The sequence below is a fragment of the Numenius arquata genome, chromosome 11 (genome assembly GCF_964106895.1).
Source record: "Numenius arquata chromosome 11, bNumArq3.hap1.1, whole genome shotgun sequence".
Taxonomy (NCBI): Eukaryota; Metazoa; Chordata; class Aves; order Charadriiformes; family Scolopacidae; genus Numenius; species Numenius arquata.
The window spans coordinates 33,335,747-33,396,694 of NC_133586.1; the positions used below are offsets into that span (position 1 = coordinate 33,335,747).

Below are 60,948 nucleotides of genomic sequence, written 5' to 3' on the forward strand. Positions count from 1 at the left end.
ACCGAACTGAAAGGAACTGGAAAGACTCTGATTGCTGAAGTGAAAGAGTTCCCAGATGCCGGCAACTACACCTGTCTGACAGCTAATACCCATGAAATTGTCAGCTATAATTTCTTCCTCATAACTAAAATAGACTCCAATGGGCAGATGATAAGGTCAATTCTGAAAAGTTTTAAAGGTATGGTCATAAGATGATGTGATGCATCTTGCTTAGCTTTGTGCATTGGAGCTTTGTGAGGACGAGAAGGTCCTTCACCTCAGGAGACCTGCGTAAGAAATAACCACTTTAAAAAGGATCCTCTTCAAATGCTTTACTGATTACTTTTGTGGGTCTGTTTATGGTGCAGCTGATGAGCAGCATAGGAATCAGTTGCCATGGGATTAATTTAGGATTCTCTAGACCTATAGGATGCAGTGATGGCAGGAATGATTAGATACAGGATAATATCAATACCACACCCCTGCTTTTCTGGTGGGGGAGCAATTGACTTGCTTTGCTTCCATCTCACAGAGCCAGCATTCAGGAGAGGGTTTGCAAAACCAGGGCTACATGATTTGACAGAACCAGGGACTGACCTAGATTTTAAGTGCTGTCTTTTGGGCTTCTCCATTCACAATTAACCACTGGGACAAGCCTGTGATGTTCTGCATTTTCTGCATGAACCTCACTCATCTATCTCTCATATTGCAGTCTCTCACTGTAGTGCCAGGAACTTATGAATTTCTAAGGCTTTTTCCCTGGCTCCTGGACCCACCTATCCAATGCTGTAGGCCGGTCTGTCCATCGGCTACATCCAGGGTATGTTACAGAGTTGTTGAGAGTCTGCAGTGCTGGGCATCAGAAACAAAACATGCGCCCATACTGAGGCCTCATTCACTTCTCACACTGGAGACATTCTCATCAGGTGCCCCAATGTGTGAAGACATGAGATTATCCACTGTGTGCACTCTCATGCGCAGGGAAACAAACACAGAGGTTTGCCAATGGATAGCTGCAATGTTTCTTTGTGAAAGGAACAATGGATTTGTCTATATATACCTCTTACTGACAGCTATCTGCAGCAGCTTGGGTGTGCTCTAGCTCCTGTCAATAGCCGCGCAGATGTGGTTAAGTTGGTGCCATGTAAACCTGCCTTCAGCCACTAACTGTGGTTATACGGCTTTTTAACTTCAGGGGGCTGCCGCAGGGGCAGTATAAGAGTGTCTGCCTATGGACCCACCACCTGCCGAAGTAGATGGGAGTCAATTGAATTACTATTTTCTCTCTGCTTTGACTGTTTTGGCAAAAAAAGTCAATAAATCATGTTTTCTTTCTTTTTCCATGTAGAGCCAATAAGGACATTTTTAAAATGTGAAGCAAAGAACTACTCTGGAATTTTCACATGTTCATGGATGACAGAAAATGAGAGTCCAAATGTGAAGTTCACAATCAGAAGTCTAGAAGGGTAAGAGCTTGTACTTTCCTTAACAACCTCATAGTAAGGCCAGAAGAACCCTTTGTGTTACTCTGTGTAGGAGATCCTGGGTTTTAGGCTATTGAGGACATCTAGAAGGCAAGGAATACCGCTTCCAGGGACTAACTTAACTAATAAGGGCATGAAAATTGCTCAGAAATTAATAAAGACTTGAAAATGGAACAATCCACACTGGACTGTTACAGCTGCTACAGAACAGCAACAGAGTAACTTAAGCAATAGCAAAAAACATTCACGCAGGGGAGAGAGAGGAAGTTGAGCCAAAAGCAGAAACAATCATAGCACTGAGTCCCTTCGCAGCCAGTCCAGCGAAATTAAGGGAGTGGGAGGCTGCACCCACTGCAAAAGCCACATGTCCACTGACAAGTCTCTGTTGAGGAACGCTGCAGAAACCTGTGAGGGAAATATGTGAGGGGAACCTTGTGGGGATTTCCTACCTTCCACTACTCTTGGGGGTTTCTCCAAAACATGGAGTGCTTGAGCAAAGGTCACTTCAGTTTGTTAAAGAAGAAACAACTGCAAAGTGTTTTATTTTGCTGAATGCAAAAATAGAACCAGATAGTACTCTAGAGATGGCTTTTGTTATTTATTTCCCAGTGGATGCATTTTAACCTTCCCTTATTTGTTCCAGCAAGGTTTCGGAAAGGGCTAAGGAATAAAGTAAGATACCAGAGCTTGCCATGGGACAGTGGTAATAAGAAATGAGATATCCTGGCTGAGGTCTAAACACTAGTTCCTTCTGCTAAGGCAGGGGCACTTTTGTGTTTTTACAATAATACGTGTACAGCACTAAGAATGTAAGAACACCTGCTGAACTGTTTCTGAAACTGTAGAAGCGCAGCTCTAAAATGATACAGGCAACATTAAAACATTACCTTACCAACTACACGTTATCATTATGGCAACAAATTCTCAGAACAAACCAACATTTCCAGTACTTTTCTCTGTTCTGTATTCAGCTCTCAAGGAGACGTAACCTGCAGCAGCCCTGTAGCTCACACCGACAAATCAGTGACTGAATACACCGTCCAGTGCCAGAAAGAAAACTACTGTCCATTTGCTGAAGAGCACCAGCCAATTGAGATGTTCCTGGAGGTCATTGATGAGGTGGAATACGAGAACTACACTAGCAGCTTCTTCATCAGAGATATCAGTGAGTAGACCAGGAAACATGATTAATTCTTAGCTTTATTCTTGCTGCTGATAGTGGAACTAACAACGGTAGCTGATCAAACCAAGCTTGGGAATCCCTGCCCTATTCTACTGTAAATCTGTATCAAGCCCCCAGTTACTGGAACAGGGGAAAACAAATCATATCAGCAGTCTGGAAGAGGATGAGGAAGTGAAGAAGCAACATCTCCCTAGCTTGTGACCTCCAACCCTCTCACCCCCACATCTTCCAGAAGTTTCTGTAGCCTTCTCTATTAGATGGACATGTTTGGAAGGGGTATGTGGGAGAAGTCAGAGAATAACCAATAACCCAGCAGGCTCTTCTCTGAGAACTGCAGATTTAAATAGGTAATGGTCAACACTGTGTATGCTTCCCTTCTGATCCATTCTTACAGATGGGCACCCAGGGCAGGTTAACAGAAACTGACAGGAAATAAGAGGACCAGTTGTGACCATGATGCCACAGGAAAATGAAGCAGCATCATAAAGAAACAGATGTTTTGCTGAATACCCTAATGGTCAGCAAGGCTTAAAGATATTCGTCTGTCCAACAGAGCTCTCTGCAACCTCCCAGGCAAAAAAAAACCCACCCAAAACAGAAGGATCTTACCCAGAGAGACTCTGGGAGTGTGCATAATTTTCCATAAGAAGCATACAAAGCAGTTCTTACACATCGTGCCTACTCCTCTCTTAATCTCATGAAGGCTCCCAAAGCTGATACTTATAAATCTATCAACAGTAGTACACCAACATCTGATACTATGCTGCTAATGTGAATTAATTATTTCTATATTTTCTCTTGCAGTAAAACCTGACCCACCCCAATGTCAGTACGTGGCCACAAATGGAACAGTGACCTGGACATATCCCAGAACATGGAGCACACCAAAGTCCTACTTCCCTTTGACTTTCAGGGTCAAAGTTGAAAGTACAAAGAAACACAAAATCCAGGTAGAGATACAACATTTGAAACACAAAATTTTCTTGCTTGAAAAAAATAATAATATATAAAATAATATAAGCTTAGTATGCAAGAATCATGGACTAAAATAAAAAAATTTTTAAAAAAGGATGCTGATACCTAAATGTGGCAAGGTTCTGGCTTGGCAGAATAAGACCTCCTTCCCAGTCCTATTCCTATGAGCAGTAAGATCCAAGCAACACACTCTAGGGTGGATGCAACCCTGATGTAACTGGGGAGATGAAATCCTGCCCAGCATTGCATAGCTATGCTAGCGTGAGAAATGTATTTACTAATTCATTAGTAGGCTGTGTGGGTCCCAATGTGGGAAAATCCCAATTTCCAAATCAAGAAGTCTAGGATCTCTTGCACTGATTTCCTTGTATGTTGTTTGTACCTGGGGAGCTCAGACTTTATAGGTGAATTGGCAAATAAGGAATCAGTGACTCATTTGGTAGCATTTCTGTGGAGAGACTGGCGAAGGCTACAGTCTTTGCCACTCACTTTCCAGTTGCTAGTTAATTTGTTAACTGAACATTGCTACTCTGCATTACCTTTAAATCACAAACTGGTTTTGCTTCCTTTGCTAATGCTCATGGATGCACTAAAGGGTACACAACAGTAGTATTGTGATTTGCCCAGTTTGCCAAAGAAATAAACAGCAGAACTGGAAAGAAATACACAAACCAGTTGACTACAGTGTAGGTCCTTAGCTGCAGTGCTGTTCTTCCCGGGTCCAACAATCAGAAATCAAACAAATGTAATGATCATCCGTTTGTCGACTGATAAAACCAAAGACACTAGAGGATGTCTTTCGCTATGTGAAAAAAATAAGCAAGCCTGTACCAGCAGATGGGGCCATTCCCCTAGCGCTGACTCCTTGATTTAGCAGAGTTGTCTTGTGCAATCCATTAGGTAGAGAAACTGGCGAGTCTACTGAGCGCTTCTTGTATCAGCCACAAGTCCTCGCTGGAAATTTCAATGATACTGAAAAGCAGCAACTTCTGCCTTTTAGGGTTCCCGCTGTGGGAGAAAAAGAAAAAAGAGAAAAACCCCGACGAACAAATAACCCCTTTGTTTCAATGACTGTTTCAGTCTGGGGTTTGGATCACTTTACAACACCAACTTCAGTGGAAAGTGCGATTTTTAGTTTGTTTCTACTGAGGCTCAAGTTCTCATAAGTCCTCATGATTTTGGTATCCGTGGGTGAAGACTGGTGCCTGAAACAACAGACTAGCAGTGGGATTTTTGAGTTACTTGTGCTTGTTGCAGTCTCTCTGGTACTTTATTGTATGTTCTGCTTGACCTTTCCAATCCGTTGATGGAGCTGTGCCCTGTTCATAGGTCTATGATGCTGAGGAGCAGTCTATTCAGATTCCAATGACTGGCCCAAAAGACAAGATCTCTGTGCAGGCCAGGGATCGCTATTATAACTCAGCCTGGAGCGAGTGGTCTTCACGGTGCAGGTAAGGCTTAAAGAACTTTCTACTGGAGGAGCAGGGATGATTCCTTACTCAGGAGAGCAAGGAGTTTCTCGTGCTGCTTAAATACTCATTTATTTCACATTTCCTCATAACCGTTTTTGTATCCTGAACATTTTTTCATTAAATATCAGTAAGAGAATAAACATGTAAATGTATTGGGCTGTGTAAACAATGATTCTTTTAAAAAAAAAAAAAAAAATTGAAGAAATAATTAGAATCCATTTAAGTCAGAGAGGAAACAATGGATGTAGGTTCATGGACATAAGTAGGGTTCTACTTAACTGGGCAACTATAAAATATTCTTTAAGAAATATATGAGCTAGAGTACCCGTGCTGATTTTTATCCTTTCTGTTCATTGAGAGCTTATGAATCAATGCTGAGCATCCAAATACAGCAGACAATCCATGTACAGCCAAGTTTTACCAGTAAAATGAGAAAGGGAGTGAGAGAGAGAGAGAGAGAAAGGAGATTTTTGCTATTACAGAGAAAAGTTATTGGCAGCTTCTGCCAGTCCTAGGAATGGATGTTTTCTTACTCTGTGAATTGATTAGTGTTCTCTGACAGCTCTAAATTAGTCTCAGCCCAGCTTTCCAGGTCGGAACTGATTTTTAAATATGGAAACAGCTTCCTTCAGATCAACACCAAAAAGAATTATGCAGATTTTTTTATCTTCTTCCTCTCTTCTGTTTTGTAATGTTGGGTGTAGTTGCAAATCTCTCTGACCTCCAAGTTTCCCGAGTCACACTGTTGAAAAGTTGTAAACTTGTAGCCCAACTGAAACACTAGAAATGAAATCACACTGTTCTTTGGAGCCAGTCTGCATTGGTACAGGGACATGGATTATTTCCTAGTGGGAACTGAAGGAAATTTTCAAAAGGGCTGTAGCTGGAGAGGTGCCTCACTCTCATCAGTTGAAGCTGAATCCCTCATCTCCATCAGACACAGGAACTTCTGAGCTTTGCATTATCTGATCCCAAGTCCTCTAGAGAAATTGAGCGGTGGCATTTCACTAGATGGCTCAGACCAGCAAAGCTTCATTGAGAAATGGACTAAAAATCTAGTCTGAGAAAAATAAAGATAATTCTTACGTAAATTTGCTTTCTCTTATTTTACAGATAACCAGTAAGAGATTCTAGGCGAATGGCATGATGCTCCTAAAGAAAGCAAAGAATGAATTAGCACAAGAACATAAGCATAATGAGAAGAAAAATATGCGTTTGAGATTATTAAGAAGCCATACTGTATCTTTTTTTGTAATAGATTAATATGGTTCAGATTTTAGCAGCTCTTTTAAATACCCCCAATTTGAGTGACACCTTTAGCATACATCATGTTATATTAACATGTACAGTATTTTGATACATTGCTGTCAGCTATTATTGTAGGTTCTGCATGATATTGTATTGCATTTATTTATTTGCTTATTTATTTATTTATTTATTTATTAGTATTTATTAACTTGACCTGACTTGCAATGCCAGATGATGGCAATTGCTATTTAAACTTTTTCATGTAGTAATTTATTTGGAAAGTAACTTAATGAAAGAACTGGTTTAGTGTTCCATTATTGAACTGTTTTATTATTTATTTATTTATTTTTATTTATTTTGTTGAAATGTATCAGCATAGAAAGCCTTGGCTGCATGAGGCAGCTACATACCATGTATCAGGGCCATCCTCATTGTCCAATCTGATTGCAGATGTTTTAGTAAAAGAAGGAATTGCAGGTTCCGAGTCCTAGAAGTGTCAGCTGCTGCATTCTGGCAGCTCTCTGTGCTTACATCATGTTGATGCCCAGCTGGTGAACCCTGCAAATGGTTGTTGCATGAGAGATCAACCACTCTCAAAGCCCTACAGTTGCAGCTGGACGCCAGCTGCAGTGGGAGCAATGGGAGCGCTGGCACGGAGGCAGCTTTGAGGTGCTGTGGTTAAAAAATTCCTGTTGCCACCTCTCATGAACGTGAAAGGAAATGGGAGCCAATAGCGGAATATAACACCTCCTGAACACGACTCCCTCTCTTTCAGGCCTATGATCATTAGCGACCCTTCATTCAGTGACCCACTGCATCTCTTGCAGTGGAGTTTTCTGACAATAAAATCAATTCAGACCTGTCGTGCCACAGGCAAAACCACAGGGCACAACTAGTCAGGAATCTGCAACTGAAACCAAGGCAGCTTAAATTACTTAAAAATTTAAATAGTGTATCTGATATTTCAGAGAGCAATTGGTAACTGGTTTTATATATGGATGTTAAGCATCTAATTAGAGTTTTAGAATACAGATTTTTATAGTTAATTTTTAAATTATTTCCCTAGTATTGCAACATGTGCTAGGTGTCTTCACAGAACCTTAGGGAAAAACCCTCAAGTCCTGGTTCTGAACTGCTTACAGTGTAAGTCCCCGGGTCTGGAAAGAAGCAGAAGCATGTGTTGAACCCTGTACATTTTTGTCAAACCACCTAAGTCCTGACTTTCAAGAGGGCAAACTACATTGAAATATCTTTGAGGATTTAGGCCTTAATCCCTGATACAGGGTCACTGAAATTAAAGAATGACTTCCATTGTGACCATGCGTCCTTCTTTTCCAGTCTTAGAAATGGGTGGTGATTTAAGATATTTAAATATTGAAATGTGGGAAGTATCTGATATTTCAGAAAACTGTTGATAATCTAGCTATAAGTGCTGTTAGTATTTATTAATATTAAGTGTACACATTTTTGCTATAAATGCAATTTACTGTACTTGTTTTACAAAGGAGCTAATAATAAATATGTCTGGAAAAAGGAAATTTTGTCTACTTGTGATCTTTTAAGAAGAATGGTTAATATCACTCTTTACTTTCCTACCAGAATATTATATGATACTTCTGAGGCAATGTTTGTAGGGAGAAGTAATATTACTGATTAATGCTACCAAATTTGTGGCCTGTAAAACTGTACAGGAAACACAGAAAAGTGATGTCTGTTAGTCAGCAATCTCTTCTAAATCCTCTTCTGCAGGCTAAGAAGTTAGTGTTTCTTTTGAAGTCTTAAGAGTACATTGAAGTTCACTGGCCTTTGTGGTCAGGTTTGCAACTGAAACCAGGCTGACATCTATCTTGAGGTCTTTGAGGTTTCTCTCTAACATTGTTGGTACAGTGTTCAGGACTAGTAGGACCTTCCTGTTCTTCAGATATTTGGGTGGAAACCTTGGCACCATTGAAACCAATCATTGAAACCTCTCATTAACTTTGATTCAGCCTCGTTTTCACTCTCAGAAATACTGAGACTAAATTTACAAGTATCCTGACAAAGACTATATTGATCTATTAGCTTTAGAGGAATATGTCTTTCTGTGCCATGATTCCATAAGGTGAGTTAAACCTCCCTACAGGAAGCTTTCCTGGCATAGATCATGAGGTAATGAGGAGCCAGTAGCGAGTAAAGTCATCACCTAAGATTCTTCCGAAAAATAACAAAGCACAGTTTGATAATGCCCCTTTTTTTCTGAAGAAATCAAGTTGATTGTAAGATGGCTACTCTCTAAGACATAAAGTTGGCGTCAGTCCTTGATTATGCATTTCCTGGGCCTTATATGGATCCAATGCCTCTCAATATCTGCTCTAGAAATTGTCAGACAGTCTTCCATCTCTGAGGAACTCTCTTGATTTTACCAAAAGGTATTAATAACACAGCACAAATATTCACTAGGGTGGCTCCATACAGTGGAGATCCTTTCCTAACATACTCCATCCAGTCAAGAAAATAATAGTTGATGTGTCAGTTAATCCCTGCACTTCTCTTTCTTAATTCCTCTCCTTGATGCACCGCAAATAATCTGGAAACCTTCTTATAAATGTCACAATGTATAGACTCAATCAAGCTGCACAATGTACAAAACTGCCCCTAAAAAAAAGTTGGATTGCAAAATCAAAGCTTCTGAAATAAAATAATGATAGAACTAAGTTTATTCCTGAGGTTCTGATGGCATGACAGTCATTAATCATATAGTCACGTAACAGGTCTTCTACTGGTCCCCTGTCTTACTCATTGACCCACCATTCTCTGGGAAGGGGCAGATCCTCCAGCTTTCTATTCACACGCATCACTCAGCTTGTGGCTTTAGCTTTTGCCGACCACACCTCCCTAAATCTGCACTGAACAGAGACTGACTAATTCCCTCCAGGGCTTTTTGTGGGTGCTCCTCATCCTAAAGAATGCTTTACAAATAGTTGGTGTATTAATGAGGCACTAATAGGTTGCAGAGGGAACTTGCTATCCTCTAAGTGCTTCAGCTATTAGAGCTGGGTAAGCAGGCACTTGCTAACAGCAAAAGGAAAAAAAATGCTTAATTAGGGGTTCTGTGAGAGAATATGTATTAGATTTCAGGTCCAAATGCTTCATATCCACCCCTCCTTCCATGTTGACCTTCATCTTCTCACAACTTCTTCGTAAGTATTTTTAATAGAGGCAAACCCAATGTACATTCTCTAACCTTGTTCTGAGACATGAAAAAAAAATAAGAAACCTTTCATCAAATATTTCAGTTTGACTGACTTCAGTGTGACAGAACTTCAAAGTGCTAAACACCTGGAAATTACATCTTAAAATACAAAATAGAAGGCAATTTAAAGTCCTATTCAGTGCTCACTGTGCAATTCATTCACTGCTAAGTGCTAAGCTGTTAATGCCTGTTTTGCAGATATCTGTGAAGTAATTCAGAAACATCAATAGTATGACACTAAGTAACTCAAAGGATTCACAATCTAGTTGCAGGATAGTAGGTGTCACAGCCTTGTCATTTAGCTTAGAGAGATCAGAAGATACAAAGAAAAATAATAGAGAGCAGCTTCAGCCTCTGCAGAGAGTCATTGGTGTTGGTGGGTTTTTTTACTTTCTAAAATAAGCTATGCAACCTTCAGCTAGGATCTGTCCCAGCTTGATACCTGCAATTCTAAAGAAAGGCTCTTTTGATCTTCCTTAAGGTGTGGAAAATTGGAAACTCACCTTCCTTCAGGCAAACACCCAAATATTTTGGCACAGTTTGATGCCTTAAGAAATACGTCACTTGGTTCTCAAATCTATCATTGAGCAAGACTTTAAAAGTCTGATGTGTTAATTGCACATGGGTGGGCAACCCTAACCACCCCCACACAATAAAATTGATGGAGTCTGTGCGCTGGGTTCCAAATAAACACACACTGGAATCACTAAGTGGTCTGAATTCCCACTTGTGACCATATCAATATCCGCCTTGGCTTGTACATTCTTTCCAGGTGTCTGAGAATATGTTCTTTAGCTATTCCATGTGCCATTTTTTCAGCACTGTTGATGTCCTCAATGTGAGAAACTCCATCATATGAATGGGAACAAGCTACTGCGCACCAATGCTTTCTGAAATGCAGCCAGAGAGCATCTTCCCATGCAGAATAAAGCAGGCACTTAACAAATGACGTGTTGCAGCAGCATATTTGGGATCACATTTGTGCTCCATTCAGGGCTCCAAAAATAAAAGCAACGTATCAATAATTGTGACAAATGTTCTCACTCTCAGAAAAATATGCACTAATATTTTATCAGATGTAACAGGTCCATTGAAGTGAATAAGTATTTGTTCACCAAGTAATTGCTTTTTCTTCTTCAAAATAACAACTCGGAGAGGGAAGATGTCAGGAAAAGACAAGATACAATGACAAAAGTAGGAAACTATCAGAGGCCCACAATTAACATACATGTATTAAAACAGTACTTCCCAGCTCAGTGGAAACCAATACGAGTTTGCTGATGAGGCCAAAATTTCACTCATCATTTTTCAATCCAAAGAGTATTTACCATAAATTTCAGAATTAGTTTTAGGAATGGTAAAGAGGCCTTACTTAACCAACTCTGGGAAGCAGCTATTACTAAACAGATCTGAACACTTGTTTTCCAAGAAACAACTTTTTTTTTTCAAGTAGCTAAAATCAATCCAATGTGCTGCTGTATTGTCTGTTTGTCAAATCCAGAAATGTTAACTCATAAAGACAAATATAATATGCCACAAAATCCCTAAACAGCTGACTGCCAGCAACAGTTGACATCCACCTATGAGAATCACAGAATCAGTTCAGGGTGGAATGGACCACTGGAGGTCACCTGGTTCCCCACATCCTCACCCTACCACCAGACCGTGGCCAGTTTAGAAGACATTATTTTTTTAATATGTCCAAGGATGGAGTTTCCATAATCTCTCTGGGCAACCTCTTCCAACGCTTGACTACTCTCATTGTGAAATTGGTTTTCCTCACATCTAATTGGAATTTCTCTTGCTGCAATTTGCATTATTCTCTCTCTTCCTTTCACTGTGCACCTCCAAGAAGAGTCTGGCTCTTGTCTTCTCTGTATGCCCCTATAAAGTAGCTGAAGACAACAATGAGACTTTGCCTTCTTTCCTAGTATGACGTGCTCTGAACATCTTGGTGGTCCTTCACTGGATTTGCTCCAGTATTTCAGTATGTGTCTTGTGCTGGGGAGCCCAGAACTGTACACAGAAGCCAGATGCAGCCTCTTAAGTGCTGAACAGAGGAAAACAATGATTTTTTTTTACTTGATAATTACATTCTTACTGATACAGCCCACTACGCAGAGTTGGACTTGTTCACGATTGGGTCAAACCATTGACTCATGGTCAACTTGTCCACCATGAGAAGCTCTACCGTCCTCTCAATCTGCCACTGAATGCTCTTGAAGACAGCACTCTAACCTAGATGAACCTTTGGCCTACCTGAGGATGACAGGTCTCAGGTTGTCAGACCAGCTCCGTATGAAGACTACCAGGGCAAACAACAAGCCTCTGCAAGTCTGGACAGAAAGATGCCTCAGATTAAGCATTTTTTCAGACAAACAGTGACTATTTTCTCCAGTTGGCTAATGTGAATTCTGCTCATTCTTGAAATTAGGCATATAGATACCGAGATATTTCAGCATCCTTTTAAACCGGAGTTGCAATAAATGCTTTGTGGCATTACTTTTTACCAAATTTCATTTTGAGATTTTGCATATGAATATTACCCCACTGCAGAAAGTGAAATAGACTGTTGTTTTCTGCATATGGCACTTTTCTTCTCAAGACAGCTTTGATATTTCAAAACGCAAAAATCTCCAGAACTTCAGGAGACCCACTACTGTGCCCTATTCATAGTGAGCTGCTATTCGCACACCCTACAATATGTCACATCGCATCAGAACTGTATCCTTCCTATCTTAGTTGTCTGGGAAAGCCCTACAAAGCTTAAAGTCCACTGCTCAAAAATAATCTTAATTTGATTCAAAACCCCTAATTGAAACTCCTAAACATAATCAGAAAGAAAACATTCACACCATAGTTTTCCTGCTATGGAGCACAGAATAAGCATCAAGAATCCTTTCAATAGCAAGATTAATTTTCAAACGCTAAGAAAAATCTGATGCAAAATCTGCCTCCTTCATTAGCCCCCTCCCACCTTCAAACGCCCCTTTTTCCTTTCGATGCTAGTCCTCAGAAGATTTTCCAACATCAACTCAGAAGACTGCAAAGAGATGTTTATATTCTTCTGCTAGAGGGATGGGATGGATACTGAGGTTGCATCAGATAGTACAATCTGTGGCACCATATTACGCAAGACAGTGTAACCAAGTGACAGATTTCCTCATACCAGTGTCAAGGTACCTGCGTGTTGTGTCAAGCTGCAGTTTTATAGTTTCAAGATATCTTCAAGAATCTTGTTTGCTCAAAGCTATTCAGACTAGGAGTACCTTCTGGGTCGTTTTGGGTTTTGCTCTTATTGACTAATGTTGGTAATTGTCCACCAACCAACGAACATATCCTGAATATTCTCTATGAGTTTATACATGCTCAATGCCGGGTTCTTCAGAAAAGTTTTGAACTTTCCAGAATGAAAATTTCACTGATTCCACAGCAGCAGAATCCAGACCAACCCCAATTTAAATCATAGACAGTCTTTTATGATTTCCACCTTACAGGAATATGCATGGATGTCCAAGTTAGCACCAAAGAAAAATTTAAAATGAAATCACTAAAGTAAGGGCATTTAAAAAAAAAATAAATCTACAGGCCTCCACCTCAAACCAGATCTTTAACTATCCTGGAACTGGAACTTGATGGCCTCTATTTTTTTTTTTTTTTTGTCCCATTACGGGATGAGAAATTAACCATTTATTCATTACCTACATTCTTTAAACACAAGATGATCCATATCCCTCATTTCCACATGAGCTAGTGAAGCCCAAGGTCTACTTGACCCATTACAACCTTTTCTGTAAGAATTTCAGTCCCTCTGTCTTAGTGAAATTACCATATATGACCCTAACTCCTGCATTGGGAAAAAGCCCCAGGCTATCTTGCAAGGTCATCACTGAAATACTGTGAATTGCAATAGTGCACAGGGATCTTTTATACTGAGACAATTTGCACATCTAATACACTACTGTAGTGATTGCAAATCACTAAAGACAAGGATATTCTGGAAGGGTGGGTTCAAACTGAACTATAGGCTCAAAACTCCACATTACTTTGAACTTCATGATAATTAAGACTCAGATCTGAGTTTCCTATCGAGACTGTACATCTGGTCTGTATTATAAAAATCAGAAAATTATGCCTATTGGTTAAGTCACTAACACACTGCTATGTCGGATTTGTTTAAAGAATCCCACATGATATGACACCTATTGAGCTGGAAATAGCAACAAAGAAGAAGATGGGCAGGCAGAGGATCTTCTCCATATCTCCATGACAGCAAACTAGGCAGTAACTCAGGAGGATGCACAATGGCTGAGAACTGATCACTTCTCTTTGCTAGGCAGTGCAATGCGGTATCTTTGCACCTCATGTCACAAAGCATTGTATCTGATCTCTGAACTGGTCAAAGGTACCTTTAAAGGTAGAAGAATGCTGAAAAGACTGGGGGATCTTCTGGGCTGTGTGTGAAGGTGGGGATATTCACATGAAACATAGACTTTTCCAAGCAGCAACTACAATCACAGAGCAGTCTGAAGGAGCTCAGTGCATGGCCATACTCACCAGCATCTCCTCTATCCACAGCTAGTGACAAGGGTCTCCAGAATTTCAAGAGAATAGGAATTAAGCATTTCAGCTCTACTGGTATGAATCTTTTGGAACGCACCCAGTAAGAATTATTTTTTTTCCGTGGGAATTATGTTCATCTCTAAGGGTCAATATGGCAATAACAGAACAGCAATAAGTAACCACCTTACTGAGTCACTCCCTGAACTCGCTAATGGATATGGAACAGTTAATTAGGCAAGGGGATTAGAAAAGTACAATACATCTCCTTTATCAACACAATCCATGCTGTGACACTCATCTTTGCCCTGCACGTATGACCTTGATGTTGTACAGAAGACATTCTTATTGACACTACCCATGGGCAACACCTTCTTCTAATTACCTTCTTTACAAGGGGATTTCATCATCAGGGCGCCTGCTCTTTGTGTGTGCGTATATATATATATATACATCTCTGCTCTCACAGATACATGAATACACATTTAAGCTAAGTGTACCGGAATACTTAGAGGACAGATTGGCTGTGAAACAGGTCAAGAACCCATGTCTGCCATGAAGATAACAGGCGTTGTTGTGCTCCTTACCCTGGCAGTTCTTTGCTTAGCAAGTAAGTAACCTTTTTCAATTCCCAATATATTATAGTTCTAATGTTCAAACAGTGGAAGCTTCTCAGTCTACTGGGATAGTAAGCAATGGCTGCTGGGCTTGGGTGGCAGAAAGCAAGGGAAATTTTATGCCTGTGCACTATTTAGCACACAGCAGTGCACCAGCTTTACAGCTACCAACTTGAATAGATGAAAGCTACTCCTTGATGGTGGTGTGAATCAGAGCTGCATTCTGCCTGAGAACTACAGCAGGGTTTTACCTAGTTATTTTTTAATTTCCATCTGAGCAGGGAGGTTGGAGCTGATGACGTCCTTCTCCTGCCAAACTGAGCAAGCAAGAGACAGTTGATTATGCACAGGCCTCATAATATGGCTGTGAATAACCTCTTTTTATGATGTTAGTTTGCCAGGCTGGAGAGAGCTTTGAGGCACAAGTTGCTCTATGAAAAAATAGGGAGCTGGAAGGAATTTCTTGAGCCTTCACTAGGTAATATTTTTTTTTTAACAAAAACTGCAATAAAAAAAAAAGATATAGAAAAATAAGTACATTTAGAATAATTGAAAAAGGAGAGTCCAAATCTTCTCTGCTAGTAGTGTGGCAGTTCAATAGCATTATGAATGTTAAAGAAGTGAAACAATGAACATGTTAAAACATATCCAGAATTACGAAACAAAATAATCATTTTCCATTTTGACTAGCTGTGAAAAGTTTGCTTTGAAAATTGTCTCAAAATCAGAATTTTTATGAAAAATGTGAATCTCCATGAAATGGCACGCTTTTAATGCAAACTGTTCTTTCAAACAGTATTTCAGTAACTGCAGCAAAATAATAAATACCGCTTTCATAAGATTCCAGCAGATCCCTCCCTTGAACTTTCTAGTTTATCTTGCCTGCATTAAAACTCTAAGGATCAATACTTTTTGAGCCACATCTTTTTTGCATTCACTCTCAAATACATAGTGGATATTGAAAGGTCACCAGAAAAAAAATAACATCTTAATGTTTTTGTGGAAGTGGGTTAAATCTCATCTAGTTCCAAAATAATGAAAATGCAGTAAAACTTCTGGTGACATAGACTGATATTTGACATGGAGCATTATATAGGCTGGTTTTCTTTACCTTGGACAACTTTATTTGATGAGAAGATGTAAGCAGCTCCATGAAAGGAAGTTTCAGTGGAAAACTTAATGGCTTTAGAGATCAAAAAAAGCTACAAAGCTACATTTAGTCAGAAAGACAAGTGCTAGAGCTGTATTGCTTTTATATCATAATGTATTTTCTTCCTTCTCCTTCTGTACAGAAGCCTCTGCCTAGTAACTTTTATTCTTTGGAAGCCACAGACGACAATTACAAAATACAAAACACATTCCTAAAGAAAGTAACAAATGTGTCACCATAATGGAGACATGCCAATGCTACTTGATTACTTTATGGGAGGTGTAATTATCATTGTTTTGAAGGAGCCTTTTTGAAGCTCCACCTGAGAACAGGGCTCCATTATATTAAATGCCATGTGTATACAAAATAAGAGCCAATCCTTCCACAAAACAGTTTAGAATCCATACCGACCAGCAAGGGAAAACACTTTTTAAAGTGGTATTATGATCCAAATTGCACTACCATTACTATATATATTTAGTATTATTTTTCAATGAAGATATTATCCTCATTATTGACACAAAAAACCAAAGTTTAAAGGGACCACGTGATTTGCCTACAGCCACATACTTTTTTTTTTTTTTTAAGTAAATTTGGGATTTAATACCCAGTCATGCTCAACAACTAGTTCATCCTAAAAAGACCGGCCATTGAACTTAATATTGACTCCTGGGTCTTCAGTCTTTGTGTGATGAAAAGGGGAATAACAGCCTCTATTTCTTCCAACAACAAAGGCTGTTCTAGCTGCTGACACAGATTTCTAAGGTAAACAATACAACAAGGTCCACTTGTTTAATAGGTCTTGACACCTGTATCTTATTAAACACTGAAAAACTATGTCAGTATTTACTTTCAAGGAGGTGAGAGACTTGGTGCTGCTGGAAGGGCTGGTACTAATGAAATCATCCCAGTGCAAACAGAACATTCATTAACAATGTTTTTTACTTTGTCTTTTTTGATTCTGTTTATATTGCAGATGCTGCCAAAGAGGATGAGGTCAGTAATTTTTTCCTTTATTTCTGGATAAAAATATATAGCTTGTAACAACATGAGGTCAGAAAAAAAAAACATGCTAGACATTAATTAAATGATGCCAAAGTACTGAGATTTCAGAGAACAATTCTTGAGTTTCAGATATTTGGTTTCTATACAGGTGCCCTGGCAACTTCCATATGTTTTTACCTACAATGCAGTCTGGGCAAGAAATTGGGCAAGGCCAAATCTTAAGTCAGAGACATCAAGATTTTTTTAAATATCGGGTGATAACACTATAAGGCTTTCTTGGTGACTTTCAGATACTAAATCGTGTACCTAGAGATTTTAATTTCTTGCTGGCTATGCTGGAGTGCCCATCCTGGGGTCAACCTCTGAAAGAAATGAGGGACCAAGCAACAAAAATCCTGACTCAGATAAGCAGAGACAAGCCCTTTGGGAGTCCAGTGGACAGTAGCAGGGAGTGGAAACTCATACACACACAGAGCTGGTCCCACACTAGCACAGTATGTACAGCTTCTGATGTCTAAAACTACACCTAGACATATGCTTCCAGGAAGAGCCTGTTCCACTCTCCACACCAAATTAAGTATCTTCCCCATTTCACCAGCTGTTACACACACACACACACACACACACATACATATATATACACCTGGGGTAAATTCACCTAGTTTCTAGCTTTTACATTAGCTGGCCCTTGCCTCTCACAAGTTCATGGTTTTCCAGTTTTAAAATGATGTTACAAGCTACAGAGATTCCCTCCCATGCCACTGCCTCTGCTGGGTTATGCTGTGGAAACCTGTCAGATATGTCAGGTCTCTGATCTGCTTTTGCAACTGGGACTATGTGTGCTGCCTTCTGCTTTGCAGCCACAGAGTTTGAAATGTGTGAGCAGCCAGGGCTTTGGAGGAGAGGGAAAGGACTGAATGAAGGAAGGACCTAGGTAAACTAACATCCCGCATGCTTTTTTATTTTTTTTTTCTTATGGGACACTGGATTTAAGCCTATAATACTGAAAAGAGTGATTGGCTAATGACTCCTTTTGCCAGTAGAGACCACTCAGTCTGCGCTGAGCCATGGCGCAGGGGCTGGGCTGCTGCAGGGGCTGACCACACATATCTCCTAACCTCACCCACCTGCAGATCCTGGGCAATGACTAGCATAAAACCAATCATGATCTGTAATGAATTCCAGGCTTTGGCTGGAGTAACACTCCTGTCCACTAAGAGTTGGAATGAAGGGAAAACATCAGGCCATAACAAGAGAACAGCAGGGTTGGGTTCTGTTTTAAATACATACATTTATAATACATATTTTGGCTAGATCATCAGAAAGGAAGCCCTAGACTTTTGAGGATGACAAACAGCACATTAAACGGACTATGTGCACTGCACAAGAAACTCATTACTTATCAAACACCTGGAATAACATTCACTTGACAGGAGAAGATTGAGCTTCAAAGCCAGGACAGGAGCATTTTCAGTCATTGCTTTTATTAGTTTGTACTCCCATTTTCATATATGTCTGTAATGAATACAGTTCCACTATTAGATGAGGGCCTTTCAACAATTTCTTTTCATGCTAATTTTAAATAGGACGTTACTTAATTCTGCCTGGGCAGATCCACTCGCCAGTGTAAAAAGCATCAAGAGCTGATACTTGTGTAATAAAGAGACAGAAACCCTTCACATCCTTGAGAACTAATCTCACCTGAATTTACTGAATTTACTGACAATTGCAGTCAGGTAGAAAAAATATTAAGGCTCAATTTTTCCATAGATGGAAAAGGGGCTGTATCTTTTTCCAGTGACTGTATTCTTATTCAGACAGGCAGCAAAGTCCCTGAAGGTGCTTGGTACCTGACATGGGTGGCATCACACGCATTTCTGTCAGAACGAATGTTTCTCTTTTCAGACTTAGGCACAGCTAATATAGATGGTGGAGCCCCACCGACTGTGCTGCTTTAGAGCAGCTGACAAGCTTGTCCAAAAAATTAATATATTCATTATTTCTGTAGGTGAATGGAGAACATGAGAAATCATTTTCCTTTGAATCCATCTATTGTATTTGTAGGTAGACTGCAGTGAATACAAGAGGTTAGAGAGAGGAAGACCTATTTACTGTGAAAGACTCTATCAACCTTTCTGCGGCTCCGATGGGAAAACATACAACAACAAATGTTCTTTCTGTAAAGCAGTCCTGTAAGTACAATACTACACAATTACTCCTGAATAAGCCAAAATCTGAGATTAGTTAAATTATCTGGTATCTCCATTCCACCTACGTGCCCTCATTTTTTCAGGGTCTCTACTCCTACTTCTTTGCCTAATTTTTGTAGACTAATTGCTTCTCCCACCAATAAGGTCCAATCGATCTAAACAAATGACCTTGATATTTGTGTGAGCAACTTCCTATTCTAGCAGAAATTGTACAAGTCGGACAGTAAAGAGAAGAGTCCAGTGAGCAACACAGGGCTAACAAGGCACCTGACTCCAAATCGGGTCATATAAGAATTCAAAAGTGGTACCAGAAATATCTTGCTTTTTATGGATAAAATACGTAATTTCGAAGAGAAAACTGTTTACAGATCAGTGCCTTCTTGTCTCCTACAAATATTTATAGTGTCTTCTCTGTTATCAACTGTTTGGCTGAAGACTTCAGAGAGATTTTAGTTCATAAGGTTAAGCTTAATATCTGCAATGTCTATGTCCTTCCTTTCCTTTGCAGAAGAAGTAGAGGTGCCTTACGTATGAAGCAAGCAGGGGCATGCTGAACAAATTCTGTGTGACGGACAAGAGTGCTGAGAACAGCTTTACACTGCCTTATCACAACCTTTTTAAATAATTTCATTCATCCTGCCTGTTCTGATGATGGCGAACAAAGCACAAAATAGGCTTTTCAGCTGAGCTCTGTCCTTTGCTGCTTCTCTCTGCTGCAGAATGTTGGGATTGACACGTCTGTCCTCTCTGCAAAGCACTTTCTTGGGATTCTCAGGAGCATTCCTATTTCTGTAGCAAGTTGGTTTTGCATGAGCCCTTCTTTATACATTTGTCTCCATGGTTAAAGTTCAAATCTTCTGACGATGCCCCCTGATTTTAGTGGACACAAGTCAGTGCAGGCATTGACTCTGCTTTCCTTGTTCGAGAAGTGTTTTCTTTCATTTACCCAGAAATTTTTGCAGATACTTCTTTTCAAAGGCTTCAGCTTTTCTAGGCAATGCTTGGAGTCTTCCAGTTTTGTAGCTAAATTTTAAATTCTCATTTTTCTTCTAAGTTTGTACAATTCTGATCTATATCTGTTGTTTACCTACTTAGACTGCATGGTTATTAAAATAAACATTGAATCTTTTTTTTTGTCCATGGTGACTTTTTTAGACAATAAGTTTGTGTTCATTATTCACAAATGAGCTACTTCCCAAGTTACAGAAAATAATCACAGAGCAGGAGGTAGGGCCAGAGGTAAAAAAAAAAAAACAAAGCCTGGAACAGAAGTTGTAACACTGATAACATGCACTAGATGGCCTCATGTTACTGGAATTTACCCTACAATAAGGCTCTTTTTTTCCTTCAAATGAAAAAAAATAAAGAATCTGGTGAATTGTAAGACTGTATAAGCTTTAAATTCTGTCATCTAAATGTAATAATCAATTATTCTGTTCACTTCTGAAAATTGACTACTTTCAGACCTGAAGATATTTCTGTTCTGCTCTTACATCCTTATTTTCTTCATTATTACGATAGTTTAAGTCTTTTGCACTGTAATTGTCAGTCAAGGGAACACATTTTCCCAGAATTAAAAATTATGAATGACTGAATTTACTGGGACTACACATGAAGAAAATTTTGGAACTGGAATCTGGGTATCATTTCTGATAATTTCTGTCTGGTACTCTAGTTGGGCTGGAGTAAGACTCATACTTCAAAAGAATGGAAAATGAGGAAAGAAGCTCATGCCCTTGCCTTTGAAGGCAAGATGCCAAAAAGCCTCGCCATTCCACTGCTGGCTGAATGTCACTGGAGTATCAGGCAGGCTGCATCCTGTAATGGAAGGACCAAGAGGATTTGTTGGTCCATGGTGTTAGTACGTGCTCTTTCTTCTGGCAGAGCTGAGAACATCACCCTCATTCCCTGTAGAGAAGAGGCTGTTGGACTTTATGTGATGCTGATTAATCACCAAAGAGAGAGTCTGAGAGATTAATGAAATGCTAGATTAAGTATGCAAATGAAGTGCCAACCAAGCAAACATCATAAAAGTAAATACTCTGCATTTCTATGTTAAATAATACATAATAATGACTGTATTTAACAAGGGACTTCCTTTTCCAGACTGTATAGTTCCCTAATGCATTGCATTTCTGGGCAAAATAGCAGTAGCTACCAAATGTTATGTGAGTCTTGGCCAGATGGATGTATGCTGTTCCCAGTCACTGGTGTGTCCTATGAAACCACAGGTAGCGGACCAGGAGCCTAGGGACTGTTTTTGGGATGGAGTGGGGTTTATTCCCCACAGTGGGAGGCTTCAGACCCCTTTTTAAGTGACAGTGATGCTCTTAGTGCATTAAAAACCTACTCAACACTCTGGATCATTCAAAGGTCACTGAAACTGATGGGAGCCTACCTATGACTTTGTGTCCTGCCTTGGGATGAAGCAAAGCCAACTTTCTGTTCAGTGACAGAGGTTCTTGCTTATATTTGTTGCTGTAGCAACCAGGATCAGCTGACTTGGTTGTTTACCCTGTGGAGGGGTTGCACCTGTGGGGAGGAGTGGACAGGACAGGTGACCCAAACTGACCAATGGGGTATTCCATCCCATCTGCCATGCTCAGTATAAAAGCTGAGGGATCAAAAGGGTCAGGTTGGCTCCTCTCCAATGGCTCTCTTTCCTTAATGACTGATGTCTGAGGAGGACCCTGTCGGTTCATCTACTTTCAATCCCAATCCATGGGTTCCTGAATCAAGATCTAGAATCCAATTCCTATTTGTCACTGAGTCCAGTCTGGAACTTCCCCAGTGCCTGCTGGTGGCATATCCCTGGGAGCTTGATACGGTTTTGTATGTATTGCATCTATTTTGTTATTTCCTCTTTTATTTTATTATTAGTATTTCATTAAAGTAGTTTAGTTCTTTCTAAACTCATAAATCCCTTTATCTCTCTTCTTCCTCTCCTTGGAGCAAGAGGTAGGGGACAGCATCTGTTGTCTTGTCATTGGCAAATCTGGCCCAAAACACAACACCTTGGCTTCAACTCTCATCTTTCAGAAAGGGGAAAATGAGTATGTTATTTTCTAGGTGATGCATAAGGAAAAGAGACTCACTTTGACATTCTATTGAGGTTATCAGTTTAGAACAACAGTCTTAGCCAAGTGTGAGGATAAAATTGGAAACAAACATTTTGACTAATGAAGATGGAATAAGAGTTTCTGCATAGACCACAGTCCCCTTCTCTTTGTAACTTAAGTCAGGATTAATTAGCATCTTCATGTGTCAAGGGACGGACTACTGCTCTAAATGCCGGATCACACAAGCATGTGAAGAACGTAAAGTTCCTAGACCAAGAAGTGTGGTCACTCTCTTCATGGTACCTCCCAGACTGTTTCTACTGGTGTATTTCTCTCATAGAATCAGACTTTGTGGTGTGGGTCAGGAGAAGTAGTGGAAGGGATCATCTTCAGGGGCCATGCTCTCCATGAAACAGAAAAAGCACAGTTCATGAAGAGCAAGCTATAGTTACCTACACTGCCAGCTTATCGAAGTTATTCCAGAAAAGCTGCCAGAAAAAATCACATTTACATTTTTCACCTTTGCACTCTGCTAACAAATGCTTAGTTAATAAAGGCCATTTCCATGAAACCAAATGTTCGTTTCACAGATAAAAAAGAGAGCCTCAACAGATAGCATGTTTCTATCACATATATGTCTTTATTTAGTCCCTCCATCATTAGTATTTTCTGATTGTAGGAAGTTTATGTTGCTATGAACTATGTTCTCATGGATATATTTTAAATTATTCTCTCATGAGACTGTCCTAACTGCTGAAGCAATGACATTTTCATTGTGATAACAATTTGAAAATTACATTTTCGAATGTAATTTACATTCATGGTTGCTTCAGAAAGCAGGCCTTCCTTCTGCATTAGTGAAGAATGGATGCAACAAATCACAGATGATGAAACTTGGCATGTTCAAGTGTTTTCAGACAGTGGCAGTGACAGCACCATGAACAGATGGGTGAATATCAAGCAGAACCAATGGGCAATGTTTTAACTTGATATAGGAATCTACCAAACAGAGATCAACACATATAGACTAGAGTTTAACATCCCATAAGGTTTCTTGAACTTTTTTCATCTCTTCCCCTCCATTAGCCCCTATCCTGATGCCTAAAAGAGAAAAGGTACATAGATGATACTGGAGATTAATATATCAAATGCTGAGAAGCAATGGAATTCAAGTCAAAGAGGATTCTTTTTTATGGAAGGTAAAATACATTATCACAACAGGGAAGCTAAAGATGAAATGTAACAAATCTTAGAAAAAATGAGAGGACCTTCAGGACTAAAAAACCCAGGGAAGATTTTAAACCAGGAAGCTGGAGAGCACTTGTCCATTCCTTCTTCTTGCTATCTCCTCAGGCACAAACCACAGCAATATAATCTCTGCCAATTCCTAAGGTCACATCTGTTAGCTGAAAAAATCTATAGTGAAACATGTGTTGACCATGCTGCCTTGTTTCTTTTCCCATGATTGCTTAGTGGAGAAGACAAAGCAATCAGTACTCAGCTTAGCCATGTACTCAAGAATCCTGCAGGCTGACTGAAATGCTTATCTGGACCTAAACATTAGGTCCAGCTGGCGTCTTTTTATCTTCTCTATGAAATAAAGAGACTGGAAATCCTCGTAATTCTAACGCAAACAAAGTCACATGGACTATTTTAGTGGTTTCTGTGGTTATCTTCCCACTCTCTTTCAACCCAGTGTAAGCTTCTGTGAATAAATGATGGAGAACGCTAGAATGGTGGTATATATTACGAAAATACTGATGTAAACTGACATTAGGGGTTTTTTCCATTTTTTTTCTGGACAAAGATAGGGACATTACATACCATTTAAATATTTTCTAAAAATCTTCAAGAATGTAGTGAAGTTGCCATGTCTTGAAGTTGCAAGACATCTGACTAGAAAAGCAATGCAATAAAAATTCTCCATTGGGTAACCAGACTATTCAGGTACTTTCATGGAATCACGGAATTGTCAGAGTTGGAAGGGACCTCTAGAGATCATCTAGTCCAACTCCCCTGCTAAAGCAGGATTGCCTAGAGCACATTACTCAGGACTGCATCAAGGTGGGTCTTTAAAATCTCCAGAGAAGGGGGCTCCATGACCTCCCTGGGCAGCCTGTTCCAGTGCTCTGTCACCCTCTGTAAAGGGTCTGTCACTTCTGTAAAGAAGTTCTTCCTCATATTTGAATGGAACTTCCTATGTTCCAGCTTGTGCCTGTTGTCCCTTGTCCTATTGCGGGGAACCACTGAAAAGGGTCCGGCTCCATCATCCTTCAACCCACCTTGAGGTACTTTCAATGCATTTTTTCTTTCTTCTTTAGCTAGACTGCTCACTTTTGTACCTTCAGCATTAATTAGATATGTTGCTGGTAAAGAGATGAATTGTAAATTTGTTCTAAGGTAGTAAGAAACTGCTGGTTAGAGCTGCAAGTGCTCATGGCACAAGAACAGCGAGACGTTAAGGGCTCTGGGCACAGACTGGTGAAAGAGGCTAGTCAGATGGCTCTGATTTATCTCTTGGATTAGGACATGTATAAAGCATGAGGATGTAGGCTGATACTGAAACTAAAGATAAATCAGTGGCAGCAAAAAATCTGCCAGTATGAAATGTTATTGCTCATCAGCTAGAGTTGTTTCCTGTTAAAAGAGATAAGCTAAGAAAGGTAAGGAACCTAATTCTTTTAGTATTGAATGAGAGAAATTAATGGAGGATGTTGGCAGAAAATTCTTCTCTCTGTCCTAGGACACAGACTAAAGGCACCACTATCATGAATTCTGTTTATCTGGAAACCAGGTCCCAGCAATTAGGCAACAGGAGTGTAAATGAGCAAAGTAATATTGTAAAAGTTTCTCACAGCTCAAAGTCTTGTGGGTCTGGACAGTCAACCTAGAAAGATTCTCACAACAGGTCATCTCCCCTGAATGTATCTTGACTGAGAAAGATCAAATGAGAAAACAATCATCAAATGAGGGAGGGACTCTTTATCAGGGAGTGTAGCGATAGGATGAGGGGTAACGGTATTAAACTGAAAGAGGGGCAATTTACACTAGATATTAAGAAGAAATTCTTTACTGTGAGGCTGGTGAGGCACCGGAACAGGTTGCCCAGAAAACCTGTGGATGCCCCTTCCCTGGAAGCATTCAAGGCCAGGCTGGATGGGGCTTTGAGCAACCTGGTCTAGTGGAGGTGTCCCTGCCCATGGCAAGGGGGTTGGAACTTGATGATCTTTAAGGTCCCTTCCAACCCAAACCATTCTATGATTCTATGAAATTGAGAAAACAAAGCCAAACTCTGATGTTTCATCGCGTCAGAAAATCCAGCAGACAATTTCAGGATATTTTCTGCCTTCTAGCTTGGCTTGTTATAGCCTAAGTGGATATTCATACCATTTGCTTCAGTATATTGAGCTATTTAACTGACTGTGTTTGTGGACCTAAAATACTAAGTTTCCTATGCAGCCAATGCACATCCACAAGGGTGATTCAGAGCCCTGTAAGTTAGGGGTCTAAAATAGTCTACCAGAGACCCCTGCATCTGCCACAGACCCCTGGGACTCTAATTTGCTCCTGACTATTTCTGACGTGAAACAGTAGACTTTTTTTTAATTGCAGCTGGAAAGCAATACATTCCAACATGGAGTGCATGTGCTTTTTATCAGCGCTTCCTAGCATTATGGGCTGGCTCATAGCTGCAGGTAACGCTGAGAAGCATACCAGCTTTTGCCACACACCAGAGCAAAGAACATGATTTGCAAATTGCTGTAAATAACATCTGAAGAAAATGCTGAAGTGGCTGGACAATCTGGACAGTCAGGTTTGTGTGATGGAGCAATGACATAGAAATATGGGGAAGGAAAAATGTATGTAGCTTGAGTGAGCTGATGAAACGTGCTCAGATCCTCTTTGTTAGATCGGAAAATAAAATAGAGGTAGCCAGATACTAGCATTGAGTGGAAAAACGGAACAGATCTCCTTGTACTCATTAAGGATTAGAGTTTTCAAAACTCCACACTGAAAGGTTACTCATATATCATTGATGTATCTGTTTATATGTGGAGGAGAAGGAAGGGCTTTCACAGTAAGGTCTTACAACATCATCTTTTTTACTTCTATGACAAGAGGTAATGAAATACAGGCCTGAAAATCAGATGGGTTGGATTCCCAAAAAAGAAAATGCCAGTGCAATACAGCTACTTTATGGTCTGTAAAGCCTGTGCTTTATTTTCTGATATTGTTGTTACTGTCATTTTCTGATGCAGTTGTTACTACCTTTGTTTCAGCATGTAAGTACAGGAGATGAAGAGCACTGGATGTTCCATAAGTTCAATAGAAGAGATGGACCCTGCCCCTAAGATCTCAGTGATTGACCCGGAAACCAAACTGCTGAGGGGGAACATAGCCATTTTGATCAAAGCCTCTTATATATCAGAAATGTATGGGTTACCCAGAACCAACATCCAGGTCTCCTGACTCCTACACTAGCAATTACCTTCTTAAAGACATCAAGGGCAAGACGAAAAATTGCCAGCTGTGCTCTCCAGTTGCTATTGCATAAATCATTCTTTAGATCAGACCAGAATCCCACGTCTCTGGATTGGAAATAACACCAGGTAATTGACGGTGAAATGTAATGGAATATAATTCACATTCAACTGGCTTCATTATGGTGTATCAGTGCCTGGTCAGCCTGGAGAGCTGCATTCTAACCCTGCTCTAAAACCAGTGTGATACTGCTCAGGCTGTTTACATTAAATACCTCTCGTGCTTGTTGAGTGTTTCTAGTTACTACAGTTTTTTAGTGTTTCTGAATCTTTAATACTAAGTATTTGGAAAAAAAACGGGCCCTTAGTGTCACAACCTAGAGTATGTAAGCAGAAGACATTTTCAACTATTTGATCTTAAGATCATTAGATCTTACTATATAAGACTCTGTAACTTGTGGTTGCAAAGAGAACTGCTGAAAAAAAATGTAACCACCAAAATACCAGTCAAGTTCTAACACTTAGCACTCTTTATTTCAGCCATGTGCCAAGAAGGAGACATCTTAAAAGTTTAAGTTTTTACTGAAATTGCATTTTCATGGCGATCTCTTGCTTTGGAACATTCTTCAGCTAGTTCCAATATAAAAAAAATAATAGATGGGAGAGGATTAAAAGTAAGTCTTGAGCTAAGGGAATGGGTAAACAACCAGGATATGGAGCAAAATTAACTTTGATCATATTAGTATATAAGCTTAGAGAAAGACAGAAAAAAAAAATTTTCCTACCAGATTTCACACCTTTAACAGTAAAAAAGATTGGAATTTTATCCCGTTACTTTTGTACAAAACATGCAGACTCCCACACACTCTGTTTAAACAGAAAATTTGCCCTCTCTCCCCAAAGCTTTAAAAATTATAATGCAGAACATGAGACTACCAAAGCTATGTATTTCAGTAATGAGCAATAATCAACACACATACAGTGTATTAGCCAAGGTGCAGGAAAAAGAATCTGGTGACTGAGGAAATACAGATTTTTTTTTAAGGAAAAAATAGTTATAGGATTCTACGTATGCATTTACAAGAGGGTCCTCTTCTGAGTTTAACAAGCCACATGGAGAAAAATACTTATCTGTCATGAAAAACAAGACAAAACAAAAAGTCTTGATGATCATCAAGAAACACGAGACAGACAGACTTGCCTAGGAATCTTTCCCCAAAAGGCTATTGCAACCTTTCTCTGTGGCATGGAGCTCATTATCTCTAGTTTTGTGTTCTATTTAGGTTTTCATACTTCATCTATCACTATGACAACTCTAATCAGTCTCACTTTTTTTCCACCAATTCAACTGAGGCAACGACCAACATAAACCAAAATAAACTAATACTAAAGTGAATTGAAATTAAATGAACTTCGATATTCTTCAGAGAACATTATTCAAACTTGCCATCCTTTTACTTGTGCTAATGTATCTGATGACTTTTGGTTTTTTGGACTAACACCTGAACAAATTTCATATATTCCACATACAGATTTTTGGCTGCTTTTTTCCCCTTTCCTTCCAGTTTCAAATATTACAGATTTCCTTGCAAAAATCATTAAAGAAGCAAGATTTCCTTTCTGTTTTGCAAAAGATAAATAGACCATAATCGAAACAATTAAAGTCTGGTAACAGCTGGGTTCTGAGATTCAGTTCCTTGAGGAACTGGGAAACTGAGAAAGTAACAATCTTCCTTGGGACTCACCCAAAAGGAGGTATGATCAAATTCAAATAGCAATCCAAACCGTGCATCTATCTGTCCTTGGACAACTCATAAACATGTAACAAGATTTTCAATTTCTATACTACAGAATATAAATGTTTTGCCAGTTTGGACAATTTCTAGTAATGCAAAGCTTTTTATGCAAGTTGTATACACCATGAGTTACATGAATTAACTTATCAACTCTCTGTAAAGGGATATTTTTCAAATTCTGTGGTACATGAGGTGTGTTAAACTATTGAGACACAAGCAAATACATAAAATACACATTTAAAATCTAAAAAACCAAAAGGATCTAAAAATTTTCTTTCCCTTCTTAATTGCGCTTTAAAATTCCAGCACAAGCTGGTCACAGGGACCACTAATTATGAAACTGAGTTAGGCCAAGATATTCTCAGATATGGCAGGAAATCAGAATGTACCAGCTACAACCATGACAGCTCTAGTATCTCATTCCCAAAGGTTAATGATTCCTCAAAGAACAGCAGCCCCCCTTGACAGAGAAGTATGTCACATAAGCCTTATGCTAATTTGGCCAAGCTGTGACCATGTTCCTTCAGACCTCCCAGAAGCAGCACCAGAAAGTAGAGAATTGGGGCATGGGGAAAGCTGTTTTCCCATCCATGCCACTGAGGTGCCACCTCCTGGGAGAAGCACAGCACATCTGCAGCTGCTGGCCTCCAACCAGTTCACCTCTACCCTTTCTGAGCACAGCTGGAAGGAAGATGATTTCACATCACACAGAGCATAACAGAAGGACAGGTTTGTCTCTACTGCTGTATCGACTCTAGTGGCAGGTTTCCACTCCTGCAGTGAACAAGCCCATCATTGCAAGGACTGAAGCTTCATTTACTTCCACAGACTAAACTCATGTCCTTCCAAACAGGGGAATGGCAAAACAAGGCAGTTCCCTCCCCATTCCTAACAAACATTGCAATATAGCTCGTCATGGCCACAGCCCTCACCCATCTCCCACAATGAGCAGGAGCAGGACCCCAGTTTAATTCCAGCTCTGAAGGGCTTCTGTTCCCTACCCCAATCTACTTAACCTGAAGCAGAGGGCTGCAAATTTCTTTCCATCTCCCATCTCCAAGTATACATTTAACTACAGCTCCCTCCTGAGTCCAGTGCTTACTGTAGCTTTCCTGTCCAAGCAGGAAATAAATTCAGAAGCTCAAAGGAGGACATAGTTTCTTTTGCTCCCTTTGTAATGCTGTGAAATCACAGCATATCACCCCTGTACCTATTGCCTCTCACCCCACGTCTGCCTGAGGGAAAAGTGCAGACACTGAGATGCTATATACTTGTTGATTTTTTTGTTATATGCATTACTAAGAATTCATTGTATCTCCGGAATCCATTTTTAGTTTTGAATTCTGTCTTGCAGCACAGCCTCTTAAGCCTGTTGTTTTAACAGGCTCCGCACCCTCTTAAATGAGAGCAGAGGCACATTAGTGACTGTTAACAGACCGCACCCCTCAATGCCACCGGCACATTCTGCCACAAAGGGCTCCCTGTAATCCTCCCACAACCTGACAAAAACTGACACCCCTTGTCACTTGTGTGAAATTAAACAGCTAGGAGTTTATATGAATTTCTAAGTGACGCCTCCATGTTTTCAAGCAGCCAAAGCATGTCACATGGCTATTCTGAACGTGCTCACGGGGAAGCTGAATTATCTCTCATTGGAGGGAATCACAACAGCTTCCATCAGCCAGGTCAACAGAAGACAGCCCTGGGTGGCTTATAGTCAGGAAAGACAACAGAATTCTGCTCAGTGCAACCAAAACACCTTGGCATCAGATGGATTTCCCATTTATGACACTGTAACTATAATTCAGAAGGGTCCAACTGCCACTGGAAAGGTACTTTCTCTGGTGAATGAATTTACTTCAAGTTCACAGCACCAAATTTGTTTTACAAATGCATGCATCATTTTTTCCATAAATCCTTCCATAGTTAAAGAATTAGTGATTCTAATCACTAATTAGTGAATCTAATTAGAATTAGAATCACTAAGAGAAGTGATTTAATGACTTTGTAAACCTCCATGACTGCCAAGAGCACTACGGATCTGGTAATGTTATACTACTGCAAACAGGTATGTAATCGTCCAAGCTGAGACCACCTTCCCTAGAAGGGAAAAGACACGTAGTCCCAGAACCTTCTATATTTAAATTACGTCTCATGGCCAAACGCATGGCCAGTGCAGATGTGAGCTGTATGTATGTATGATGTGATCCAGGTATGGATACAAACAGTATGGTGACATTTCAATGAAACATGCAGACAATGGCAAGTATTAGCAATAAGAAGTAAATATTTTTACAATATCAGTGCTATGCTAACCCCAAAGTTTTTATAAAAAGTTCTTAAGCTTTTTCAGGGTGAAGAAGTGCATGTGTGTATCAGAAAATAGAACTCATTCTTTCAGAGCTTAACCTTGTTAAAAGAGAATATTTCTGTGTGAAGAAGACACAAAAATGTGAGGCTAGATATTTAAACCCTGGAGAAAGTAATACTGACATGTAAAAGGAACTCTGTATGTCAGAACCCCTTTGATTCAATTTTATCAGGTATCAACTGTGGAGAGGAGCAAAATACAGACTGCTGACTCAGTGATGCAGGTGAAACACATTAGGTACTGATATCTTATAAATATGGAGAGAAAGACCTCTTAGAAGAAAATAGTGATATGGTGGGGTTTAGGGTATGCTAGGATATTTTCTAAGAGTTATGTTGATGGTGTAGGAGTGTATACAAGAAAAGTGATACATAAATTGTTAATGAGGTGTTATAGTAAAAGTGTTGGGGTTAGAAGATTTTCTCAGCTTGAAGTTTCTGTTTGAAGCTAGATGAGTATTTAATAAATTGTTCCCTTAGAAGCTTTAAATTTTGAAATGTTGATGAGTTTTTGCTAGCCACTTTGTATGTAGTTAGTGACGAATTTTGTCACTAGGATGGAGACCATTCACTGTCTCAGAATATTAAAGCTTAGAAACATCTCTTTGGCAGACTGTTAAGTATTGAGGGTCTGTGGGTTGTAGACTTTTTTCTTTAAAGCATAAAGGAATGCATTCATTCCCTCAGGTCTCTTATTTTTAATTCAGTAATACTTGCGTTATAGACAAAATTATGAAACCTCTCTGAAATATAAACTTGTGGCATGAAATCCAAATAGCTTCCACCAGCTCTAAATGAGAGGTCTCAACACCCTGGATAAAAGGAAGCAAACAAATGCTCTAATATTAGTTTAAGTAACAATAGCCTCTTAACTTTGTAAGCTTCTCAGTAGTGTTCTATATGTAATGCAGCATGCTATTTCATTTGAGCAAGCAGTGTGCTCTTGTGGCCAGGAAGGCCAATGGAATCCGGGGCTGCATAGGGAAGAGTGTGGCTAGTAGGTCGAGGGAAGTCATTCTCCCCCTCTACTCTGCACTGGTGAGGCCACAACTGGAATACAGCATCCAGTTCTGGGCTCCCCAATTCAAGAGGGATAGGGAACTACTGGAAAGAGTCCAGCGAAGGGCAACGAGGATGATTCAAGGATTGGAGCATCTCCCTTACGAAGAAAGGCTGAGAGAGCTGGGACTCTTTAGCCTGGAGAAGAGAAGGCTGAGGGGAGACCTTATCAATGCTTATAAGTATCTGAAGGGTGGGTTGAAGGAGGAGGGAGCCAGACTCTTTTCAGTGGTTGCCAGGGAGAGGACGAGGGGCAACGGGCACAAGCTGGAACATAGGAGGTTCCACTAAAATATGAGAAGAAACTTCTTTACGGTGAGGGCGACAGAGCCCTGGAACAGGCTGCCCAGGGAGCTTGTGGAGTCCCCTTCTTTGGAGATTTTCGAGACCTGCCTGGATGCAGTCCTGAGTAACATGCTCTAACATTCTCTGGGCAATCCTGCTTCAGCAGGGGAGTTGGACAAGATGATCTTTATGGTCCCTTCCAACTCTAAAAATTCAGTGAAATTCAGTGAAATTTCAAATTTGATGAAGACTAGAATAGTATTTTTATTGATGGCTGTTCAGTATCTCTAGTTTCTAATTATTTTGCTTTGGGTTTTAGTTTAGATATTCTTAAGTGCCTCAAACTTTAAACTTTTTCATATGTAGCAGTGGAGAGAAAAAGAAATAGAACCATCAAACTGCTTTTAAAGGTCCACGTATAACTGATCTATGTGATAAGTTATTCGGTTTCTGTTAAGAAAAAAAAGAGGGTGTTTTTGGTTTCTGCTGTCTATCTTGTAACCACCTAACCATTCATACACTATGACTGTTTATACATAAGTTTAAATGACAGTTAAACCAAACTGCCCTGCCCAAATTCCTTAATTAAGTTTAGCCTCTCTTGTGTCCTTTTAGCAATCTTCTCTTATTGTCACGAAATGCGTGCCCCCTGCCTTTGGGTGAGGGGGGGCAGAAACAAGCATTACTACACTTGAATCCTGCCACTGAATGAACTGTTTCCCTTTTCTTGTTTTCTTTTCAGAGGAGGCCTCACTTGCCTACTTTCCCCATATTTTTGGGGTCTAAATGTTTTGGATGTTGCTGTTGACACATCTAAAATCTACACTGATTGCCAAGAATAGGACCTGTCCCTGTTTCGCATAGCTGGTACCAACTATGTTCAGCGGTAGCATCAGTGGCACCAGTTCCTCTCCTTCAGCAACCCAGCTTAAATACAGGCTATCCCGCATGCATTCTTGTCACATTCTCTTCCTGCTGTATGATGCCTTCTCCTGCTTTTTTTTTCTGTACTGAAATAATCTTATAGGAATGTAATGCACCAGGCAGATTGTACGAGGTATTAGCTGATAGATGTTCCTGCTGTCTTTGCTGTAGGTAGCAGTGATGATGTGAGAAGTTAGCTGAGGGATCAAGAGAAACAAGACTTGGACAATTATGCAATTGGACAATTGGAGCAATTATTTGATTTTGTAGTCACAGGAATTGCTTCTGATGTGCAAGAGGAAAAGCTAAACAGGAACACTTCCTGAAGCCATTTCACAGTTGGGGTAAATAAAGAGTAACATCAGACTAAATGTGGATGCTACTGCATGCATTTGCTGTATGCAAATCAAAAGAGATGATGATCAAAAGACCTCTCTCTCAAAAGAGATGGTCTCAGTGCTTTCTTTTACATGTGGGTTTTTCTAATAGCTTCTCTGTGACTCACTCTGCAAAGGCAAGCTAAAATCTTATTTTGTTACTTCGTATTTCACCACAGATCGTTGTGAATTATTCTGGGATGATCATTAAACCAGTAACTGATTCTTTCCATGGTGGCCTTCACAAAAAATAAACCACAAATATTCTGCTTAGTAATAAATGGGCTTTGTTACTCAACTCCTTGGGGTTTGTATGAAATACGCCTCCAAGATGTTTACTTAGTAAATTATGATTTCCACTGGGATCAGTCCAAATGCAGTGATTAAAAGATGGCCTACATATAGACCCACAAAATGCTGCAAATACGCTTTGGCAAAGGCAACTAGCAGGACTCGGGGCCGGGCTAAAGCCTCTGCAGATGATGTATCAGTATCACATGACAGTTCATACAGAAGTGTAGGTTGGGGCATAATTTTTATAAATTACATTCCTCTCCATATGTTTGCAAAGGGACCTCAAGACTCTCACTGTGGCCTGTGAGCTGTTTTAATCCACGTCACCTCCAGGGTACACTGCCACACAGGTGTGGTTCTTCTAGTGCCAAAACTCCTAACCACTCTTTCAGCGTTTCCCTAGTTCCTTCTCTTTCAAAATACTCAATTTATGGCCCTGTACCTCAGCTGGCATTTAAAGCTCTCAGGGGTCTGACGCGGTGATTTCTGCCCCGTCATCGGCCCGGCTACCTCAGGCTGCAGTACGACCGGAGCTTTCGGGTCCCAGACGGCTGCGCCGGGCCCCGCCCGCTCCGTGGGCTGTGAAGAGCTGCCTGCGACTGCACTGTGGCCACCACCGATATGGCGGTCTCTGGGGCGACGCGCTGAAGATGGCGTCCGCGACGCCGCACTCAAGATGGCGGCTGCACTACAGCCCCCGCCCCTCGCTGCCCCCAAGATGGCGGCAGGGCGGGGCGAGCCGGCGCCGGAAGTGGGGCCGGAAGCGCGGCGGCGCTGGCGGAAGGGGACGCGCAGGAAGCGGCTGCCAGGGTTAACCCTCCCCCCGCGGCCACAATAACAGGGCGGCGCTGAGGGGCAGGTAAGGAGCCATGGGCTGGCGGGGCTCGGGAAGCCGGAGGCTGCTACCTACCCCCGTCCTCTCGTGGCGGGTGGGCCTACTGTGGCGGGGCAGTGCCGCTGTGCCCCTTCGCCGGCCGGGGCTGTCGTTGTCCAGCACCGGGGCCTCGGGGCGGCCCGGCCTGGGGCCGGTGAGGGCTGCTCCCCGGTGTGACAGGCCTCTGAGGAAGACCACTGTCCTTCCTGCTGCTGTGGGGGAGAGGGGGGAGCCCTGAGGCGCCGCGTTGGGGGCGGCAGCCGCCGCCGCCGCCCCCCATTTCCCCGCTGAGGGAACGGCGGCGTTTGGGCTGGCTGCGGGGAAGAGGGCTGTGGGGAAACCTGCTTTTATATTGCTTATCCGAGCAAAAATAAACGTGTTTTTTTTTTTTTTTTTTTTTTTAAATCCCCACAAGGAAACAGCCGTCTTAAATTAACGCTTGCTAGCTGTTCTCCGCAGTTTTCTCTAAAACGGTCGTTTCTGCGGGATGGTGCAGGTCTCTCTGTGGCTTTTTAAGTTCAATCGAGAAGATAACACACATCGAGCTGTTGTTTCATACAAAAACTCTCGTGAATTGAGTTGAGGAGAGCAAAACTCTTTTATCAGCCTTATTAAATATCTGAAAGTTTTTTTCTTGGAAACGGGGTCAGCTTCCTAATGTAGAATGAGAGGTTAAAGCTTCACACATTAGCTTAAAAATAGTATCAAAAGGAGCATATATTTTGCAGAAACTGCTGCCTCATAAGAGACTAGCTCATTCTTTTTACTCTTTACTTGATGGCAGGAGCCAAACCAAGCCACAGCCTGGCTCAGAGAGCAGGTTGTGCTCATTGCATTTAAATCTCACAGGATTCTTTCAGACTTTTTCCCTATAAGTTGGTCTGCTAATGTCTATCTTTTCTCTGACCTTATATCACAGTGCTTTTAATGCTGTCCTTTAAATACTGCTGTATTGTACTCCATGGTGTGTCTGCATCAACCTAGAATTTTTTAGGTTGTGTCGTGCCCTTTGTTCAAATCGAGTGACCAGGTGACATTCACTAGGAATCCGTATACTACTTGTTTTCACTGGAGTCCAATCTCATAAATAGTTTGAAGTAAATTTTGGGCTTCATGAAGTTGAACAATATTACGATGCCGTATTACAAACGTACTAAACCTTTCCGGTGTGTACCAAAAAAGAAGGGTAGTATGTATACAGGCAACAAACTCAGTGTTTTTAGGTTTGACTAGAGAAGCCCCAACCAATCCAAAGGACCAAAGATATGTTTCATGCTATTGCCTGGCAGAAGGTGCTAATATAGTTATTTTAAATCACCATTTTAAATAACTTAATTATAAATTAACAACATACACTTGCTAATTTTCAGTGTATGCAAAAATGTGTGAAAGCACATGTTTTTCAATAATTAGATCACAGTGAAGCTATCAATATTTCAAATTTTGTGCCAGCATATAAATCATTTATGTTGGGGAAGGCAAATTTTTCATTTCCATGAGATGCTTTGTTTTTCTTCTCAGTTGCCACTTCCACATAGTGTGAAGCAAACACTGTGGTATATTTACATCACAGTGTATGTCCTAACAGACGCATCTTCAATAAGTTTTCCAAAATCTGTCTTTTCTTTAAAGTTGCTTCTCCTCATCCACTGAATTTTGTTATTCAACCTGTTAAACTGGTTTACTGAGTTAATGATGCTTTACCCTACTTACCAGAAAGCACTCGTCTGCTAAATAGCAGTAGGGAAGACATTTCTCATGCTGTTCATCTCTATGAGGTGTTAACTCAGCTACTCTAATGTTAATGTTAATTTTATATTTATGACTTCTTGTAATCAATTTGTATGTTTTTAAATGAAACCTATTATTGTTATTTCAGTCCTTCTGTGCCTGATTGTGTGCTGCAGGAACAATGTAGACTCGAACACATTAATTCAGTAAAGGGAAAGAGGAGAGGATATCCTGCACATTGCTGCTGAGGCAAGGTCTTTCAGTTTTTCTGGAGCTTTGATCTTTAACTAAGCAGCCTGAATATTTTGTTTGGTATTCTAACCTCTAAGAAGAGCTAGTTTGAGGACCTTTAATAGGGCATTTTTGGGGAATGAGCAGTAGGAGCCTGTTTTTTCTAAAAGGACATATTATTTTTTTCTGCTAGACAGAGACTTTGGGCTTTCTGTTTCAGTGGAACGTGTCGAGTTGGTATTTGCTTAGTAACCTCTGTAGTATCCCCACGGCTTTCCTGTGATTTGCCTTGATCCACTGGTGTGTGGATGGTATCTCTGAAGACATTTTATTCATGCGAAAGAATTGATTTCCTATTAAATGTGGTGATTTTCCTCCTTGACAGCTTCCTTTAGCTTAAGGGACTTTCTAGTTTATCTAATAATCACCAGGTTGTGTCTGAGACCTCATGTAGGAGACAATCTATAACTTGTTGAAAAATTTTTTTCTATTTCTTGGTTAACTCCATTCAGCTGCACTGAACTTGTCTTTATTGGCAGATTTTGCTGGGTTTTTTGGTAAACAAAGCTTAACTGGTGTGTCCTCCTCTACTGTCTGTCCCTTTTCTTTTTCAGTTGCACTGAATTTGCGTAACACTGTAAACATTTCCTTTCATCAGAAATCGTTGCAAATATGGGTCCCCGGCGGAAAAATGTGAAACCGTGCTCAGTGAACAGGGAAGGTTCTGAGTCCACCAAAGCGGATGAGCCAAAAGATTACATGAACCAGCTCTCTCATGAAGTGCTTTGCCACATCTTTAGGTGAGCAGCTTGACAGAAGTCAATTTATTGTTTATTATTATATTGTTTTCTATTTTTTCCCCAATCTGCCTGCGTTGATGTTTGTGTCACATAGTATTCAGAGACTGTAGACATACCACAAGTGAACTGGTGGATAAAAACTGGAAAAAAGGGGTGAGAAATGTTTTTTCAGTTCCAGAATTCATTTGGATACTTTGAAAAATTAATCTCTGTGAATGTCACGAAGGGTAGAAGGAAGAAGAAAAAAATAAGTGATTTCAGTGTCTGATAACAAGTGTTAAAATATTGATTTCAGTGCAGAAATGTATCTCAGGTATTACATAGTGGAGTTGCGTGTTTTGAGATTGTTGCCTCTGCTTCATAGTGTGCAGAAGGGAACTTGGATGAGTATATAATCTTCCCTACAGAACAGTCCTCCAAGATGTTCACTCATGCCTATTATATTCAAAACATAATGTCTTACTGACAAGTTCTTTAAAAACAGTAGCTCTCCAAAATGTTGGAAATTGAGCTAGCTAGTGCATACTAGAAAATTAAAGGACCTTTAATTAAATCACATAGAAGCTATTCTGGCAAATGGTTTGGTCAGCAGTATTTGTTGGAGAACTAAAGCATCTCTCCATTTTAATATTTGTACCTTGAATATCCTATATGCAGTGGCAAAAATTGATGAGTCATTCTGCTTAGCAAAATTTCACACTTTATTAGAGTACAGTCTGCAAATTCTGTTTGAATTACTGATATTAGGTGTTAGAAATGTATGAACTCGTGTAGTCGTGCTTGGGATGTTCTTTAGTTCGGAAAAAGTCAAAAAAGGATCGACCTTTGATAAATCAGAGGGGTGTTTTTTCCTCTCCCAAAGGTACCTTCCCTTGCAGGATATCATGTGCATGGAATGCCTGTCCCGGAAGCTGAAGGAAGCGGTCACTCTTTATCTGCGAGTAGTGAAGGTTGTGGATCTGTGTGCAGGCCGATGGTGGGAATACATGCCCACTGGTGAGTAATGCACTCACTTAACATAGGGCATTAACGTGGTGGTGAGCAAAACTGTTGGGGCTCTCCTGGTATTTATAATGACACATACAGGGTGAATTTTCAAAAGCAGTAAAAGGAGTTAGATGTTTTAATTCCTTTTGACTTGTGAGATTTGGGTGGATTCCTTAAGCACGTGATTTGGAAGATTTATCTGTGTCTGTCTACCTCTGTGTATATATATATTGGATATTACTGTAGCAGAAATGGGGATTCGTGATAGCAATCTGTAAATACGATCTGTGTTTGTCTGATTATTGTAAGGGAGTTAATCCAAGGGTTAATCCAAGAAGAGGCTGTTTGCATGCAGGCAGGAAAAAATACAATGGAATGAGAGAGCAACTCATCTGCCAACACTTAACAATGTAAGAATAAATAAGTTTTGATGTCACACCTCAAGCCATCTTCAGATCCATAGATAAATTGGGCAACCTAGGTCAACCCTGTGAGTATTAGGATTTCTGTTGGATTTAAATTACACTGCTGGGATTTGTTGGGGGAGAGAGCTAAAATGAGTGAATTCTAAAAGTTAGAGGATCTGCAAAGTCAGATTTATTAAGGCTGATATCAGGTCGATAGTTAGACCGAACCTAAGCTAGATGTAAATACAGGTAACTTACTAGTTTAAAATCCTTTTAATGTGTTGTCTTATGTTAGATTAAAATAATCCTTTGCTTTAAGAAACTGTCTTATTTCTTTGAGTATTGTGAACTGTGGTGAATAGTGATGAGCTGCAGATAACCGATCCAGCTTGTCATTTTTGAGCCATGTAGCTGATAAATGGAATTCCAGGAAAGACAGAGACAGAAAGCCTGGTGATTCGCAGAGGTGCTTCATCTGAGAAGGGAGAAAGGATAGTTAAGCCTGTAGCCATGCAACTCCACTGAAGGAAACCTATAGCAAGCCTACAAAATTCAAGGCAGAATCATAGAAGAGCATGTAGATCATAATTTCTAGAATCTGGAAATAGAAGACAAGCTATTGCTTCACTGAATAAATCTTTCAACATTGTAGAATTTACACTACCACATAAAGAGAACAATGCATTTGGCTTTCCCTTCATAGATAGATGTCTGCTATCACACAAATACCAAATCTGTTGTTGTCATCTTAGGTTTCACTGATTCCAGTTTCCTAACGCTGCTGAGGAAGATGCCAGACATTGAACAACTTTATGGTCTTCATCCCAGGTATCTTGAAAGACGCAGAGTCCGTGGCCATGAAGCTTTCAGCATTCCTGGAGTTTTAGAGGCTTTGCAGGCCTGTCCAAATCTGCTGGTGAGTGATTAGACTGCAAGAGAACCTTCTCTCTGAGTCTGATGATGCCGACTAATATGCATCACTGAGATGACGCATGTTAACAGAGCAGAAGAAATCTGGCAGGGACTCATTGCTTACAGGGCTCTGTGTTCAGACCTGGGCTTTGCATTCAGATCTGGCTGTACAGAGTAGCAGTTAATTGTGACCATATCTGCAAATGTGCAACTAATTTGCAAATGAGTACTATTTTTAGTTGCACCAGTGGGAATAACAGGTGCTCTTAAGTCCAGAAATGAATTAAAACTCTGATCGCCCTGCTTTTTAAAAGACAAGTCTTGCTACACATTTAAAGGGACATAACACATTACATTATGTATAGTGTGTTATTGAGAAGTTTACATGGTTAAGAGGATATTGGTGCTTGAACTGGTGTTAGAGCATTTGTTTTGCTTTCTTTTATCCAGGGTGTTGAAACCTCTCATTTAGAGCTGGTGGAAGCTATTTGGACATACATGCCACAAGTTCATATTTTAGGGAAGTTTCGTAATCGTAATGGTGCTTTTCCAATTCCTCCTGAGAACAAGCTGAAAATTCCTATAGGAGCTAAAATTCAGACTTTGCACTTAGTAGGTAAGTGTTTAATGGTGAAGTTGTTGCCTTCAACACAGGTGAATTAAAAGGCTTTGAAACTCTGCAAGATTGTAATTCTTTTTAAGAGGGGGAGTTTGGCATGTGGCATTTTTGAAATATTAGTTGCTATATATATGATAGTGGATCCAAAAGACAAATCCTAAAAACCTGTGTTGACAACCTGAGGTGAAGAACTTGTGTTTAAAACATTTACAGCTATTCTCACATGCCACATAGCAAAGAAGAGGCTTCCTTTTTAAAGCCAGAATGTTAATCCAAAGACATTTATCCTGGAGTTTATAGTTTAAAGCTTGTTCTAAATGTTTGTTTTGTTTATATATTATTAGGGGTGAATGTCCCTGAGATTCCTTGTATCCCAATGCTGAGGCACCTTTATTTGAAGTGGGTGAGACTCACCAAACCGCAGCCTTTTAAGGATTTCCTTTGTATCAGCTTACGCACTTTTGTCATGAGGAACTGTGCTGGTAAGAGGGATTCGTATATGGAGGGGATGTTTTATCATGTAGGAAATCTACTAATTCTGTTAAAGCTGGATAGGCACCGACTGTAAATAGAAATCTTAGAATACCAGATTCTGACAACAGTTACTGTTTTATCCATGGTGTTGAATAGAACTGTATCCCTCTCATGTACATTATTTGATGCTATGTAATTTTGTTGACTTACTGATCTAAATGGGTATATGTAGACATTTTTAAGCTCTTTAATGTGATACATTCGGTGCTGTTAAGGGAATAACCTTCTTTGTCTACGTTGGTTTGTTCTATGTAGGACCCACAAATTCTTTAAAGTATGTTCCCCTGGTGACGGGCCTGGCTTCTGCTCGAAATTTGGAACATTTAGAACTGGTTCGTGTTCCGTTTCTTGGAGGACTTATCCAGCATGTGGTAGAAGATAGCTGGAGATCAGGTACTGATCTTCGTATCCCTCATACCTAAACCAACCAAACAAATAAATAAAAATATTAGCAAATACTGAAACCACATGAAGCTTAGCTTTTTTGTCTGTAGCATATCCTTTCTTGATTATTATTTTAAAGGTACTGAGTTTGGAACTATGGTTATGGTGCCAAATATAACTCTGTATTGAGTATTATTTTGGTCTTTTAACTCCAATTAACTGTTGAGTGATAAGCTAACCTTCCAGTTGCATTTATTGGTGAGTAGAACTAGCAGGATTGGCGGGGAGTTGTGTGCAAATATGTGTTTTATTGATTTGCTAAAAAAGACATGTTTTGTTAATTCACTTGTCAAAACAACAGTGGTGAAAGTGTATAAGGCTTAAGGTTGTGATCTGTGACTGAAGTGAAAGAATGTTTTTTCTTTAAACTGTCAGGTGGTTTTAGGAATTTGCACACTATAGTTCTGGGAGCTTGCAAGAATGCACTTGAAGTGGATCTTGGCTACCTCATCATAACTGCTGCACGAAGGTATGGGACTTTAGATCTTTCTTTCCTCCTTCTGCTTTTTCAAAAGAAGTATCTTAGTATTGAAGTCCAAGAACATGAAGAAGCAGAACAACCTTCAAAAATTTAAGGAATAAACATGTAAACTTTATATAGCAGGAGTATTCTGTAGTTAAAATAACTGGAGTTATGTCTGCGTCTGAATTGCTTTGTGTCATAAGCCACCTTCTTAGACCTATATCTGACAAGTGTGGTGCTGTTAGTCTCACAACTCCTATCCTGCTATGTAACTGCCAAATGCTGCCATAAAGACGCAACAGATATCCTGTTAATCCTGTCATTGTTGAAAGAATATTTTCATTTTATTACCAGAGGGCATCTTCTTTAATCGTTTCTATGACAATTGTGTTTTGGCATGCCTTTTAATAGGGACAATTCTTAATTGCATTCAGGTTGCATGAAGTGCGGATCCAGCCTTCCTTGACCAAAGATGGTGTTTTTTCTGCTTTGAAGATGGCTGAACTGGAATTTCCACAGTTTGAAACTCTTCATCTAGGATACGTTGATGAGTTTTTACTACAGTGTATGACATTTTTATATACATAAATTATTTGATAAATATAAGGATTAAATAAGTTGATGTGTTTTCAATCATTTTCTAAGAGTGATTAAAAAGAATATTAATGTACCCATCTTGAGGCTAGTGATCTCATACAGCCTAATATGTTCTTCTTCACTTCTTGAAACTCTTATTGAAATTGGGAAAGTCTCACCTTTATTGAACTGAAGTAATAATCTCATACATTTTGCCAAATTGGACTAAAATAGGGAGTTAGAAATCATGCTATAAAGGTAAGTTCCTGAAATTTACTGCTCTGTTTGCTACTATCTTTTTCTTAGGTAAAATGACAAATGGAGACTTGGTGAAGTACGGCTTGGCTGATGTGGTTGAAAATCCGGGAATTATTACAGATATTGGTATGAAAGCTGTAAATGAAGTTTTTTCTTGCATCAAGTATCTCGTCATTTACAACTGCCCACATCTACATAACCCAAATAATTGGATCACAGGTATTGCACACCTTTGAAATTTTAGAGGTATTTTATGAATAGTTGTGATAGTAAAACAGAATTTTTCTTCTCATAGGACTGCTTGTTCTATTTCTTAGTAAGTGCAGTAGATGATGCTTGGTTTGAAACCATACTGGTGCTGGTAACAGTCAGAATGGAGATACAGAAGATGCCTACTCTCAAATCTGGAAAGGGTATGATGAAAAATAAGTGAGATAGGAATCCTTCAGGAAATGCATCTCATCTCTTCTGCAGATCATTCAAGGTGGACCCGACTGGTTGACCTCACCCTGGTGCGATGCCATGCGATAAAGCTAGATTCTTTCAGTCAGTTCATTGAGTTATTGCCAAGCTTAGAATTTATTTCTCTGGACCAGATGTTCCGTGAACCTCCTAAGGTGAGTCTTTCAGGGAGTAGTTTTGCCAGGGAAAAAACTGATTGCCCAATTTTCAGGGAATGAATTGTTGCTAGCTCATTGGAAATATGGTGAGCTCCAGCTGTTATACATTCTTTTAAAAGTTGTAATTAATTAAATAGCTTGGTAAATAAATTACTTTGGTTTGCAGTTGCTATTATGATATGTAAGGGAGTATGATGCTTCTTCTGCAGATGGGAGTAGTGACAAGGCATGATTTTGTATGAATATGTGACCAGAAAATAAGAACTACATTGATTCTGTGTTTCTGTTGAGGTCTTTTCTGCAACTTCATTTTGTTGCTGCTTTTTATATGACTTTTTAGGGATCTGTTTGCAGTGCTAAAGGGTTTTAATGATTTCGTAGTGGGTGAAATAAGGGTGAAAATACTGTTTCCCTATTGGAGTGCTTTCAAAGCTTAGGATTTTTATTTCTTCATGTTGTCCCCTCTTCCCACACTGTAGCACAAATCTTTGTAACAGCTGTTGTAACGTAATGGAAACTGCCTAAGTAAAAAAACTGCTTTCTTTGATCATTAATTCTGTCTTGAGGCTACTGTGTTCTGGGAAGACTATATAATCTGCTATTTCTACTGATGTAATATGATCTCATAGCAAATGAAATACTGTTTAACAAAGTAAGAGTATATGCTTTGTGGAGTTCCCTTTCATTAGAAGTTTAGCAGGAGTGTAAGTTTTCTGGGTTGCTGAACTCAAGATGGACCTCTACAATGTGTGGCATAAGGAAGTATTAGGGACAATTTCCCAGTCCTTCATGTGCGTGTTGTTCTGCTGTCCTGGATACTACTAACAGAATGCTTCTTCAATTGGCGTTAGGATATGTTGTCGAGATAATGTGTCTGTATTTTGAAATCTTAATAGTTGCACTTTATTTTCAGGGTTGTGCTCGCGTGGGCCTAAGTGCAGGCACAGGAATTGGTGTCTCATCTGCCCTAGTCAGCAATCAGAACTCTAACAATGACAATGACAACAACAATAATCACCAGAATAACAATAATCCAAACATCCACCACAACAATCACCAACAGCCAAATGACCAGAATGAGGAGAATGAGCTGCGGCAAGATGGTCAAGCTGAAGAGCAGCAGATTGCAGCTGAGGGTAATCTCTGATCTTTGAGAACTTTTGTAAGGAGTGATTTTATTTGCATTGCTACTTACATAGGGTCCTAGAGAAGATATGAATACACATTGAAAGCTTGTTGCTCTTTCAGTTCCCTGTATGTAACTTTGATCTTTTCTGAGGGCTGTCTGCACATCTCTGGTACCTGTGTGATAAAAGCTGCCTTGGTATTGTGTCTCTCATTGTATTGTGCTGTTACAGGCACATTACAATTCAATGATACATGTCAGTATGGATGTTAGCAATGTCAAGTTTCAGTGTGATACTCATCTGCGGAAGCGTGAAGTGTTTTCTAGGCTTCTCTGGTCAGAGTTGGGAGTACATCACAGTGTCAGATAGCATATTTTAAAACTTTACCAGCAAAGGCAGAAGTCATTGGAGGGAACAAATATGTAAATCCTAGTTATGTTGCTCACTGCAGTAGAACAAGACATTTGAGCAGGAGTGGAACATTTGGAGAAGTAAGCCCCAAAAGTTAGGCTGGGGCCTTGGCTAAAAGAGATGTAGAACAAATCTGTGGGAGACTTTGTGCAACCTAGAGATTGTGCAACTGAAGGATTCAAGGCACTTATTACTTATTTCGTGAGGATTCTCTGACTCTCTGTGGGTGCTGGTTGAATTCCTCCTATGCCTATGGGCTCTGTTCCTTCTGTTTCCTCTTCTTGACCTCATCTTAATCTTTTCAGCACTGAATGAGATGGAGGAGGTGGCACAGGAAGAAGGAATGGCTGCTGGGCAGGGCCAGAATGAGCTCCCAGCTCACAGCCAGGCTGTTGTTCCTATGGAGGTCGACGAAGAGCAAGCAGGTAACACCAGTTTGGGAAATAAATTACTTTTGGTATCCCCTTCCTTAGGGGTTATATTTTTCAGTGTAAGTCTGTTTTTGCATGGTTTTCCTCAGCTGGGTTGTCTGGTGTATTTGGAATAATGATGCTAGCGCAGCTTACTGCTGTGAAGAAATTTATTCTGTTTTAGAGTCTGTTTTACAGTCCCCAATCTTCTTTGCATACAGAGTAAAATATCTTAATCTTAAAGCCTTATTTTTGTGCCCAGTATAATAAAAGACTCAGAAGGCCTGAATGAGCTTGTCATGTTCTGATGTTGGTGTTAATGGCCCTTACTTCTTTCACTGCATGTGGATTCTTTCGTGCTTTGTTTTTTTTCCAAGCCAGAACAACTTGTTCCAGTGTTAATGTAATTTGTATTAGTGACACACATTAGTAACAGTAGGTAGTCTTGATTTCTTTTATAGCCACTGTTTTTTGCTGGACAATGTAATTTTCTACTAAACATGCTAACAACATGAAGTAACATACATGTATGCTGCATCTGTTCACTTTTTCAAGATAATTCCTGAAAATGTTTTTTAACTTCATGTTAATTTCTTGTGTTATTCACAAGCATTGTGATTTGCTAATTCTTTCAGTTAGTAACCAAGAGAGGTAACTAACAAAGCACAGTTATACTGAAGCTTGGTAATTCGTGCTTTGCCTTCCCACTTCTACAGTGGGATTTAGAAGGATAATTGCAGATGTTGTGACCAACATTTCTGTTTTTGTGGTGAAGGTTTCAGGGACTGATTATAATACATAGTTGTGTGCAGTTACTTGTACTGTTGTGGAAGAACATTAAAGCTGTTCCAAGGCAGAGAAACATTACAGAAGAGACTGTGTTTTGCCTTACCATTGCCTTACCGACACTCTTCCCCTTCCAAACTAGAATGCTTTAACGCTGAAATGCAGTATTTTGCTCTTCTCTTATTTGGTTTTTAATGAGGGAGCCACAGAATGGGTGGCTAAATTGAACCAAATTCATCTCTTGTCATTTTTTCAAGAAGTTGTAGAAGTTCTTTAGCCCTTTAATCCATGCTTGGCTTATTTTTACATGAATTATTGGCATTCTTCTACTGTTTTCAGGACCAAGTGGCATTCAGCCTGTTGTAAAAGCAGCACCTATTACTGTCCATGATTCAGACAGTGAGGATGAGGAAGAAAACATGGGGACTTCAAGAGCCTGCATCTCTAACAGCATTGCACAGCATTACTCAGATGGAGAAGAGAAAAGCAGAGATCCAGTGGAAACTAGAGAACCTTCAGGTGTGCAACAGATGGGTTCCTGGGCACTGTTAAGCAAAATTTGTTTTTAAGCTTCAGTCTTTCCATCTTGTTCAGTTTTATTTCTAGCTTTGTAACTGGCATGCTTGTTTATTTGTCCCCTACTCTTTTCTTCCTGTTATAAATCTAGAATGGAGGTGTAAGGACACATCTCTCTGCTCCAGCCACATAGTTGCTGTACAGAAGCACAGAAGTAGTAGTGCTGCACTGCTTTGCATGCAGAAACCTGCAGGTCCTCTTGGATTTCCAAGTGCACAGAATTTATCATGTCTGTGAAGCCAGATTTGCAGCTATGCTGTCTATATGATTCATCTGTCAAAACCTTGCTGCTGAAACAAAACGTGGGGGACAAAATGTGTTGGGACAAATTTGAGAGTTGTAGTCATCTTTTGGTTCCTGCGGGCCCTATGGGAGTGTCCTGAAGGGGACACTTAAAATCAGCTTTACTTTGATGGGAGCTTTGGAGGTTAGTTAGAATTCTCAGGGTGATGTTCTGTTCTGTCTTCTTTGCTTCTGAACAACACTTCCTATTATAGCATGTGTATATGTGTATATATAGTAGTAGTACATATATTATTATGACTCATTCAGAGTCAGAGGTCTAGAACTTCGTGGTAATATGGCAATTAACAGAGAGACATAGAAAAGAACATTCCTTGTCTGTAGAGTTAACAGCTGTAAGCTGCACATCAATGGCACCAAGTCCTGGGTCCGATGCCATATGACATATGGCCTTTCCAGCAACAGAGATGACATGCTGTTTCCTTTAGTTTGTATTCTAAGTGAAGTAGTTTCATATGTACACAAGAAAGGAGGAAGTTGAAGTTGAATTGTAATCTATATGTAATTGACAGATGAAGTACATACGGTATTAATGAGTATTTACCTATGCAGTTCATATAAAAATCTTGCATTGTGAAGGACTGAGAAGTACAGCGATCTACTACAGGTTTAACTTCTGCAAAGCCTAGGACATATCAAAGCTGTAATGGATCAAATGTCTTCCTGTTGTAACGAGCATACTCCCTGCTCATCGCCCCCCTGTCATTTTAGTACATTTCAACAAGACTGGTAGTTTCAACTCGGAAATCTGTAGCGTGGCTGTGCTTAGAGCGCAGATGTCAGTTCTGGCTTGAGGGCTAAAATAATCTGCATTTGGAGACAATTTGCATAAACTTTTGTAGAGCCAGTAATGTTTTTTGGGTTCAGTTTACTGTAATTAGCTGAGGGGATTAAGACAGTAGACATTAAGTTCCAGTTGTGATTTGTACACTATTCACTATGGTTATTTATTCATCTTTAAACTGAGACTACTGTTACCCAGTGACACCACTTTCCGTACCCGGGAGGGGGAGCTAAGGATTGCTATTGAAAGCATAAACTTTAGTCCTATCTATGTTACTATTTTAATTCCTTATATTTAAGAAGACACAAGTCTATTATCAGTGTGTTTTTCATACTTTTGTGCTTTGGCCTTTTTTACCAGTTAGCTGCTTTTTGAAAGTATTAGCCTCATTTACTGACAAACACCCCGGCACATCACTACAAAAATAGCTGCAAGACATTACAGAGATTCAGCAACTGCTAGAAATATTATTAATTCCCGTGAAATATGAATAGAAGCATGGTCCTGACAAGATTTGTCATTGGCCTTCTGTTTTAAGTAGTCTCAAACAGGGTAGCGCTCAGCGTTTATTTAAACTGTGTATTAGATTGTCTCATTGTTCTCTCTCACTTAACTCTTACAGTGAGTGGCAAAGGCAAGACACCGCTGCGGAAGAGATGTAGCGCCAGCCAAGTGGGGCAGGCAAAGCAGTTCCATACCGAGGAAAGCAGCTGTGAGAAAGGTTGTCAAGTAACAAGTGAGCAGATTAAAGCAGACATGAAAGCCGCAAGTGACATGCCTGAAAGGAACAAGAGCAAAGATTCTTACCCAGGTTGCAGTAATGCTACAGGATCAACGGGAACATCCAGCTCCTGCAGTGCTGTTTCTCCTGGCCCTGACTGTGCACAGACAGCTAATAGCCACTCTGCTGGCACCAGTCCAGCACTTGGAGATGAATCCAGGCAGTGTGTCTGCTCACCCTGTAAAAGTGAAGGCTCCAGCGAGAGAGAGATTGAGGAGAGCTCTGTTTGTTCCAGGTGTTCCTGCTACAAGCCACAGGACGCCCAGCAGAGGACTAGTGGGTGTTGTGATGGGGAATGCCCATCCACAAGTGGAGCCTGCAGGAATGGACCAAACAGCGCTGCGTCAGATTTTGCACTTAGGACTCTGCCAAACTGTGGGCCTCCAGGAGAGACAAGTGATGAGAGGACTAGTGGGAGTGCTCGTGGGCCTGCCAGTGAGGAGGAGAGCGCGGGCTCACGGCGAAGGAGCTGTGAGATGGCTTGTAAAGAAGAGTATCCTCGCCGACCACTAACAAGAGCTAGAAGCAAGCTGTCCCATGTCCCTCTGGTATCGGAGTCAGGTATGATCTCTATGCATATATTAATTTCTGAGTAAACTGCTGTGCTGGCATGAGACAGTATTGAACAACTGCAACACCCACAGATAATACTGAAGTTAAACGTGAAGTTTATTGGTTAATAATTTAAAACTAAGTGGTTTATCAAAGGTCAGAATATTGATGGAACAGAAGTGGCTGACATCACTGCCATAGCTAGGTAAAATAACAGATCTTTCTGAAAGGGTGCCAGTGACTTTTTTCTCCATGCAAGTAATTTCTGTATGTGTTATCCGTACATACTAAACAGTGTTTGATTTACTCATTTGAAAACCAAATGCAACTTCTTTTGACAGCTTCTCTCTTCCTGTGAAGGCTGTTATTCATTGAAACATAAGACTGTCTCCCCCATTAAAATTCTCCCTTTAAAAGGAAGAAGACAGCAGGTACGCTCAGATCTTAGCAAGAAGGCAAAAGTTAATAACTGATACTTTATCAACCAGTAACGAAAGCCATAATTATAATTGAGCCAAGCTTGTGCACCTGCATATTGGATTCTACTTCCAAGTGTATATGGCGTGGTGATCAAATTTTTTGAAATTTGTCTTTTTATTAAATAGGTTCATGTTTCACATTGTTTTTGCAAACAAAACAGCAAAATAAAAACAAAATCCTGAAGGGCTGGAATGAAGCCAGAAGTGTTGAGAGAAGAACATAGATGTGAAGGGAAACTTGCTGTTTCTTCCATATATACTTGCTTTTCAAAATAATCATCTTAGTCTGGTATACCACACTTTATAATTACCTCATATATCCAGGATTCTTTGATGAGAATATCTGGCAAGTAAAATGAAACTGAGAAATGAAACGTGCTCGTTACAGAACTGTATGCGTTGGAGGTAGAAAAGATTGATAGCAAATTCTTATCTCTGTTAACATGGGATGATTCAAACACAGTATGTCCTACTGTCTTTCCAGTTTATCTTAATTTTCCCAAGTGTTAACAAAACCTAAATCACCTACGATGTTGTTGTTCTGTAGCTGGATGTATCTCAGATTGAAGAAATGATCTTGCTCTTAAATTTTAAATGTCTGTTTTCTACCTTACTCCGTTATGACTAGTAATTAGTCTACAAAAATCAAAAGAAAATACTTGCTCTCTATCCTCATCCATTACCAAAACATGAAGTGAAGTCAGTCAGATCTAAGCATTAAATTAGAGTGTCTTTCTGAAACTATCTCTGGTTTCATGTTTCAGTCGTTAATCAGGAAAAAGATCTATTCTGTTCATGGAGAAAAATGTCTCAGTATTTTCTGTATTTAGCCTACACAATTCAGAACTGATTTCCAGCTCCATACAGTTAAGTGCATAAAGACATACACATATTTTCCTCTTTGAAGCAGCAGGTATTAGTTGATGCTTGAGGCAGAATATGAGACTTGACGTGTCATTTTTATCTTTTAAATCGGTTTAATACATAGGACAGTGAGACTTGTTCTGCCTGGCTGTTAGGCTGCTTTTCTTCACTAGGATCGGATATACAACTCATTAGAGTATAACCTGAAAATGCTTTGTTACAGAGTTGGAAATGTTTTTCTATAAATAGTCTAAAAATGTGCCTTGAATATGACTGCTTTCTATTATTCTAGCATAAATGACATTATGGTTTTCAGCTTCTGTAACAAACCTGTGTTTGATAGTGGAAGTATTATTTTCTTTTTCTTAAATTATTTACTCATGTTAAACAGTGGAACAAGTCAAATACTAAAGACAGTGAAATTCTAAAAGAATTATCGCCACAGACTAGCAGGCTAAAGAACCACTCAAATCTATCATTTTGATTTTTACTTTAGTAAAAATGTAAGCCACACTTTCTCTTGTAATAAATGGGGGGGTTTAAACTTGTTTTAGTTTGCGTTTGTAGTGAAGCAAGCTTTTCACATTTTAAAATGCACGTTATGCTAAACCTTCTGTAAAGATTTCTTGGCCTTGGGCTGCAACACAAAATTGGAGATTTTTTCCTATAATGTAGTTAGGAAGTGTTTCAATACCTGTAGATACTCTAGGAACTGTCAGAAAAATTCCCTGGGGATGATGATTCATGGGTGCACAAGTTGAGTACTTAATATTACGGCTTTCAACCTGTGGACCCCTAAAGCAGTAGCCTGAATTCTGGAGCTCATAGGCCCACTGAATGTCACATGTTAGTTAATAAGTTTATAGGTATTGGTGGAATTTGATGATGTTAAGTAGGAAAAGGGATATTTTTTTAATGTTAATGGTAGTATAGCATGGAGTAGTTCATATATAGTCTCTAATATTTTGCCCTTCTATCTTGACTGTGAATCTTTGTGAAAATGCCGTATGTTTTAACAAAAAAGTCAAAGGAAGCTTAATTTTAATAAAATAATTTCTTGTTTTGATCTGTTAATGACAGAAAATTAATGCTAGGGCATTTTGTTTCTCTTACTGTAGGAAGTAAGGGTGGTCATCTATCATTATTTCTTCTCAAAGCCTCATCTTTTAAGTCAAGCAGGAATTTGATGTCACTGGTGCATGAAATGGAGTAAGCAGCAGCTCGGGAACATCAAAGTATTTTATACCTGGGCATCCTTTGCAATATTAGGAAAAACTTAGTGACAGTTATAAAGAGCAGACTTTCAAGTAGTTTGAGATTATTTCCACTAATGTTTAAAATATTAAAGCTATTTTGGTTCTTGTATTTGTCAAGAATGTTCTGTTTGCTGCAGGGAACCGAGCATAACCTAACGATTCATCTTCTGTTCTTTTCTTGGCTCCGCATCTTTCTGTGATGTTGACCTTGTATGTTCAGCATTCCTGTGTTTTCATCTATAAACAGCCCACCCTCCTGCCCCTAGTTACTTAGTATGAATGATTCTGAGCAACAAACCTGCAAGTCGTTTTAGTGCAAGGAAAAGATACATAGTTGCTTTCAAGCCAGACAGGTATTTTGATCTGTTTATGTAAGAAGTGTATGTTCTTATTGGATGTTTTCTGCTAGGGAATGCCTCTATTGTTACCATGAAATGTAAACAGAGGAAAGATTTTTCTGGTTTTCTGTTTCCAGAGGTAGCCAAGCCAAAGCCACGGCAAACCACAAAGCGGAAAAGGACAGCTGACAAGTCCACAAGTACAAGTGACCCAGTTATTGAAGACGATCATGTTCAGGTAAGGTCTCTTTCTTCACTTCCTACAGGTTTATCATCTGGGGATGCTCATGAATAATATTATACAAGCTCATCTTACGTGTAGAGCCAGATGAGTTATAACTGATGTTGCTACTCTCTTTGGTCTTAATCATATACAGGAAATTTCTCTCTTAGATGCAGTGATACTCTGGCTGGCCTGAGAGGAGGAAATTATAAGCTAAAGCTAAACTTGAAGTTTGTCATATGCTCATGGTTATAGTGCTGCATAAAGTCCTGCCTTCCCACAGTGTCCTTCTCGATGTGTGTCCTGGGTTGAGCGACACAGGACTAAGAACTTCTAATGCTTGGGAAAACCGAACCGCACTTTTAGAAGACTCTAGTGTCTGAATTCATGGAAGTATTTACTTTATAGCCAGCTATGGGATGGGGGTATCAAGGTCTCCATGTTTGCGAGCCTTGCCAGGTGCAGATACGAGGAGGAACGAGACCCAGGCACTTGACCCAGGCTGGCCAACAGGATTATTTCATACCATGAGGGTGACATTCAATATAAATTAGAAAGTTTGCTGTGTAGTTTCTCTCTCCCTTGATGGTGGTGGTCCAGAGAACTTCTTACCCCGGTGCTGGACCCCTGAGCCCTTCCCTTCCTCCCGAAGCCGCAGCGCTCACAGTGTCCCACATTTGCTGTCACCTGCTGGGAGTGCACAACTTCCTACTGGTAGAATGGGCCGAGTATAATCCTTGTACATTTTATATTAGTATTGGGATCAATACTGGTGTTTTAGTATTATTGTTAATTATTTAGTCTTATCCTATTAAATCTATTTGTATTTCAACCTTCATGTTTCCTTGATTTCCTCAGTTCCCATTCCTGGGTGGGGAGAGGTCTTTGGGTGATAGAAAAATTGTCTAAACGACAATGAATTGTTATGAATTTTCTCAAACCATAACAATGTGCAGGGAGAAAAGTTATTATCTGGCATTTATTTTTGAAATGAGAGCATAAGCTACTGCTGTTAAAAGAAACATGGGGTGTGTAATTACCTCTGGACATAGCAACTCAGCTGTTACTTTGCAGGCTGGAGGTTCTTGTAGTATATTAGTAACGTGAGTTAATTCTTCTGCAGTGAAGATCAGTCATGGGAGGAGAAATTGCAAGGTCTCGCTCACTGTATTGAGGCTGTTTACCCCGGGCTGATATTCTAGCTGAGCATGAGATTGCTTCAGAAGGTGACTCTGGACATCTGACTTCAGCTTCTTTTCTGAGTTCTGCTGTAGAGGAACCTCCTGTGTTTATTTTCCCCTCTCTGTCCAGTGAAGAACTTGGCCTGACTGATTTAAGAAACTTTTGTGAAAGTTAATTCGTAATATTTTTCTGGTTTCTAGGATGCATTACAGCTTTTGTAATTAGCATAAAAGATATTTTTGGGTACATGATTTTTTTTCTTTAAATATGTCATTTTGAAAAAACAGTATTGTGAGTTTTAAATTTTTTTTTTAAGTATCTGTGGTTACAAGAAACAGCTTGAATTGCTGGAACTGAAAGAACCTATTACAGAATGCTTCCTTTTTCTCTTTACATGTGTTTACTTTGTTTTTATAGAACTCTGTTTAGTCTTCTTTGTATGAGAATGGTCAGCTTCATCCTTGGGCTGCTAAATTTTGCTACAATTTTTAGTGATAAAACTTCGAAAAGTTCAGATAAAAACCCTAAAATACCGTTTCTTATTACATCCTCCCTTTGCTCATGCTATTGGAAATGATTCTGCTTGAGCTTGGTGCATGCTTTACTTTTCTAACACTGATAGTGGACATAGAGGTTTAAATAAGTTATGTATATAATTTTTAACCATCCATGCGAGGTTTTCCTCTGAGATAGTGCTGGTAAATTACATTGGTGTGGGAAGTTCAAACCAAGAACCTGCAATACCTTATTTCTGTGTTTAAACAAGCATTACTGTCCAGAATTGCCATTTTTGTCATCATGCTTGAAAAATAGAAATTGAATAGTAGAGGATTTGAAGTTCCTGACAGATGATACTTAGGTTTTCTGATAGAAATTGTACTTTCTGATATGACTCCTCTTTTAATCTGGGGAAGTTGCTCTGTGATTTGTGATGTTGCTGATCAGCAGGAAGTCTTTTGTTTCTCATTGCCATCAGTACCCTCATCGTCTCAAATGCCTGTTGCAAACAGAAGCTGTATTATATTGATTAGTATCCAATTAACATCCTATTGCATCTGGCAGGATCTTTTTAAACTCAGTTTATTTTTTTATTTGTTTTTATTTGCACTGTCATTATTTCTTTTTTTTAAATTTTCACCAGGTACTGACTTTGAAATCAAAAAACCTTGTTGGAATCACCTTGACCAATTGTGGAATAACAGATTTGGTACTGAAAGACTGTCCCAAAATGATGTTCATACATGGTATGTAGTTAACGTCATGCATACCTGCTCCATCTGGCATTATTAGAAATTTCTGAAAGAAATTATTTTGTATTCATTGGCTGCTTTGCTACAAGTCAGACTGATGCTTAGAACACCAAATATTACTGCTTCTCCATTTGAATGCCTCTTTCATTATAAGTTGTAACAGGTTTAATAAAGATTAATATCTAAAAATCAACAGATGAAATTATATGACAATTAGGAAGATGAGATGTTTATTGAAGAGGGATAATAAAATAATTGGAAGTTGATGAAATGAGTTTCTGAGTACCTTGTTTTTTCTCTCATTTCTTCCTGCTTCCATAGATTATTTATCTGACATCATGATACTGTCCTCCTTGACATGATAAAAATGTGTTTTAAATTATGGCACTTAAGCTGCATTGGAGTCACATGCCAGGGTGCGTGACTAGTTCTGCATTGAAGCATTGGGTCGTCTATTGTTTTCTGCAACATCTACACTAAATAACACATTTTCTTCTCTCTCTACGTAGCAGAGAATGAAGAAATTTCTTTATTTATTCCAGAATACTTCTTAGAACATAAATTAATTTTTAACTAAATTTTGATTACATGAGAAGGGATTGCTAGAAAGGAAATAGCTTTATTTTACCTTGTGTGGCTTCACAATACTCTATATTTGATCTGATTTTGAAGTCAGTGGTTTTCAATTGTAGCAGTCTGCAGACCATTTCAGGGGCCTTTGTGAAAGGAAACAAAGGGAGAAAAAGGTTATTGGATTAAATTTGACATGGTGCTTTAAAGGGACTCTTCTTACAAGTTCACAAATTAAAAGCTTAATCATAACGTGGAAGAAATGAACAACTAGTCTATTTCTTCAATACGCTTAAGTTGCCAGCTCTACAAACTACTTCAGTAATTGTCTGTGACTTGCATTGTTTGCCTTCTTTTGAAACAGTCAGCTTTGAAAATCTCTGACAGGAGGCTCCTCAGGTCTTTTCAGTATCATATTTCTTTTAATAATTTTGTTTGCTGGTTTATAGCTACAAGGTGCCGTGTATTGAAACACTTAAAAGTAGAAAATGCACCAGTTGTCAATCGGTTTGACTATGCCCAGTGCAAGAAGTTAAATATGGATCAGATTTTGGATCAGATTCTCAGGATGCCACCGGAAAGAAACCGGATCATTTATCTTCGTCCGATGCAGCAGGTACACAATGAACTTTCATTGATCTGAAGTTCTGCCTGTATTCTTTCACCACTCTTGGCTTCATGTGTTTTTCAATTAATGCAAGAATGTAAATGTTATAATAACACAACTCTGAGAAATCTGTTTATTAAAATTTTATCCTGTCAAAGCTTTTACTGCAGAATCTGGGACTCGGATGATACTGAATTTTAAGACTTAATGTTACCATCTCCAATATTCATTGCATTAGAAGATACTGTAAAAAATCAAGACACACTGAATTCATTCCAAACTGCATAACTAAAAGTAACTGTAAGAACCTAAATGCTAGTAAGTCAGCTTGTAGTTTTGTGTAAGCAGAAGCATGACATAGGCATAGGTATCTGAAACCCATGTCCCATTAGATTTAGTAACAGCAGTTAGTGTTTTCAAAACCACATTGCTGAAAGCTGCATCCTCTTTTGATGCTAAACAGTGTTGCAAGATAGTTGTGGTACTGGCGGCCACCCTTTCCTCCCCCAGATTGCGTGCAGGAGATGTAAGCACTGACATCTAGTGACTTGTTGAGGTCATTTGACAAGTAAATAAGAGAGCTTAATTTAAGATCCAGAATGTTTTTTCGACTTTATCACTCTAACCAGAGCATTCTGTGTTATACTGTGATGCTGCTTCTCTCATGCAAAGTAATGTTTTTTCTGGCTTGGTTTGCCTGACCTACAAGGGAACGCTGATTTGATATAAAAGCCAGCTTTTCTTTGATCTTTTGCTTTAGCTCTTAGATGACAGTGGTAAGACTATTAGGAATTAAAAAAAAAAATCCACAAAAAACAACTTCACCCCCAAAGCCAGAGACAAATTCTGAGAAAGCGAATGTAGTTTAGACCATTATGTAATTTTATGAAAGTTTATTTACATATTGGAGTTGTGAAACACATCAGAATATAAACATCTACCATCACATTCCACTACTCAAGAAGATTCATTGGCAAAGCTGCACTAGGAAGGTTTTACTCCACTTAATCATGTACTTGATTATGTATGCTGTTAAAATTTCTTTTCACTGGACATGTTCCCTCAGAATTTGGGGGATTTGGTAGATATCTGCTCTTGACTCTAAAATCACATCTCTCTGTTTCTCTTGTTTACGAGTCTTTGTTTGCTGCCTTTCACAGGTTGACACGTTGACTCTTGAGCAAAAGATATTTAGTGGCCCTTATCCATACCACATTTGCATAATTCATGAATTCAGTAACCCGCCTAACGTCCGCAATAAGGTGCGCGTTCGGAGCTGGATGGACACAATAGCAAATATCAACCAGTGAGTACTTGCCTGTCAGTAGCTTTACAGAAAAGGTATTCAATCCCTATTCAGCAGCTACAGCTTCAGTCAAGCTGTAGACTTGCTGCATTCTGTAAGCCAAATTAAAAAAATTGTTGGCTAGTGAAGGTTGAATTCTAGATGGTCTGATGTAGAATTTCAATGTCAAGATGTATCTTAATACAAAACGTAGATTAAATAAACCTAACCATTTGAAAAATATTGTAGAATTCTCCAGTTCTATTCCATCCAGGAGTAATGCAATTGAACACTGAAGTATTTGGGATGGCTGAGGAATATCTTAAAATCGAAAGCAAGTTTATTCTATTAAAAAAGAGAAAAGAGGAAGCTTGATTTACTCCATGAAATAATGTTAGTTTCTGGGCACGATAATATGCAATCAATATCAGCTCCTTGCTGAGGAGCAAAAATTCCCAGAAGCAGGGAATTGTATATGTTGGCTCTCATCCAACTATTTTAAACCGGTGTTATTGTTGTCTTAGTTGTTCACTAAAATGACTAAGAGAACAAATTTACTTTTGAAGTTTTATTAGGTTGCAGCTATGTTGGATTGTTCCTTGCAGATAGAAAGCTATGCTTAAACGGTAGCTTAATTGCTTTCTCATCTAAACAGTACGCATTCTCTGTGGTTACTCTCAAAAGCAAAGGGATTGTCTTCTGAGTTTGTGTGAGGGTCTTAGAGGAGTGTTCACTAAAGGAAAGGTTGTTTAAAAGGATTTCCCGTTTGTTTTTTCTCCCTTCTGCCTTCACATGTCCTATCGCTTCTGGCGGTAATCTCTTCCTCCTTCTCTCTAGAGAGCTTATTAAATATGAGTTCTTCCCTGAAGCTACACGAACTGATGAAGACCTGAAGAAATACACTAAGTACCCTTGGGGACGAGATATTTACACTCTAGAAGGTGAGTGTTTATAGAAAGCTGAAAGCTGATGATCAGTCTCTTGTTAAGATAAGTAATTTTCCATCAAGTTACAAGAAATATGAAGAATAACTTCTGTGAGGAAGTGGAGGACCTTCGGGACGGAGTGGGGGAATTGAAGTGAGGAGGTGCTTTTCTTGCATTAGAGTGACCAATCTATGTGATAGCAGTGAAGTTTACTTGATGAAGAGTGCTGATGCTGCAGGAGTGACATTGTCCTCTTTGTGTTCTCATCCTGTCTATCTTCTAGGCATTGTGGATGGCGCCCCTTACTCCATGATTACTGACTTCCCATGGTTGAGATCACTGAGAACAGCAGAGCCAAACAGCTATGCTAGATATGACTTTGAGGATGATGAGAGAAGTGAGTAATGTTTTTGATGTGTTCAAAGAACTTTAACTCATTGCGTAGTCCCAAGCTGACAATGCGTTTATTTTTCAGTTTTCTAATTATGCTGCTTTTGGTATACTAGAAAGAACTACTTGTAGCAGTGTTGGGAGCTGATTGAGGAGAGGTTCAGCTGAGGAGAGGGCCATAGTACTACAACAGTGTATTGACCAGCTGGAGACCCCTAGTACTGACAAAATCAAGAGAGCCAATCTGGTGCTTAGCCTAAAGATGTGGTGGGTTTGTCATATCCAGAAGAATGAGTGCATTTAAAGCACACACAAAACTAACGTTGTGATGTGTAGTCCCAGCAATTCATGTACTGTGGAGTTTACTGGCATTGCTGCTGACAGCTCAGCTGCACTACTGCCTCTGGCTTTGCTTTATGAAAGGTTGTGAAGGTGCTGAAGAGAGTCCAGCAAAGAGAGGTGAGACTCACAGAAACTTGGGAGAAAAGAGGAAAGAACTGAATTTGAAAACTCTGGAACAGAGATGATGTGGATTAGAGTTTAGGATAGATATGCCTCTTTCTTTTTAAGAGCTTGTCTTATAAAATGTTACAGGGGGCAGTTCCTATGGCTCAATCAAGAAACTTTGCTTGGTAGCAGGCAAAAATATATTCTTCCACTACTTAATTAGGAAAATCTTGGAATCTCCTTCATTAGAGGTACTTTTAATTGACAATGTTTTGGATATTCTTATCTAGCTCCAGTTCAAGGGGTTGAAGCTGAAGAGGATTAGGAGAAACCCTTTTTGGCTATACCTTTCTGATTTTTATGTCATTTTTATTTGAAATTGATTCATAGACTTAATGCCTGTAGTTCAGTATGTAGCCTGAATTATTAAAAATTGATACGTATTTGATTTAAAAGAGTAAGTAGATTAAAAATTGTGTTAAAGCCATAGAAAAATAAAGACTGCTGTTTTATCCTTAATTGCTCTTGTTTATAAAACATTTAAGTGATGACTGAAATGGATAACCTGAAAGCACATCAGGTAAGTCTCAGGAGGAAGGGTTTGTTATGTGCTGGGGTTCCCTTTGCTTACACACATATGGACTTTGCGTACATTAAATGAGTATTGGAGCTATCGAAAGGTGGAAATACGGGGAAGGCAGAGTACATTTTCTGCTTGAATGGTGTTCCTTAAACTTAGTTCCTCGATGGAGGATTTTTGTTTGCTTTGTTTTCCAAGACTATCTCATTTAATGCAAAACAGATTTGCTTGTGAATTTCTTTACAGGAAAGATTCTAGTCTTTATTCTTATGTGCCTTCCACAGCTACTATTTATGCACCCCGGAGGAAGGGACAGTTGTCTGCAGACATCTGTATGGAAACAATAGGAGAAGAGATCTCTGAGCTGCGTCAGATGAAAAAAGGTGTATTTCAGCGTGTGGTGGCTATCTTCATCCATTACTGTGACGTCAACGGTGAACCAGTAGAGGATGATTACATTTGAGTGGATAGACCTCCCTGACCCGTCATCTCTTCCTAAATTCTGATTGGCACTGCCGGCCAAGAAAGCAGGTGGATTCTTTCCGAATGCAAAGCATTTTCTTGAAACACATACTTTGCAGTTGCTCTCACACAGTTTGGAAAAGAGTATGTAGTAAATGTATAATGAAAAGTAAAAATTGTATACTAAGATTTGTACATAGAGGAAAGAAAAGAAAAACTTCCTAATACTGAGACTTTATTTCATATGTTTATACAATTTAATTTAAATTCCATTTTAATGAAGGCCAATAATTAGGAACAGGGAAGAATATTTGAATTTTTCAGCCCATACCATTCATAGCAGTATTTTTTTTCTTATAAACAAAATCCCATTTCCAGTGTTCAAAAGAGTCATCAGAGTCTCTTTTAATCTGTGCCTTTTTCTTGAGCGTTTAAGAGTCCAGTCTGAGTAAACCTGTTGAGCACAATCTTTGTGTCTTGTGTGTATTTTTCACAGAGAATTATTTTACAGGTGCTGCAAAGAAGGCCAAAAGCTGAAAAAAAAAAGTAGCAAAGTTGGTGATCTGTGGTTGTTTCTAGAGTTCATTAAAACATTTATTTGGGAAAGAAAAACCCATTTAGCACCTTGGAAACAGAAGATATGTTCTAAAGTATTTTGTATCATTAGATTTAATTTTAATAGTGTATTTGACTGTAGTATGAAAAATAAGTTGTTAATTGTTGGTTTCACTCTTTAACATAAAATCTGCATATACTATCTGGGTGAAAGCTGAATTTCCCCTTAAGACAGGCAAGAAAAGGGATGTGTAATTGCTTAGTTATAGCTGTGTCAGTACAAGATCCATCTGACGAACAGTGAGCTTTCAGGCTGATTCATGCTCGCTCATGAATGCAAATTTTTCCATACAGTCAGTAAATACTGCTGCTCTTTGCCCCTGAATACTTGCTTTTATTGTATATAGAAAATGCCACTGGTTCCCACAGTATACATAGATGTTTTATATATATGTCCAGAATGTGCTGCAAGTCAGTATACAGGTATAAAAATGCACAAGTTAGTATTAAACTAGCTGGCTTGTGTGCTGCTACTTATGTGCCCTGTGGGGGTGGGAGACCCCTTAAAGGCTAATTTGCTGTGCTGTG

The 60,948-nt window shown here is 39.5% G+C and overlaps 3 protein-coding genes across 5 annotated transcripts in view; all 3 read left to right on the top strand.

Moving 5' to 3' along the window:
* Positions 1-5,076, top strand: part of IL12B (interleukin 12B) — a 7,202-nt gene extending 2,126 nt beyond the window's left edge. Inside the window, exons 2-6 of the mRNA XM_074156457.1 lie at positions 1-178; positions 1,328-1,445; positions 2,435-2,628; positions 3,451-3,596; positions 4,951-5,076. The exon at positions 1-178 is cut by the window's left edge and continues 104 nt beyond it. Of these exons, the coding sequence (XP_074012558.1) occupies positions 1-178; positions 1,328-1,445; positions 2,435-2,628; positions 3,451-3,596; positions 4,951-5,076 (762 nt within the window). The remainder of the gene's footprint in view (positions 179-1,327; positions 1,446-2,434; positions 2,629-3,450; positions 3,597-4,950) is intronic.
* Positions 5,077-14,679: 9,603 nt separating this feature from the next.
* LOC141470515 (ovomucoid-like) lies at positions 14,680-19,669 on the top strand. The gene is made up of 4 exons (XM_074156579.1): positions 14,680-14,743; positions 16,877-16,896; positions 18,970-19,097; positions 19,624-19,669. The coding sequence occupies exons 1-4, from the start codon at positions 14,680-14,682 to the stop codon at positions 19,667-19,669; spliced, it is 258 nt and encodes an 85-aa protein (XP_074012680.1).
* Positions 19,670-37,260: 17,591 nt separating this feature from the next.
* FBXO38 (F-box protein 38) lies at positions 37,261-60,270 on the top strand. Of its 3 annotated transcripts, none has more exons than XM_074155643.1 (21): positions 37,261-37,396; positions 38,259-38,392; positions 39,543-39,706; positions 40,153-40,318; positions 40,666-40,803; positions 41,111-41,248; positions 41,675-41,768; positions 42,197-42,327; positions 42,645-42,815; positions 43,071-43,213; positions 44,130-44,352; positions 45,060-45,179; positions 46,290-46,469; positions 48,236-48,955; positions 52,021-52,121; positions 54,430-54,532; positions 55,558-55,724; positions 56,876-57,021; positions 57,838-57,941; positions 58,210-58,323; positions 59,628-60,270. In XM_074155643.1, the coding sequence occupies exons 1-21, from the start codon at positions 37,269-37,271 to the stop codon at positions 59,804-59,806; spliced, it is 3,564 nt and encodes a 1,187-aa protein (XP_074011744.1). In that variant the 5' UTR covers positions 37,261-37,268; the 3' UTR covers positions 59,807-60,270. The 3 variants fall into 3 exon arrangements, with proteins under 3 accessions (XP_074011744.1, XP_074011745.1, XP_074011746.1); XM_074155644.1 differs by having other exon boundaries at positions 48,236-48,730; XM_074155645.1 differs by lacking the exon at positions 48,236-48,955.
* Positions 60,271-60,948: the final 678 nt, after the last annotated feature.

What these genes read in the sequence shown, in the direction of transcription:
- FBXO38 (XM_074155643.1), top strand. Translation starts at nt 37,269, where the DNA reads ATGGGTCCCCGGCGGAAAAATGTGAAACCGTGCTCAGTGAACAGGGAA. An exon ending in GTGCTTTGCCACATCTTTAG is followed by an intron (nt 37,397 to 38,258) that starts GTGAGCAGCTTG and finishes CCTCTCCCAAAG; the next exon opens with GTACCTTCCCTTGCAGGATA. An exon ending in ATCTTCGTCCGATGCAGCAG is followed by an intron (nt 55,725 to 56,875) that starts GTACACAATGAA and finishes TGCCTTTCACAG; the next exon opens with GTTGACACGTTGACTCTTGA.
- LOC141470515 (XM_074156579.1), top strand. Translation starts at nt 14,680, where the DNA reads ATGTCTGCCATGAAGATAACAGGCGTTGTTGTGCTCCTTACCCTGGCA. An exon ending in ATGCTGCCAAAGAGGATGAG is followed by an intron (nt 16,897 to 18,969) that starts GTCAGTAATTTT and finishes TTGTATTTGTAG; the next exon opens with GTAGACTGCAGTGAATACAA. An exon ending in TCTTTCTGTAAAGCAGTCCT is followed by an intron (nt 19,098 to 19,623) that starts GTAAGTACAATA and finishes TTTCCTTTGCAG; the next exon opens with AAGAAGTAGAGGTGCCTTAC.